We start from the raw sequence: 72089 nt of genomic DNA, 5'->3' as shown, positions 1-72089 counted from the left end.
CGTGCTGTGCCAATAATCAAACGGAGTTTGAAGCGGTCGATACTTTCGTTCATATGTGTGAAAATGGTTTTGTTTCACGAACTGGACCAGTTGGCTAGTCGAATAAAGAAACTGGTTTATGTTCCGACAGCTGAATTTGTTTCTTCATAATGTGGAGGAGGCACAAAAGGAACAATATTTGCTCCAGCATAGTGAAAAAATCGCCATTGGTTTTGGCCTAATCAGCACCTTCAGTCTGAAATCTATCAGAGTATTTAAGAATCTTCACATTTGCGGAGGTTGCCATTCTGCGATCAAGTATATGTGCAAACTTTTGTGGACAGAACATGCTCATGCAATGACTACCGCTGACGATGCTTTCTAAATTATCTCATTCGGTTATGTGCATCAAATCTCTGTTTTAGATTTTTCCCCCTTATTGTTACCTTGAACCGTGATTCTATTATGCTCCTTGCAGGCCCAACAACGTAAATATCACGTCTTGAAACGTATATGGATTTGGTATTCCTACTGTCAAAATACCAAGTTGAAGACTTCAAATGGATCTGGCAAAATTTCAGCTATATGAGTCGAGGAATCTAAAACAGTCATGCTTTTGCCTTTGGAATTCTCCTGGAGCATGCATCTTTCCAGATACTAAATACTGTTTATTGGTTTTACCCTTACTTAAAGTTCATTTATTTTACAGATATCTTGATCTCAGCGAGTCCAAACACACTTTGCCCCTGTCAGCACAAAAGCCTAAACAGCATAAATTAGTTTAACTATCACATCGGCGGACATAGACAAAATCAAATTTGTGCATCTTTCACTTTGATCTTAAGGACAGGATAGAAGTGATCACTTTCAGAAATTCAAGCATCCTCTCTACTTAACAGATCCAAAATTTGCTCATCATATCAGATCACAAAATATGATGTACAACTACAAAAGCTCTTCGACCAAAAACAAAATTACAAAAGCTCAATCCGTAAATGTAATGAAAATTTGTTTGTTCACCCAATGATGAGACACAAGATGGGGTCTTACAATCTTCCAAACAAGCATCATAGTCCTCACTATTGTCCCCTCTGCATGAGTTTCCCTACAACCCACCAGATACTGATATTGATAAGGGACACACGCTACCACTTCACTCAGCGATCCGCAGACTGAGAGCCCTGACCTGACGCGAAATTAGAGAGGTCCTTCTGATTGGAAGCTGCCAAAAAAAAAAAAAAACTCGTTCATCATGACTAAGAATACATTGAAAAGTGGCAAAGGCACATGCTGCTCTTGAAACTCGGGTGGTCTCGCCGATTACAAAAGCAATTCCCATTTTTGCACGCTCTTTTTAAATGCTTCAAATGGTTTTTTAAATTACGTAGGAACAGAAAAAGCATAAAGTGCGCGTGATTAGTCAATACATTTCTTACCTTACCAAAAAAAAAAAAATGCATAAAGGACCTTCCTAGTACAAACAACAATGTCAAAAACAGAATGCTTGCCTTGACTCCAAAAGAATCTCTGCTCAGAGAACACAAAATAGAATGAAGTCGCTGCCGAAAGCTGACTTGGCAATTCTTTAAATGGCAAATTGTATCTGTATGTACTAGGAGATGTACTAATTGAAACATAGATTAGTGTCATATTACTAGCTTTTGTCAGATCTGATGCACCATTAGTTGAATGCCCTGGTGGCAAACGAACAAAACCACCATGTCTATGCAAGTATGCTGACTAGTAATATGCCCAGCCAAACCTTTGTTGGAAAGATTCACCAATCCAAACTCCAAACCAAGTAAGAGCGATGGCGCGCAATATCTTGCTCAACATTAAATATCATGAATACCTTGAGGGTTTGAGTCCAAGTGGCTCAAGCTTTGAGCCATTGAGGACGATGGTTGAACTGGTCCCCTGAGGTTTGCAGTGTGGTGACCACCAGCGATAAGGTTCGGGACTCGCGAAATTGGCATATGTGCAGTGTCTAATGCAGCATTTTCCAGTGAAGACCGAGTAAGACTACCGCTGGGAATGAGAAGGTCGGACCCCACCACCTCTTCTGATCCGACAAAGCTGACAGGATTGGCAGGTAGCTTGCTACTAGATTCAGCTCTGCTCATCATCATTTTTGAACCACAAGCGTAAGCACGAGTCAGCATTACAAGTTGAAAATCAAAATGTTCGACAAGAATGCGCACCGTGACTATCATGTTGTTTCTGCCAATGAGTTTTATCAGTGGTAGCATTTAGGATCATCTAAACATACAATTCCTATCAAAAGAATATTCATGTCCTGTGAAGCAAGACTTGACGAGGCAAATATAATTATGCCGCACCTCGTGCCATAAGCCAACAAAGCGACATGCAGTCCCAAACGATGCATGTATTTAAACCAGTGCAGATAACAGAATTTGCAAAGTTAAATAATGTGCACACGCAGGTAATTTGATTTAAGAATCCTGTAAAGTAAGTAAGTAGCATTCAGATTGAGATGAATAGTTAAGCTATCACCAGAGTGTTCGACGCAGTGGAGAAAAAGGCAAAAGAAATTTTAGAAGATGTACCAAAAAAAATTTCTCGTAGAGACAAGATACAGAAACAATGCAAGAATTGAGTTTCTTACTCATTCTCATTGCTTGTCTTGCTCACTGGAGAATTAGCCAGTGGAGCTGTCTCTTGCGGTTTCATTGACATTTGTTGCTCCGCTGCACCATGAAAGGAGGGCAAGAACTATTAAAACCTCACAGAACGAAGTGTTCTAAGTGTGACAAAGAGCCGTCTAACGGGAGGCGAAATTCATAGGCTGAACTTAAAGGTCTACACAAAATGTCTTCACGAAGCAAACAATCATGAACAGATGGGCATGCTCAGAAGAGCACTCGACAAGACCCAAGTTTTTACGGTCATCTTGAGAGCGCAACTAGCTTTCGCTTTTATGATATAGTGTAAGAACCGAGTTTGATGGGCTTTTTCTCTTGTTCGGGAAGTTGACCAGTGTATACATGATACCATATGCTATGAAGGATAGAAGCTACGCATTTGAACCGTGAAGTTCTATATTGATGGAGTGCAGTCTTACGAGAGCCATACCAGGCACCAGAGGAAAATTCTTGTCTAGATGCTGTTGCTCAAGCAATTCATTGATCTTGCCGATCTGTCGTTTCAATGCTAGCCTTGTGTAGTAATTTTGGAAAAACTCCTGATTACTTTCTTCCAATTTGTCCCAAACTGGAATTCAAAGGACAAGTTCAGAAGCTTCGCATCAAGATATAAACCATACAAGAAACTGCGGGTAAACAGGACCGAATCATTCAGAATACTCAACCGGACAAGTTCTTAGCATTAATCACTGATCAAACCAAAAAAGATGATCTCTCACCCATACGTGTGAGATGGCTGTCAATCCTGAAATGAATTTCTAATGCATGGGCTGTTTCGTCACGGTCCATGTACAGCTGAATGCACTTCTCTATCAAATTGTGGGCCTACGGAAAAAGAACACGAGATGCGATTAAAGACCCTTTTAATTCGAAGAAATTCTGCGATCTTGATGCAATGCAGTGTGAAAGAATAATTCGGAATATAGTAAAACTTGTGCCTTGTCAACTTTATCCTCAGGATATCTTTTGCCCACCGTTGGCCGAGCGTTTGGATCTGGGGCCGCCATGATTCTATTGTGAAAACCACTTTCTGCAATCAAACATAACGAAAGAATTAAAATAATGCACGATGATTTTATACGATAGCCATTGAAGCAAGAACTTGCAGCAAAAAAAATTTGAAAGGACAGAGAAAGACCTGGAAAAGACGAAGTGACTGAGAGTAACCGAAAGTTGATTCTCGTTGCAGAGTTTGGAGTTGTACTTACATTTTGTTCAACTGTCACCGCCTCTTTTTAACGACGCCAACTGTTCTTGCCCATTGCTCCCCGAACTTTGAAGTATTTCAGTTCAACCCATGGGCTTTCAAGACTTTTCAGTTCTACCCCAGCAATTCTATGGGACTAGAGTTTAGTTTCGATCTTTGCCCTTTTTTTTCTCTTTCCCTCTGTTTGTGTTCTTTTTACCACTCAAACATATGCAATCGGATGATAACGAACAAGTTGAATTAAAAAGTCTATCCTATAAAGAAAGAGATTTATTGTGGTCTATTCCTTTTAATTACTAACATGAAGAATGCCTATCAGTTATGATTAGAGAGGAATAGCTCCCCTCCCCCACCCAACCACAAAAAAAAGGTAACAAAATGAGTAATTTCTGAAAAAAAAATTTCATGTTCATGTTGTCCCTAAATTTTATTTTTATCTAATTTAATCCTTGTACTTTTCAAATTCTGTTCAACATGGTCTTCCGTTCAAATCATTGATATTTTGCTTAACTGAGAAAGAATTATACATCATCGATATTGTGAGTCCAACTCAATTCAGAGCGGTTTCTGAAAAAGGAAAGACTTTCTTTTTCTCTGCTCCTTTCGTTCTTTCTTCCTTCCTTTCTTCATTTGTGCTGACCCCTCCATTGTTGCTGGCCATCACCACCAGTAACGTCGGTGGAGTCGTCCTGCCATGTCCACCACCATCATCGTCGGCGTCGACCCTCCATGCACAGCCCAACCCCAAGTGGTGGAGTTTTGCAAACTCGTGCTTGTTCTCTCTAATTGAGCTTTAGCGGATTAGTTCAAACTTAGATTGGAGTCACGCGACCTCCATTGGAAGTCGTATGAGAGAGAGAGAGAGAGGCAATGGTGATGGTGATAAAGGCAGCAGCTGGTTTTGGGGGCCAAGGTGCTGGTGCTTGAGTGTGGTGCCAGCAGCCAAGGTGCCACGCTGGGGGTAATTGAAGGAGTATTATATGGTCTAGATTGGCTTCAAGCTTAGTGGACATGTACGTGAAGTTTGTAGCTAGGAGATCGCTTCATGATTTGAGAAAGGTGTTTGATCGGATGCAAGATCATAATGTGAGATCTTGGACAGCGGTGATCATAGGATATCTACAAACTGGAGAATGCGGAGGCTATAAAACTCTCCTGGGAAATGAAAAAGGTCCAGTCAGGCCAAACCCTTTAAGAGTTTTAGGTTGCGTATGGCAACTATTCTGTGCTCGGGAACAGATTCTGATCAGAAATGATTCTTTTTTATTCTGTACCCGGGAACTAATTCTGAGCATTTGAAGGCGTTTGGTAACGGCCCAAAATTTCTATTCCTGAAAAAGTAAAAGAATAGAAATCCGTTTGGTAACGGCATAAAATTTCTTTTTATTAATAATATTTTAATAACATTTTAAATATTTTAATATTTCTTTCTTTTCTTTTTTTCTTCTCCTCCTTCTTGGCCATGGCCGGTAAAATATTTTTTAATTAATAATAATTTTATTAAAAATAATTTATTTATTTTTTTGGCCATAGCCGGTAAAAAATTTCTTTATTAGTAATACTTTTATTAAAAAATAATTTTTTTATTATTTTTGGCCACGGTCGGTAAAATTTTTTTATTAATAATATTTTTTTCTTTTTTTTGGCCATGGCCGGTAAAATATTTTTTTAATAATATTTTTTTATTGATAATATTTTTTTATTAAAATATTTTAATAAAAAATATTTTTATTGAAAATATTTTAATAAAAAATATTTTTATTGAAAATATTTTTTTTATTTTTTTTTGCCATGGCCTGGTCACCGGCCATGGCCGGTAAAATATTTTTTTATTAAATTTTTTTTATTAATAATATTTTTTATTAAAATATTTTTTTCCTTTTTTTTTGCCATGGCCTGGTCGCCGGCCATGGACGGTAAAATATTTTTTTATTAACATTTTTTATTAATAATATTTTTTATTAAAATATTTTTTTCCTTTTTTTTGCCATGGCCAATAAAATATTTTTTTATTAATAATATTTTTTTTTCATGGCCTAGTCTCTGGCCATGGCTGGTAAAATAATTTTTTTTTGTTCATGGCCGGTAAAATATTTTATTATTAATAACATTTTTTTATTAAAATATTTTAATCTCGCCAGATACGGCGAGGGTGGCCCTCGCGCCGGACATTAGAAGCTACATTAAAAATCAAGAAAAAGAAGAAGAAAAAAAATTGATTCTCATTTTTGTTCCCAGAATCAAGAAGCTACTTTTTTTTTATTCTTAATTTTGCTCCAAAACTGATTCTGGGCACAAATTTGCTAGAATTTGTGCCCAGAATCAAAAAATTTAACAAACGGATTTCTGTTCCAAAACTGATTCTAGGAACAAAAGAACAGAAATTTTCACTATTTGGCCAATTGCCAAATAGGCCCTTAGTGTTCTCGGGGCATGTGAAAGTATTTGTGATGTAGATATGGGGATACGAATATGCACCATAGCAATAAAATTGGGCTTTGCTTGCGATACTTGCGTGGGTAATTCCCTTATGAGCAAGTATTTTTGGTCGAGTCACACTAAAGATGCGTAGAGAGCTTTTGGTGCACTATTCGGAAAGAATTTGATTTCTTATGATACTCATGTTGCTGTTTTATCCTCTTGTAGCCATGTGGTATGTCACACCCCAAAACCTACCAATATGGGGAATGACACGGCCGTCCTTTCGCCCAAAGGACGCAGCCTCAAACCACCCAAGAATCCCAATGACATCGCTCTCGTTCTATTGGCTGCTAAACAAAGAACCTGAAAGGTTGGGAAAAGAGGGGGGTGAGCAACCACAGCTCAGTGAATAGTACATATCTTCTAAGTAGATTGAGCAATCACTATGCATATGTACAAAGCAATACCAGAACTTCAGAAGCCAAACCCAAGGTTTAAAACACATATAGAATCACATAACAGTTATTTCATTTCATCAAAACTTTGTACAAGTCACAAATACACATTTAAATCCACAATCACAATTCAAACTATCAATGGTCAAGTCCATTGATCAATCTCTATACAAACCACGTCAATGGTCCATTCCATTGACTAATCTCAAATCACACATCAATGGTCTATTCCATTGATGAATCTCATATCATATCAAACGTCGATGGTCCATTCCATCGACCAATCTATTGCTCAATATCTAACTATGGTCACGACACAAAGCCTTGTGACAAGGCTACCAAGATTCCCCCCTTGGTAAGGTCTCCACCTACAAAGCCGGTGGCTCGGCCCAGAAGGATATCCTAAACCCGGTATGCATACCCCCAAGCCCCTCAATGGGCTCACAGCGATATTGAGTATCAAACAATCATCATCCAATATCAGAAATCTAATCCAGAATACATTTCACAAACCAAACAAATAACTTTCTCGTAACACGGCTCATCCGCCGGAAATACATTTCGTAGAGCATTTCTTGAATAATTTCCGAACTTATTTCATAAACTAGTTCATAACACAATATACAAATGTATCCTTTCATAATACATTTCCAAAAACGATTTTCAAATCATTGACAAATACTAAAAAGTAGTAAATGCTCGATCCCGATTTATGCAACAAAATGCTCTTTTAAATTCAACATATATATTTATGTCGAATCATAATTCCTTCGAGATATGATTTTTATAAAACCAAAGAACAGATAGTACCACTCACCTGGAATCCCAAAAATCAAACAACCACGCTCACTCGAATCGACGATCTCGTAATCCTAACAATTAAACGAGAATCGACATCAAAATCAAGTAAAGCACCATTTCACTAACGACTAGACTAAACTAAGCTTAGACGCTAATCAAAACGACTCAAACACGCCCACAAATCCTCCTCCAAAGCGATTATCCAAATCGCCCGCAACGCGAAACTTGAACGCGAAACTTGATCGCGCCATAACTTTTTCCATCGAACTCCGATCCTAGCAAACTTATAGTCAAAAGAAAGCCCGTTCCGAGTATTACAAAAGCCCCAACTTGACCGTCCCAAAATCGAGCCGAAAACAGACAAAAATCGGCCTAAAGCCCACTGATCGCGCACTGTTCACCTTGTGCGGCCAACTTCAAAAATTCATATTGGGCAAACCGTAGGTCCAAATCAAGATCCGTAAGATCCCACAGCTCCACAACACCACAAACTATCAATTCTATAAAAATACACAGCTCTACGACTCAAAAATCGGACTTCGCCGCTCGAATTTCCCAAAATTCCGAATTTCAAGCCCTAAATCGGAAAACTTTTCCGATCGGACGAACGAGGGGCGTGAATGCTTACCGGGCGTTGCGATACGAAGTCGAATCGGCTAGGCGAGGTTCGCGCGGCACCAAACCCTCCCTTTCTTCTTCTTCTTCTTCTCTTCCTCTCTTTCTTTCTTTTCCGTTTCTGTTTTCTCCTCCCCGAAAGCTCTCGGTCCTCTTTTATAATTGAAGTCCACTGTAGCAAATGTTGACTTGTTGACTTGTTGACCTTTTTTTTTTAATACTCAAATATTACATGGTATTTCTGATGGATGGAAACACTTTATGTACACAGAACATGGATTCGTGCCTAGAATTGAACACCATGCATGCATGGTGGACTCATCGGGTAGATGAGAATCCAATGTCGTAGCTTGTCAGTCTATAAATTCAATGCTTTCCGGGCTGATACGCTGGTCTGGCGTACATTTCTTGGAGCTTGCCAAGTTCATGGCAATGCGGAACTTGCAAAACAAGCTGCATGAATGAAATTTTAGCCGGAACTGGATGACCCTACCTGAAGGTTATATTTTGGTAGCAAATGTGCATGCCTCGGCAGGTCTATGGGAAGATGCAGCAGCTATCAGAAAGAAGATGGAAACTGAAAAATCTTACCAAAGAAGCCGGTTGTAGCTCAATTCGAGTGAAAATTATAGTTCAAAAATTCTAAGTCACACCCTAAGCACGAGAGATAAACGACGAATTGGACCCATGGACTAGTCGAATAAAGAAAAACTGGTTATGCACCGAATACTGAATTTAATCTTAATGATGTAGAGGTGGCACAAAAGGAACAATAGTATCTCCAGCTCAGTGAATAAACTGCCCTTGATTTTGGCTTTATAAGCACCTCCTCCAGTCCAAGATCTATCAGGGTATTTAAGAATCTTTGCATTTGCGGAGATTCTTTCTACCATCAAGTATATCTCCATAGGGGATGCAACATGCAATGAGTACTGGTGATGATGCTTCTTAAATTGTCTCATTCATTCATGTGCATCAAATCGCTGTTTTACATTTTTCCCACTTATACCTATGTTATTTGAACCGAGATTGTATAATGCTATGTGCAAGCTCAACAATGTATATATCATTTCCTGAAATGTTTATGGATTTGGTACTCCTACTGTCAATATACCAAGCAGAAGACCTCAAATGGATTTCGCAAAATTTCACGCTTTTGCGTTGGGATATTCCTGGAGCATGCAATTTTTGGGATACTAGATATCGATGTTATGTTCTATTCCAGTCCATACACATTGTATCCCATGAAGCTATATTAGTTAGTGTCACGCCGCTAACTCGCTATTTTTGTTTAGGTTTACTATTGAATAAGATTGTCAGCACAGAAGCCTAAACATCATGAATTAGCTTAACCATCATAATGACCGGCAAAGCCAAACTCAAATTTGACATCTTGCACTTTGATCTTAGAAGGTGATCGTCTTCAGTAATTCAAATCCTCTCTACTTAACAGGTCCACCAAATTTACACATCATATCAGAGGGTAAAAGATGATGTACAATTACAAATGCTCAATCCCTAATTGTAAAGAGAACTTGTGTGTTCACTCAATGATGAGACACGAGATGCTGTCTCACATACCTCCAAACAAGCGTCATATTCCAAACTATTGTCCCCTCCGTATGACTTTCCATAATAAGCAAACCTTCCACCAGACACTAATTTTGATGAGGAACGGGCAATATCCACTTCACTCAGACATCTGCAGACGGATAGTCCTGACCTGATGCCGAATTAGAGAGGTTCTCCTGGACGGAAGCTGCCAAAACCTCGTTCATCAGGACTAAGAATACATAGAAGGTAGCAACAGCACATGCTGCTCTTGAAACTTGGATCATCTCACCAATTACAAAAACAATAAGCATTTCAGCACACTCGTTTCATTTGCTTCGCATCGTTTTTAAAGTTGGTAGAAACAGATAAAGAAGAAAGGACCTTCCTAGTACACAGTCAAAACTTGAAGGCTTTCAATGACTCAATCTGGGTTTGGAGACACAAAATGGAATGAATTCGCTGCCAAAAGCTAACTCGGGAATGTCTCAATTCTGTAAATCGAAAATTGTGCATGTATGTACAAGCTTTTATGAGATTTGATGCACCATTAGTTGAATGCACTGATGGTTAAATGAACAAAACCACCATGTCTATGCAAGTATGCTGACAAGTAATATGCCCAGCCAAACCTTTGCAGGGAACATTCAGTTGAAACTCCAAACCAAATAAGAGTGATGATGTGGAATATCCAGCTAGACAGAGTTTAATATCACGAATACCTTCAGGCTTAATATCCAAGTGGCTCAAGCTTCGAACCATTAGATTTGATGGTTGAAATGGTCCCCTGAAGTTTGTAGCTTGGTGGCCACCTGTGGTAAGTTCGGAACTTGCGAAATCGGCATATGTGCAGCGTCTAATGCAGCATTTACTCTCATTCCTTGTGCTTCCAATGAAGAACGAGCAAGACTTCCACCAGCGACGGATGTGGATAGGGCCCTGCCACCTCTTCTGATCCAACAGAGCCAACAGGAGTGGCAGGTAGCTTGTCAGATTCAGTCCTGCTCATCATCAATTTTTAAACCATAAGTGTGAGCACGAGTTATGATCACAACTTGAAGCTGAAATCAAGGTTTTTGACTAGAATCCGCACCCTGACTATCATGTTGTTTCCACCAATATGTTTCATCAGCAGTAGCATTTATGACCATCTATACATACAATTCCTATCAAAAGAATATTCATGTCCTCTGAAGCAAGACTTGACGAGGCAAACAAAATTATGCCACACCTCATGCCATAAGCCGACAAGCCACTTGCACTCTCGAATGATGCATGTAAACTAGTGCAGATGACAGAATTTGCAAAGTTAAATATTGTGCACAAGCCGGTGATTTAAGTTTAATAATCCTATAAAGTAGGTAAGTAGCATTCAGATTGAGACGAATAGGTAAACTAATCACCAGAGTGTTCAACGCAATGGAGAAAAAGGTAAAAATTAATTCTAGAAGATGTACCAAAAAAATTGTCTCAGAGAGACTAGATACGGAAACATCCCAAGAATTGAGTTTCTTACTCATTTTCATAGTTCGTTTCACTCTCAGGAGAATCGTTCTGTGGAGCTGTGTCTGAGACTTCCATTGACATTTGTCCCACTGCTGCACCATGGAAGGAGGGCAAGCACAATTGAAACATCACATAATGAAGTGCTCAAAGTACAGACAGCCAGACCCCTCTAATGGGCGGCGAAATTCATAGGCTGAACTTCAAGGTCTACACAAAACAACTTCAAGAAGCAAACAGTCATAAACGGATAGCCTCACTCAAACGAACACTTGACAAGACCCAATTTTTATAGTCATTCTTGAGAGAGCATTAACTTGCTTTCGTTTTTATGATATAGTGCAAGAACTGAGTTCGATGGGCTTTTTTTGTTGTTCGGGAAGTTGACCAAATTATGCATGAACCCATATAGTACGAAGGATAGAAGCTATGCATTGGAGCCGTAAAATTCTGTATTAGTGGAGTGAAGTCTTACGAGAGCCTTACCAGGCACTGGAGGAAAGTTCATGGCTTGACGCTGTTGCTCGAGCAATTGATTGAACCTGACGATTTGTCGTATCAACGCTTGCCTTGAGTAGTAATTTTGGAAAAACTGCTGATTCAATTTTTCCAATCTGTCCCAAACTGGAGTTCGATGAACAAGTTCAGAATCTTCATATATAAAGATATAACCCGTACGAGAAACCAAGGGTAAACAGGACTAGAATCAATCAGAATACTCAACCGGACTAGTTCTTAGCATTACTCATTGATCAGGGCCAAAAAGATGATCTCTCACCCATATATGTGATGCGGCGGTCGATCGCGGCATGAATTTCTATGGCTCGGGCTGTTTCATCACGGTCCATGTACAGCTGAATGCACTTCTCGATCAAATAGTGGGCCTACAAGTATACTCGGAAAGAAAAAATACACGATGCAATTAAAGACCCTTTGAATTTGAAGAAACTCGGCAATCTTGATGCAATGCAGTATGAAACATGAATGCCAAATATGATAAAACTTGTGCCTCACTCGGTCAAGAACTTCATTCGCAAGATATATGCCGCCTTCCATTGACCAAGCGTTTGGGTCCGGGACTGCCATTATTCTATAGTCAGAACCACTTTCTGCAATCAAATATAACAAGAATGATAGCCATGGAACCAAGAACTTGCAGCAAAAACTTGTTAAGGAGAGAGAAAGACCCGGAGAAGACGAAGTGACTAAAGAGCAACTGAAAGTTGATTTTCGCTGCGGAGTTTGGAGATGGACTTGCATTGTGCTCAACTGTCACCGCCTTTTTATAACGACTGCAGTCGTTTTTACTTTCATACCGCGAACTTCGCAATATTTCAGTTCTACCCCTGCACTTTAACGTCCGTCTCATCTCTATGCATGTTATTGACCCTGAGCTTTTGAAAGTTCTCAGCTCTACCCCGGCAGTTCTACGCCGGTTTCACTGGAGAAAAGTAAGGACTAATATCGTGAAACAGATTAGATGGGTGATAACTCGTATAGTAGGAATGAGAGGAAGAACGAAGAGTATTTTATTTATTCATGCTTGACTAAATGTGGTGTGAAAAGTGTATGTTCTGTTAGAAATTAAACCAAATTTGTTAGTACTTGTTTCCTTTTTGAGTCTGTTCGTATTTCCATATTTTGATAGATATTGTGAGATATTGTTTCAAGTTATATTTTAGGAAAGTTTCCTAAGTCAATTAGATTTCCTAATTAGAATAGGTTTCCTAGAAAGAAGTTTCCTATTTCGAATCAAACTATGGTCTATATATAGTCTATTTCTCTTGTAATTGAGACATGCAATAGAAAGACACGAATTACGATTGTTTCACCTTCAAAAATTCCTTTCATCAAATCAATATTGTTGCCGCGCCTCTGATGCTCAACAAATTGGTATCAGAGCTTACGGTTCGTGATCATGGCCTCAACGAACAATCAGCTTCCTCTTCAATACCCTCGTCTTACCAAAGAAAATTATGGTAACTGGGCTGTTAGAATGAAAGCTCTACTCGGCGCCTATGGTGTGTGGGAACTTGTTAACACTGGCTATGATGAGCCAGAGGATGAAGCCACGTTGAATCAGAACCAGAGGAATGCCTTGGAGAAGGCTCGAACGAAAGATCAATATGCCCTGTCGATCATCCATCAAGCGTTAGATGATTCCATGTTCAAAAAAGTTTCGAATGCCACTACCGCTAAAGAGGCGTGGGAGATTCTTCAAAACACACATTAAGGAGTTCAGAAAGTTCAGAAGATTCGCCTTCAAACCTTGAGAGACGAATTCGAGGTAATTCGTATGAAAGAATCTGAATCGATTGCTGATTATTTCACGAGAATTTTGGCAATTGTTAATCAGATGAAAAGAAATGGAGAAGAAGTTTCCGATGTTCGTGTTGTTAAGAAAATACTTCGGTCCTTAGACAAGAAGTATGATTATATTGCGGTTGCAATCGAAGAATCCAAAGACTTGGATGCCATGACGATCGATGAACTTATGGGTTCATTACAAGCCCATGAAGAAAGGTTTAGAAAGAAAAAGATTGAACCGGTGGAGGAAGTTCTCCAAACGCAGTTGTCCATACGAGATGAGAAGGAGCAAAGAAGAGATCCCGTACAAAATCGCGGGACAAATCAAGATCGTGATCGAGGTCGTGGCCGAGGTCACTTTCGAGGAAGAGGTCGCGGACGAAGCAGAGGAGATCCTGCTTGAAGTGATGGAGGATACCAGTACCAAAGAGGTGTTTGTGGAAGATGAAAGAACTCGACAAGCCAATGGTATGATAAATCTAAAATCCAATGTTATCATTGCAATAAACTTGGCCATTATGCTTCTAACTGCTGGAATAAAGAAAGTAGTAGACCAGACGAAAAGGCGAACTTGATAAATAATGATGATCAAGTTCTCTTATTGGCATTCAAAGAAGATGAAGAAGGTCAAAGCGATACGTGGTATTTGGATACTGATGCAAGTAATCACATGTGTGGGAGAAAGGAGATGTTTGCCGAGTTAGATAAGACAATTAAAGGGAATGTCTCATTCGGTGATAACTCTAAAATTCTTGTTGAAGGGAAAGGTACAATTTTGATTTGCTTAAAGAATGGTGCACGTCAGTTTATTACTAATGTTTATTATGTTCCAAAAATATCAAGCAATATCTTGAGTTTGGGATAACTTCTGGAGAAAGGTTATACTGCTCATATGAGAGATCTTAATCTTATGTTGAGAGATCGGAATAATAAATTGATTGCAAAGGTGAAGATGTCGAAGAACAGGATGTTTATTCTTAATATAAAGAGTGAGATCTCTCGATGTCTAAAGACGTGCATAGATGATCCTTCATGGTTGTGGCATTTGAGGTTTGGCCATCTCAATTTTGGCGGACTCAATTTGCTTTCTCGCAAGAAGATGGTTTATGGCTTACCACATATTGATCATCCCGATCAATTATGTGAAGGGTGTGTTATCGGCAAGCATTCCAGAACTAGCTTTCCGAAGGAGGCGACTTATCGAGCGAAGAAGCCGCTTGAGTTGATTCATTCTGATTTGTGTGGCCCGATCAATCCTCACTCATATGGTAATCATCGATATTTTGTTACTTTTATTGATGATTTTACTCGGAAAACTTGGGTGTATTTTTTGAAAGAAAAGACAGAAGTGTTTGATATTTTCAAACAATTCAAGAACCTAGCTGAAAAGGAAAGAGGCTATTTTATCAAAGCTTTGAGGACTGATCGTGGTGGAGAATTCACCTCAGCCATATTCAACAAATTCTGTGAAAATCATGGTATTCGGCGTTTCTTGACGGCCCCGTATTCTCCTCAACAAAACGGTGTGGCTGAACGGAAAAATAGAACCATTCTTGATATGGTTCGAAGCATGTTGAAGAGCAAAAATTTGTCTAAGGAACTTTGGGCAGAAGCTGTTTCGTGTGCCGTCTATCTTCAAAATAGATGTCCAACATATGGACTTGAAGGCGTAACTCCACAAGAGGCATGGACCGGGAGAACACCAAGTGTTTCGCACTTGAGAATTTTTGGGAGCATTACATATGCTCATGTCCCGGATAAAAAAGATCGAAACTTGAAAACAAGAGCAAAAAGCTCATCTTTATCGGGTATGACTCATCATCCAAAGCCTATCGATTATTTGACCCTAACACTTTGAAAGTGTATGTAAGTAGAGATGTCAAGTTCGATGAAAATGGAATGTGGGAAGAAAATCTAAAAGAAGAAGCGAATGTTCGTGATGATTCCGATCAAACAAAGTTGAAAGATCAACCTTCACCTTCTTCTCCAACATCTTATTCAAGTTCATCAACACCATCCTCTTCAAATAGTATCAATGAACCGCTAGTGCCAAGATCAAGAAGATTGTCTGAAATTTACGAAGCTATCGAAGAGCTTCATCTTATATGTCTTCTTGCAGATTATGAACCACTTGCTTATGATGATGCGGCCAAAGAAGAAAAGTGGAGAAAAGCCATGAACGAAGAAATTGAAGCCATCGAGAAAAATCAAACATGGGAGCTTGCTAATCTTCCGAAGGACAAGAAATCAATTGGTGTTAAATGGGTGTACAAGGCCAAGAAGAATGAGAAAGGTGAAGTAACAAGGTACAAAGCTAGATTAGTCGCGAAGGGGTACAAGCAAAAAGCCGAAATCGACTATGATGAAGTTTTTGCCCCTGTCATCCGCATGGAAACGATTAGATTGATTATTTCCATTGCTGCTCAAAATAATTGGCGGATTTATCAAATTGATGTCAAATCAGCATTCTTGAATGGCATCCTTGAAGAAGAAATTTATGTCGAACAACCTGAGGGGTTTATTGTGAAAGGTCATGAAGACAAAGTGCTGAGATTGAAGAAAGCTCTATATGGGCTTAAACAAGCACCGAGAGCATGGAATTCCAGAATTGATGCATATTTCAAGGCGAATGGATTCTCTCAATGTCCATACGAGCATGCACTCTATTTGAAGCAAGAAAAAGGTGATATTCTACTCGCCTGTTTATATGTTGATGATCTTGTTTTTACAGGAAATAATTCGGCGATGATTGATGCTTTTAAGGCATCGATGGTGAAAGAATTTGAGATGACCGATAATGGTCTCATGAATTATTTCCTTGGTATCGAAGTGAAGCAAAGTGCCGATGGGATTTTTATTTCCTAAAAAGGATATGCAGAAAATATCCTTGAAAAATTCAACATGAAGAACTGTATGCCGGTCAATACACCAATGGAGTGTGGAACCAAGCTTTCGAAGTTTGATGATGGTGCCGATGTTGATTCGACATATTATAGAAGCTTGATTGGAAGTTTGAGATACTTGACATGCACGAGACCGGATATTATGTATAGTGTTGGAATTGTTAGTCGATACATGGAGAAGCCGAAATCATCTCATCTTAAAACTGCAAAGAGAATACTTCGGTACATCAAATGTACTATTTCTCATGGTTTACACTATTATTGCTTTGAATCTTTCAAACTTAGAGCTTATTCGGATAGTGATTATGGTGGAGATATCGACGATCGAAAAAGCACCACGGGATTTGTATTTTTCTTGTGCGACACTGCTTTCACGTGGTCATCAAAAAAGCAATCAAGTGTTACTCTGTCGACATGTGGAGCTGAATATGTAGCTGCATCTTCATGCGTTTGTCATGCAATATGGTTGAGAAGACTACTCAAAGATATTCTTATGGAGCAGAAGAAAGCAATGAAGATTTTTGTTGATAATGTTTCTGCTATTGCTTTGGCGAAAAATCCAGTTTTTCATGAACGAAGTAAACATATCGATGTTCGATATCACTTCATCCGAGAACAGGTTAAAGAGAATGAAGTTGAAGTATTGCATGTGAAAACCGGAGATCAAGTAGCAGATATTTTTACTAAACCTCTCAAGATCGATGCTTTTCGAAAGTTCAAGAGCCTGCTTGGAATGATTGATGGAAGAGAATTTGGTTTAGGGGGGAGTGTTAGAAATTAAACCAAATTTGTTAGTGCTTGTTTCCTTTTTGAGTCTGTTCGTATTTCCATATTTTGATAGATATTGTGAGATATTGTTTCTAGTTATATTTTAAGAAAGTTTCCTAAGTCAATTAGATTTCCTAATTAGAATAGGTTTCCTAGAAAGAGGTTTCCTATTTCGAATCAAACTATGGTCTATATATAGTCTATTTCTCTTGTAATTGAGACATCTAATAGAAAGACGCGAATTGCGATTGTTTCACCTTCAAAAATTCCTTTCATCAAATCAATATTGTTGCCGCGCCTCTGACGCTCAACATGTTCTTCAATAATCAACGTAATATTGCATGGTTGTAGTGAAGGCAGGCGGGAAAATAGTCTCACCCCATCTCTCAGCACATGCATAGGTGCTCGGGAGACGCGTCCATCGCACCTTCGCTCGGTCCCAGCTCAAGCCCGACTCAGAATGACAAAAGACTTCGTTCATTGGAGTTCCATGATCTGTTGCAATTCCTAAAATCGCATGGAGTTTGAAGTGGTCGATCCTTTGGTTCATATGCTCAAAGATGGTTTTTTCTGTTAAAGATTATTGTTTCGCGGTGGTTATTCGGGTTTATTCAGTTCCAGAGAATGTATCAATTGGTGATACACTTTTCGCGTTTATAATCAAAAGCAGCTATCTTGATTCTGATTTGTGTGTTGGGTGTGCACTGATTGACATGTTTGCAAAGGGCGGTGGTGATTCGGTTTCAGCTCGTAAGGCATTTGAGAAATGTTCGAAAGAAATGTGGTTGCTTGGATTTTGATGATGACAAGATGAACTCTGTTGGGTTGTCGAAAGAAAGCTGTTGATTTGTTTTTGGATAAGCCGATGAGTGGGCCTGTGCCACTTTGGCTCTTTTTGTTTGGCAGAAAATGAACAACTTGGAAAACGTTTTTCTAAAAATGATAACTTGTATTACTTAAAATAATTAATCAATGGACAATATTTTTATTATCAACATCAATTCATGTTTAAACATTTCATGGACAATGAAATATTTTCGTTTATTTATTTTTGTAAGCCATACAAGCATCATTTTTAAGAAAATGTATTCCAAATCATTTATTTTCCGCAAAACAAACAGAGTCTTAGAAACTGAGGAATTACCATCAGAATTGAAAATTTTGATCTGTGCCATTTAAGTCTACAGTCTTTAACACCATTTAATTAGATTTAAATGACTCCTTAAATGTCACAAGTATATACAATTTGCATATACTATACAAAAATCCGATGTGGTACTCTAAGAAACCTTTTTCTATTTGTCCGCAAAAGTTTGAGAGATGGCTAGATGCATTACCTTTATATGTGTCTATAGATTTATTAGGTGTGATCGGTTACAAGATGGGTAGATTTTAGATTAAAACCTGAACTTACCTGGTCATAGTCGATTCTCATTTTTTGAAACTAGGAACCAGCGTTAAACCAGATAGACCGGTTCAAGACCAGCTTGGGAACCAGGCCTAAATTTAAGTAATATGATTATTATTTTAAGAAGACATACCATTAGCAATCTGTAATATAGTGGTTGAGGCATTGATAGATTTCCTAGGCTTTCCAAGTTCGTAACCCATTTCCAAAAAAGAGCTAAAAACCGGAGTCTATCTGGTCCCCATGTGAACTAGCCTAACCGGTTGGATAAGCTCAATTCCCAGGTTAAATCAGCCTGGTTGTTCCCTCCAAAGATTTATAGTTTTGAGTAATATAAAATAGAGATTGCAATAGACTCACCAAATTTTAATGCCACTTAAAATTTAATTAATAATTTAGATAATGGATTTAATTGGAGACATAAAAGTAAAGTTAACGTTCAACTTCGCAATTAAGCGATAATTAATTTTTTTGCAGAGTAGGCAGCTACTTCGGGAAAAGTGCCAAAAAAGTCCTTAACCTTTTGCATTAGTGCCAATTTAGTCCTAAACCTTTTTTTTGTGCCAATTCAGTCCTAAACATTTTGCATTGGTGCCAATTTAGTCCTAAACCTTTTTTTGGTGCCAATTCAGTCCTAAACCTTTTTAATTGGTGCCAATTCAATCCTAAACCTTTTATTTTTGTGCCAAATTAGTCCTTCCGGTCAATTTTGACAGGAATTTACCGACGTGGATGCCTGCCGGCCGGTCACCGGCGCCGACGTGGACAACTTTAATAATATTTAATGTTTTTTTTAATTTTTATTTTTTTTTCCTTTTTTTTCTTTTTTTTTCACTTTTTTTTTTTTGGTCTCTCCCTCCTTCCTCTGGTTGGTCGCCGGTCCGGCGACCGGCCAGAGGCTAGAGGCCAGCGAGCTCGACCTCGCCGGCCACTAGCGAGGGCGGCCTCGCCCGGCGAGGGCGAGCCTCGCCTTGGTCGGGCGAGGCTCGACCTCGCCAGATCCGGCGAGGTCGGGCCTCGCCCAACCATGGCGAGGCTCGAGCCCTCGCCGGAGGCCGCGGGCGAAGGCTCGAGCCTTGCCATGGCTGGGCGAGGCCCGACCTCGCCGGATCTGGCGAGGTCGAGCCTCGCCCAGCGACCTCACCAGATCCGGCGACGTCGGGCCTCGCTCGACCATGGCGAGGCTCGCCCTCGCCAATGGCCGGCGAGGTCCAGCTCGCCGGCCTTTGGCCTCTGGTCGGTCGCCAGACCGGCGACCGGCCAGAGGAAGGAGGGAGAGACAAAAAGAAAAAGTGGAAAAAAAAAGAAAAAAAAGGAAAAAAATAAATATTCAAAAAAATATTAAAATATTATTAAAGTTATCCACGTCGGCGCTGGTGACCAGCCGCCGGCCGGCAGGCGTCCACGTCGGCAAATTCTGGTCAAAATTGACACAAAAACAAAAGGTTTAGGACTGAACTGGCACCAAAAAAAGGTTTATGACTAAATTGGCACCAATGCAAAAGGTTTAGGACTAAATTGGCACCAAAAAAAGATTTATGACTAAATTGGCACTAATGCAAAAGGTTTATGACTTTTTTGGCACTTTTCCCCGGCTACTTCTATGGAGAAATCAATTGTACCAAACTTCAATCCGAGATGGTACACTTAGAGGCAATACTTAAGGGGGCTATATAATTATGTACTTATATAGATTAATGTAACATGGAAGAGTGATGATAGATGGTCCGAGAATATAGTCGAAATCTTGAGCGAACTGAGGTGTCGTTCAACGCAGTTACAACTCTGCCCTTGATTGTTGAATGGAAGATGCTGCTTTTTAATTGGACAGAGTGGAATTTAATTTTACCACCGTAGAATTGCCAAGCCGTGCATCGAGTAAGACTCCATTTATAGAACGGTGGCTTCAGGCGTGGTCAGATGGTTCTAAATGACAAATGGAGCGGTCTGAAAATAGAATTTGCTACATTCAAACCTAGCACTTGAGAAGATAGATGAAAAATAAATTCACCAAAAAATAATTTTGGTCTAATATCATCAAAAACCCTAAACTTGTAGGTCCATATCACATTTACCCCAAATTAATTTTTCTATCACAAAAACACCCAAACTAACACACTTGTGCCACATTTACCCCAAACTAATTTTTATGTCACTAAAAATCCCGAACTGGTACATTTATGCCACGTATATCCCAAACCGATATGCTCGTGCCACATTTACCCCAAATTGCAGTAAATCTAAGATTTTTGGAGGGTAAATATGGCACGGGTGCATTAGTTTTGGGTAAATGTGGCACAGTTGCAAAAGTTTTAGATTTTCATGACATAAAAATTAGATTAGGGTAAATGTGGCACGTGTGTATTAGTTTGATAAGTGTACTAGTTCAAGAGTTTTGTGACACAAAAATTAATTTGGGTAAATATGGTACATGTATACTAATTTAGAGTTTTTTGTGGTATTAACCCAAATTTTTTTTTTAGCATCAGGGACTTCAATCCTTGATCGAGCCACTAGATTTCTAGTTTCATCCACTAAGATACCAAGTGCGGACGCCTAGTCCCTAGGTCCTTTCATACTTCAAGTTCAACATCAGCGCCTGTTCAGTTAGCCGATGACTAGTTTTGGTGACGCGAGTAAAATGGCCTGATTTCAAGAGACCGACATTCAAAAAATGGTGGGCAATTGCAACCATACTTAAGTAGAAGTGGAAGCAGCTCGTTTGCATCGTCCATAGGAAAGATTAAATGTTATGACACCGAACTGCTCCTTACGTGAATATTCAATGGGAAAATTACATTGAGAGAGAGGCCACTTGGGAGCGCAAGAGGAGACAAGGTCCAAATATGCTCATTTATTTGAAAGTTGAGGTATGTTCAAATTTCAAGAATGCAATATAGCAGAGTGTGATTTATGGGCCTTAAAACTTCAAAAATCTGACTAAGCCAGCCCCTCGGCCCAATTATAATTGCAAAAGAATAAATAGAGATGAAACAGAGGAAGCACGAAACAAAAGAGAAAAAGCTACATGTGCGCACTTCGAACATTTTGACAAGTAGAGGCCCGTTTGGTAACGTGCCAAACAGTAAAAATTTCTGTTCTTTTATTCTCAGAAATAGTTTAGGAACAAAAATGTGTTTGGTAAACTTTTTGTTCCCGGGCACATTTTTGCAAAAATTTGGGCCCAGAAACAGTTTTGGAAGAGAAACAAGAAGTAAAAAAGAGTTGCTTCTTGTTTCTCGGCACAATTTTGAAAATCAGTTTTTTTCTTCTTTTTCTTTTTTTTGTTTTCTTCTTTTTGTGTTGCTCTTCTTGGGCTGTGGCCGGTCGCCGGCCGCCGGCTGAGGCGAGGATCCCCCTTGCCGGCGAGGGCTGGACCCTTGCCGCCTGGGCGAGGCGGCTCGCCGTCGGTCATGGCGAGGTCAGCCTCGCCCAAATCGGGCGAGGCCGAGCCTCGCCGTGGGTCGCGACAATGAGGCTCGGCCTCGCCCGGATCCGGGCGAGGCCGACCTCGCCGTGGGTCGCGACGGCGAGGTCGGCCTCGCCCGGATCGAGCGAGGCCGACCTCGCCGTCGCGACCCACGGCGAGGTCGGCCTCGCCCGGATCCGGGCGAGGCCGAGCCTCGCCGTCGCGACCCACGGCGAGGCTCGGCCTCGCCCGATCTGGGCGAGGTCGACCTCGCCGTGGGTCGGGACGGCGAGGCCGGCGGCGAGATAGGCGACCAGGGCGGCGGCGAGGGCCACGACGCCCTGGCCTGTGGCCGGTCGCCGGCGTCGGCGACCGGCCATGGCCAAAGATGGAAGGATAGAAAGAAAAAAAATATTAAACAATTTAAAATATTATTAATAAAAAGAAATTTTATGTAGTTACCAAACGTATTTATGTTCTTTTCTATCCCAGGAATAGAAATTTTGGACGGTTACCAAACGCTTTCAAATGCTTAGAAATTATTTCCGGTCACAGAATAAAAAAGAACCATTTCTGAGTAGAAATAGTTCCCCGGCATAGAAACATTGTCATGCGCACCCTAGGATTAACTCCGTTTTGTAATGCCAGATAAAAATTCAAACCCTCTATTCATTTAATCGAAGGAACTTTCGTAGTTGAGTTGTAAATTTGGATCCTTATAGTTTTAGTTTGCTAGGTCAGTTAAATTTAGGTTTTTTTAGTACTTCTAAAAGGCTTTATTTTGACAGTAAGCTCGCTTGAATTGGAGTTCAATGGAGAGTTGTGGCTACCAAATTTAGCATGTGAGCTATGTGTAGCGGACACTAATAGCGCCTAATATGGCAAGCTTTTTGATGGCGCGTAGTAGTTATTTTGTTGCTATTGATTTGAGCTTAGTCGAGTCTTAATTAAGATAATTATATGCTTAGATACCCATTTTTTCCTTAATTGATAGGATTTGAAATCATTGGCTTGAGTAGCTTATGTTGTCAGATTTTGCAATTCGAAGTGAGTGATGTTATCTCTTTTATAAATTTTTGAACTCATGTATTAAAAGTGATGGTGGTTCGATATATTATGAATTAAGAAATAGCATATTTGTTACATAAAAGCCGAATCGGGTATTATTACTTTTTGATTATTTACAAATGTTTTGAGAAACCTTTTATGGAAGATATTGTGAAAGCTTATATGTATTGCTTTGCGAATCTAGTTTATGAAATGAATTTTGCAATAATTTGAGAAATGCTTCACAAAAGGTATATATTGATTGTTGAAGAGAGTTGTGAAAGGTTATCTTTTGGTTTGGGAATCGGATATATGATATAGATTTTGGATTTGCTTTGTGGGTTATTGGAGGGTGAGTTAAGGGTTTATGCTCTCGAATTTATGTTTAGAACCCATTGTGGGATTGAGTATGCATACTCTTTTCAAGATGTTCTTTTGGGTCGAGCCACTAGCTGATATAGATGGAGACCTAGTCAAGGGAGAATCTTGGTCGCCTTTGTCACGTGGCGTTAAGCGTAACCATTGTCACGTGACGTTAAGCGTAACCATAGTTGGACATTGAGCACTAGATTGATCAATAGGATGGACTATTAATGTATGATTTGATGAAGATTGATAAATGGAATAGACCATTGATGTATGATTTGATAATATTAATTGATTTGATCGGTGTAAACTATTGTTGAAGTGATATAACTCATCTTTTATATTGTATGTATATTATATACTGGATTTGGAATAAATGATTATATTATTTTATAAAAGGTTAATACCACGAAAAATCTCAAACTTGTACACATATGACAATTTTACCCCAAACTAATTTTTTGACTACCAAAAACTCTAAACTAGTACACATGTGATAATTTTACCCTTAGTTTATTTCCGTTAAATTCTACTGTCAAATTGCTTTGTTAAATGACACACAGCAGTTGACTGATGTGCCAGTTTTATATTTTACCCTTTGTTTGTTATAGGTGTACCAGTTTGTGATTTTTTAAGGTATTAATCCAATTTAACGGAAACTAACGAAGGGTAAATTTGTCACAAATATACTAGTTTGGGGTTTTTAGTGGTCAAAATAATAGTTTGGGGTAAAATTGTCACGGGTATACTAGTTTGGAGTTTTTGATAGTCAAAAAATTAGTTTATGGTAAAATTGTCATAGGTGTACTAGTTTAGGATTTTTCGTGGTATTAATCCTTTTATAAATGTGCATAGCGGATGTTTAATCTACTTAGAAGAAACATGTACTATTCACTAGACTGTGATTGCTCATATTATTTATCTCAAATACTTTTTAGGTTCTTCAACTAGCAAATAGGGCAAGAGTATTGCATTATTAGCGGGAAATTTTGATAGTGGAATTTTGGGTATGAGTTTAGATAGTTTAATATGTTTGAAATTACTTGTTCGTCTAGTTGTTAGTTTTGGACATCTTTGGTGAATTTTAGAAATTCTGATGCCGTAACAAACTGACTATTTTATCAAATATATATTTTTGCTGGTTAGTGTTTAAAATTACGGCCTTCAATGGCTTGATTTCAAAGGTTAGACCCAGTTGCCAGGACGCACATAGAGTCAGTGACCACGGTCGAGGTAGAAGTGAATTTTTTGAAATGACTTACATACATTGATTTGCCGAAAAAAACGAGGCTACTATAATATATTTTATTCCATTTTTCGTTGTCTAACACTGCTTATAAAAACGAGTCCGTTTTTCATAATTGTCTTCTTGAAGTTCCAAAATTCTTTACCTTTTTAAAAACCAAATGGGAAAAAGCCATAAAAAAATTCCAAACTATGCTTATTATGATACATTTACCATAAACTTTTTTTTTGTGACATCAAAAACTCTAAACTATACTCACTGTGACACATTCACCCTAAAATTTTTCGTGTGACATAAAAAGTCTTAAACTTATACCTATATGACATATTTACCCAATGTTAATGTTCCGTCAAATATTTTTTTAGCCAAAACAACGTCGCTTTTATTATACTTAAGTAACGTGGGTGTCATATCAACATTATTTACTTTATGGCGTCCATATAGGCAGATTTTAAATAGTTCTCATTGACGGAACTTTGAGAAAGAGTAATATGTCACACAGGTATAAGTTTGGGATTTTTGGTGTCACAAAATAAATTTAGAGTAAACGTGTCACAATAGGTATAATTTGAGATTTTTAGTGGCTTTTATCCAAACCAAAAATAATCTTCAGGAATGCATCTAGATCTCTATCCTCATTGGCCTTCCTAGTTGCAATGCCCAATCTCGAAACCCAAACATTCGAACTAGGGTTTCTGCCATACTGACACGGACTTAAGACTCTCGAGCTTTTTTATAACAAGTATGAAAAAATGATTTCTAGCTCATTTTTTTTAATCCAGCCAACATTTGAAAATCGAATTATTTTCCCTGAAAATGCTTATTTTTAAAACATTTCTTTACAAAATTAAAACTTCAGCAAAACAAAAGGACCTTGATTTATATATGTAAATATCGTTTTTGTATAAATAATGTACAATCTTTTTTAATTTTTTTCTGTGTTTTTCCATTAAAAATAATTTAGATTCTGAAAAGTGAAATTAATCATTCGATTGTGCCAAAATGTATACAATAATTACCAAGAAAACTAAATTTGAAAAGAGAAATTTAAGAAAATAAACATGGCTGCCGTACTGTACTTGATTTCTATCTTGGCTCAGTAAAGGCAAATTGGTAACTTAGGGAGAGGCAGCTATATTGTCAATATTTCGACTTACTTAGTCGGATTGTGTATTATTTCTCTATGTGGAATAAAGTACACCAACAAATTGTTTCACAATTCATAAGTCATCTTTTTTATTCATGTTTATACACTGTATACTCTGCTATTACAGAAGGTTTCATAGAACCGTAACGAAGATTCATTTGATCTTGATCCTTGTAGAATGAAATAGCACTTCTCTTAATTTGCACGACAGCCTTATGATATCCCACAAATGGCTTGTTACCGGTAAAAGATGGACACTACTATATGTAAATTTAGGTGCATGGTACATTGGAGGTCCTGTATTTTACGTATCCATACGATTGAGTCTTTGGATTTTGAAATAACGTAAAGAAAAAAAGAAGTGTTTCAAATCATTGCTATTTGACTCGAACGTGTTCTAAAAACAACCAATATCTTTTTTCTGGTGTATATTAGAAATTTTATAAACTTTATCAACTTGTGAGACCGGCATACAAAATTTAAAGGAAAAGTGTCAAAAAAGTCATAAACTTTTTTTGTATTGGTGCCAATTTAGTCCTAAACCTTTTTTTTGTGCCAATTTAGTCATAAACCTTTTGCATTGATGCCAATTCAGTCCTAAACATTTTGTTTTTGTGCCAATTCAGTCTTTTCAGCCAATTTTGGCCGGATTTTGCTGACGTAGACATCGGTCGGCCGGCGTTGACAACTTTTAATAATATTTTAATATTTTTTGAATTTTTATTTATTCTTTTATTTTTTTTCTTTTTCCCCTCTCCTCCCCTCCCTTCTTCCTCCAGCCAATCGCTGGACCGGCGACCAACCAGAGGCCGACGAGACTCACCAGCAACGGCGAAGGCAAGCCTCACCATGGCTAGGCGAGGCTGGACCTCGCCAAATCTGGCGAAGTAGTGCCTTGCCCAGCTACCGGCGAACCTGAATCTCACCCAGCCGCTAACGAGGTTCGAGCCCTTGTCAAAGGCCTTCGATCTCGTGGCCTCCGGCGAGGGCTCGAGCCTCGCCTATTGCTAGGCGAGGCCCCGACCTTGTTGGAGGCCGCGTGGTCGAAGGCCTCTGGTGAGGACTCGAGCCTTGCCCTCGCGGCCATCCGGCGAGGGTGAGCCTCGCCAGTGGTCGGCGAGGCGACCTCGGCGGCCTCTAGCCTCTAGCCTCTAGCCAATCGCCGGTCTGGCAACCGGCTAGAGGAAGTAGGGAGGGGAGGAAAAAGAAAAGAAAATAAATAAATAAATAAATCAAAAATCAAAAATATTAAAATATTATTAAAAGTTGCCCACATTAGCGCCGGTGGCCGGCCGGCGTCCACGTCAGCAAAATCCGGCCAAAATTGGTAGGAAGGACTGAATTGGCACAAAGACAAAAGTTTTAGGACTGAATTGGCACAAATGCAAAAAGTTTATGACTGAATTGGCACAAAAAAAAGGTTTAGGACTAAATTGGCACCAATGCAAAAGTTTTAGGACTGAATTGGCACCAAAAAAAGGTTTAGGACTAAATTAACACAAATGCCAAAGATTTAGGACTTTTTTGACACTTTTCTCCAAAATTTAATATCTCATTACAAATACATAGATATAAATATCGCTTGTGAGTAAATCACAGTATAAATTGTCCAAAAAATTTCATCAACTTTGGCCCCCCAAAGATTTTTCTTCTCGATTAGTCCCTGGTTACTCTTATATGTTTTGTACAAGATAAATCTTGGACAGTCTCATGCACTCTTGCAATTAAGAAGCAACATTTTAGGTCTTACATTAGATATATCTTCCAAAGGGGGATTTAGCTTTACTATGGACTTACAAGGTGGCTTCATAATAACAAACTTACTAAAAGTACAACAGAAGTGCAAGATGAGCATGGGCATTGGCACGACAAGAGCCCGAGCCCGAGCACGAGCATAATATGCAACACAGATGGATCAGCACGACCCACCATATTAACGGGGTAGACCGTGCACAACACACTTAAGTGCCGACATGATACTATTGCAGGTTCGGCATAGCACTATCCGGATGCCATCACTATGTGGTATAGTCATCAAAACATTAAAAAAAAAACTGAAATGGAATTACCAAATATTAGATTTTTATGATATTAGCACATACGTCGGTTTTTTCCCAAGTTCAATGAATATGCCAAACTCTGTCATTGAGACATTTTTTTTTAATGTCGTATTTGTTTAATTGATTTTTCTCCCAATAGTATTTTGTGCTTATAATGTTCTCTTGTTAGTATGCGAAGTTATAGTTATGCGGGACCACCGGTGAATCCTCGCATGGAAATTCCTTCATCCTTAACCGAGCCAACCTATATATGAAATATGATTTCACAAAAAGAATTTAAAAAATAGGAATTACAGTTTTCTTAAGTGAATATTTTAGTATATTTGAAAATAATACCACTGGATCTCTTTAGAGTATCCCATATCATTGGTCTATAGGATTTCAATACAGCTGCTATTCATATCATCTCCATTCACCTATCAAATTAAACTTTTGAGTCGTACAATATGGGGAAAATTACCAAAAAAAGTCCTAAACCTTTTAAAGTTATGCCAATTCAGTCCTAAACCTTTTTTTTGGGCCAATTCAATCCTAAACCTTTCGCAATTCAGCCAATTCAATCCTTTTGGCCGGCCGGAGCTGACGTGGACGCCAACCGGCGCTGACGTGGACGCCGGCCGGTGTCGGCCGGTGACGTGGCAATATTTTAATATTTTTTTCGAATATTTTTTTTCCTTTCTCTTTTTTTTTTTCTTTTCCTTCTTCCCCCTGGCCAGTCCGGCCAGGGGGAAGCTCGCCGGCGAGGTCCACTGGGGAGGCTCGCCGTCGCCGGGCAAGGCGAGGCGACCTCGCCCAGCCTCGCCACGGCTGTGCGACGGCGAGGGTCGGCGAGGGCGGAGCTCGCCATGGCTGGGCGAGCTCGCCCTCGCCGCCGCCGGCGACCTCGGCGTCGCCCGGCTCGCCCGGCGGCCGAGGGCAAAGCTCGCCCACGCCATGGCGAGCTCCGCCATCGCCGGATCCCTCGCCCGGTCTTAGACGAGGCGAGCCTCGCCGTCGCACGGAGACACGGCGAGGCTCGACCTCGCCAAATCTGGGCGAGGTCGAGCTCGCCCGGCCATGGCGAGCGGCCGGCGAGGGCGACCTCGCCCAGATCTGGCGAGGTCGAGCCTCGCCCGGCCATGGCGAGCGGCCGGCGAGGGCTACCTCGCCCGGATCCGGCGAGGTCGAGCCTCGCCCGGCCATGGCGAGCGGCCGGCGAGGGCGACCTCGCCCAGATCTGGCGAGGTCGAGCCTCGCCGTGGCTGTGCGACGGCGAGGCTCGCCCTCGTCGGCACTGGCGAGGACCGGCGAGGGCAGAGCTCGCCCAGCCATGGCGAGCTCCGCCCTCGCCGTCGCCGTCGCACAGCCGTGGCGAGGCTGGGCGAGGTCGCCTCGCCTTGCCCGGCGACGGCGAGCCTCCCCAGTGGACCTCGCCGGCGAGCTTCCCCCTAGTCGGACTGGCCAGGGGGAAGAAGGAAAAGGAAAAAAAAAAAAGAGAGAGGGAAAAAAAATTCGAAATTTTTTTTAAAATATTGCCACGTCACCGGCCGCGTTCACGTCAGCGCCGGCCGGCGTCCACGTCAGCTCCGGCCGGCCAAAAGGACTGAATTGGCTGAATTGCAAAAGGTTTAGGACTGAATTGGCCAAAAAAAAAGGTTTAGGACTGAATTGGCACAACTGCAAAAGGTTTAGGACTTTTTTGGTAATTTTCCCTACAATATGATATGGCATTAGAGCCGATTCGGCCCAAATTTATTTTGCTTGTGAGGCTCCCTGTTTATCAATTCTACATGCCGTTCTAGGCACACGTGAGAGAGGGCATGTTAAAACTATTCTAAATTGCTTGTCTATGGTGTTTCAATGTACCCAATATTCGCGTAGTGTAGTTTCCCTTAATTTATCACTTTAAAAATTTTTAGGCTGGACTTTCAAATCAAACCCACGAATCACCCAATATACTCACTGCCGAGAGGAGAGCTTAACGATGATGTGAGACTTCAATTTGGTGCTATATCTTGTCAACAATCATGCACGTTTGGTGGGGGCTATGCATTTATTCCTGGAAAAGGGGGGTGATAGAGATGATTTGCAAGGTTTTCAGCGATCACATGATCGACAACCCCATCACTTTCAGTGGGCACAAGGTGGATTGTCTGCATTGGTTAGTGTTAGGTAGTAGTTCACATCCTCATCTAAAAAAAAGACACTTTTCTTTGGTTAGCCATCGGATTACATCATTATGGTGGTTTGGCTTTCTTCAGCATGCTGCAAAGACTCGCAATACAGCAAAAGGCCAAAGTCACGCAAAGGCACCTAACCCTGTCCTTATAGAAAAAGGGTCAACAAAACCATATTCCATTCACATGCCACATTATATTATTTAGAAAGTTCTGGCTCATATATTAGTTCATCCAGTAAAATGTGGGTATATCAATATTTATTTCGTCATTTTGTGATCTTGGAGGGCAAATTCTCATTTTGACCAATGTTCGGTCGTCATAAAAACGAAATTTTTGCTAAGGTAATTCCATGTAATGATAGATGGAAACTCGAATTGGTTTAGTAGCTTTTGGAGTTTGATTAAGCACTGTCGTTAGACGATTTTGAAGGGCTCAAGGGTCGATTTGAAGCATACTAGTCGACTTTATTGAGCTAAGGCCTAACGACCAACATGGGATTCAAGAGTTTGGCACTACAACAGTGGCTCCGAGTGAATACTTCACATCCACTATTAAGCCAAACAGCAATGGAAAATGCTTCTTTTTCATGAGAAAAATGGAAAGTGTCAACATGTGAAGGAGGAGGTCCCTTTGATGAGAATGGTCCCGACCCAATATGATTCCTTCCACTAGGGTTTGATACTGACGGAAATAATTGCTTGTCGTGACGGATAAATTTAGGGGTTACTCAAATTGGCCTAACCAATAAAAGCTTTAACTTACGTCATGATGGAACTTAACTTAGTAGTCATTATCATTCAGTTTTTACCTTAGTTGAAGGAAAAATATCAACATGTGGCAAACTTGGAGAAAAAAAAATCTGCAGAAGATAAACACAGGGGAAGAAGATGACCATGCCTTGATTGTTCTCGTGACAGTTTGAGATAAAGATAATTCAGTTCCCCAAATGAGCGTCGAGAGTTATCGGGCTTGATCGGGAAAATAATTTTGTTTTTCTCTAAATGAAAACCAAATATGTCTTCGACTCATCTTTCCGTATAAGTTTCTTGGCGCTCTGGAGAATGAAACGTATGAAAGCGGAACAAACACTGTGACCGAATTCCGCTCCAAAGAGACTGTCATTCAGAATTCAGTGGAAAGAGCATACACAAATTAAAAATTCCACAGATCGGTATTGATTTTGATAATTTCTTTTCGCTGTTCGAGACTATGACAAAACAAGAACCTCATAGCCGCTTTCTGGAGCTCTTGGCTTGTTGACAGATATAAATTACACAGCTATAAAAACAAGAAGTAATTCATGCACGAGTAAGTACCGGACCGCAGGTGCTTTCAGGAGTCGGGACGAACATTGACCAGCAGAGATGCTGCTGGCACCGCCAACAGTGATTAACGGCAATAGCATTGGCGGGTCTTCCAGCAACGGCAACACGGCGCCGGCCGTTTCTCCGTGCTAGAAATCCAGTGGACCAAGGCTAGGATGGCTATCGGAACAACCAAGAGTGCCCAGTTGATCTTGATCTCAGGAAATTCAAAGTCGAACGATATCAATTTCGACAAGGCAATGAAGAGAAAGACCAAGGCCAAGAAAAGGAGAACTGGGTATGGCAAAGGTCCTCGAGGTCTGCATTTCTGGTAGTGACAGTGACCCATTTAGAATCCTTCTGGTTCTCGATGAGAATGTACAGGGTAGACAATTAAAAAAGATCAAGCAACAGGGCACATCGAGTATAAATACATGCTCTCTCTCTCTCTCTCTCTCTCTCTGTGACAGACTTTATAGGATCATAAACAAGCTTGTTGGGCTGTGACACTTAAAGGCCTTTTTCTACCTGATTTAGTCTCCATAGAAGATTAATTAAACGAGGGGCTCGAAGTTCTATGAATCAGCCATGTGTAAAGGCGAGCCGCGACTCGCGACTACTGAACCATCTGATAAGTCGGCTGCATACAAACAGTAGGTGTGGAGAAAATATGATGCAAGACAGCATATAACAAGAGCCTCTCGATTTTTGGCTTCCTTGCATCTTACAATTTTAGTCAAATTGAGGTCGTGCGTTACACTCCGATGCCGGTGAATTGTAATGATCAGAGGATCCTCCTTACCCGCATCATCGCATGTTGAGAAATATATAAAGATAAGAGTATGGTGGGTCAATCCAAAGCGAGATCAGACTTTATTTTTTACTAGAAAAATTATGAAAAGCATGTATAAGCAAAGTAAATCATACTTCGTGATCATTGCTTCTGTACAAGTGTACAACTTCTATTTCGAAAAATATGACACAGACAGGGAAATAATTACAGAAACAAGCTACAAAGGTCACAATCTAACTCCACTATAAGCCTAAAACTCCATAAGAATCGAATGCACATGAATCACCTACTTGCTTATAATCCAATTTCCTGATAAAACTGATTCATGTCTAGGTGTCAAATTGTCTTCCCTTATCGAAGTTTTCTAGTAACTTCAAGTATGCATGAGAAAAGGTCATCTTTCCCATTCAATAGCTCTTCCGTATCTTGGTGATACACAACATTTCTCTTCAAGCATATGATGAATCAATGATACTCCATTCATGTGATTAGCGTGTTGCAACAAAGCGACGCAAATTACTGTAATCATTCTCGTCTTCACAGCACTTCTTCATAGTCCTCATAACAGGATCATATTTTGCAGAATTTATGTCCCCTGCCAAAGGCAGCAGCAGCAGCAATACCCACCAAAATGTCTTCATTGTAGAAAAACCAAAAAAGATGATTTAATCTGACGGACCGTTCCAAAGGGAGTATTGTTGAGAGTACTTGGCTAATAGGGGCATATTTGTCTATTTCCTTTATTATTTTATATATTGCAGCAATAAGGGTAATTTTGTAATTTTGGCCTTTTTGACTTTATTATAAATAGATAGCTTGGGGTCACATAGGCCTAACCAAGCATTCAGTTCAGTTTTTCCTCTCAACATGGTATCAGAGCCAGATCTGAACTGAAACCCTAACCCTTATCTCTCCTCTGCGCAACCTTTCTTTTTCCTCTCTTCACGCCTTCACTCTCTCCCACCGCAGTTCTTTCTCATCTTCTCCTTTGCTCTCTTTCACAGTGTAGGGCAGCACTAATGAGGTGATTCTTTGAATCTAGTGTCTGCCCTAAACTTCACCTCTATGACATAACTAAAACTTCTTTGCAGTCCGCGATAGGTGGTTCAACTTCTTCTGCGATTTTTTGGATCTTCTTGTCTGGAATTGTTTCTGCCTTGCCGCTGGCCTACAATTCTCTCGTGTGTGAAGACCAAAGCACTGCAGTTCGTGGACCACCATATTTTTTCAGATTCTTTGGGATAAATTAGAATTATCGATTTTTTTCAAGTTTTCAAAATCTTGAAAAAATCGATTTTTTTCTTCCCTTGATCTGATCTTACTGATTTTTGGAGGATATTTTTAGCCTACTACCAGTGACACAATGTCTGACGGTTCAGTTGAGAATCCTCCACTACAGGAGATGACTGTACAGATTATATTACTTTCACTACAATCTCTGTGAAGCTCGACGGCACAAATTATTTGATATGGTCTCGATCTGTATTCTTGACCATTGCAGGCCATGGGCTTACAGGTCATATCAACAGCACTTCTGTGAAGCCGGAAACATCGGGTGCTACTCAAGACAAGTGGATCTCAAATGACTCTTTGGTAATGTCTTTTTTGCTTAACTCAATGCAGCCACATATTGCAAAAGGATATTTGCTTCTTGATTCTGCGGCGCAAATTTGATCAGCTGCTAGGGATACTTATGGTCAAATCGGGAATGATACACAGGTGTATGAACTTCGAAAAAGGGTTCATGACACTTCTCAGAAGGAGATGACTATATCTCAATATTATGCTGAGCTTCGGAGTTTATGGCAAGAGCTAGATCATTATACCGATTATCAACCAACTAATGCTACAGACATTGCTGCCTACAAGAACCATGTGGACAAGATCAGAGTTTATGATTTCTTGGCAGGATTGAATGTTGAATATGATCAGATACGTGTTCAAGTCCTTAGCCGGTCTCCATTCCCCACTCTGGAACAGTCCTATGCCCTAGTTCACTCAGAAGAAAGCCGTAGGACAGCAATGCTCCAGTCCTCTACTATTGATCGATCTGCTCTACAAATTAGTGCTAGCACTATTACTAAATTTGGTTCGTTCTCTCAATTTAATGATACCCTTAAGGAAGTTGTGAAGTGTGAATATTGTCATAGGCCTTATCATACTAAGGCTACCTGCTGGAAGTTACATGGAAAACCTACAGATTTTGAGGAAAAAAAAGCACAGAGAAAGACAAAAAACAAAGCAAACCATATTAAAACTGTTACTGCTACACCTACTACTGATATCGGTTTATCCCAGGAAGAACTTCAGGCATTTCGACGTCTACTGAAAGCTTCTACTACTGCTGCTTCCTCCACAGTTGCCAATTCGTCTTCCCATTTTGCTTCAAATCTAGCCACTTCAGGTATCTTCTTTGGGGGGTTTAATACATCTGTTGTTTCTAGCCCATGGATCATTGATACAGGGGCTACAGATCGTATGACAGGTTCTTCTAGTCTCTTTCATCAATATACCCCTACTTCCGGTAGAGACGAAGTTTGTGTAGCTGATGGAACCCTCTCTTCCATTGCTGGAAAAGGGTCTATCAATTGTTCCTCCACTCTTCCCTTGTCATCTGTTTTACATATTCCATCATTATCTACTAATCTCCTTTCTATTAGTAGTTTGACTCGGGACTTAAATTGTAAAGTAACTTTTTTCCCTTCTTACTGTATTTTCCAGGATCTGGTAACAGAGAAGGAGATTGGATATGGTAGATTGGATGGTGGTCTTTATCTGCTCGAGGGTAGTGGGGTTTCTACTTCTATGTCGTCTACTACGCCCCATCAAGTTAATTCAGCATTGACAGATCTCCATCAGTGGCACTGCAGATTAGGTCATCCCCCTTTAGGAACTTTAGAAAAAGTTTTCCCGAGTCTCGTTTCAGCTTGTAATAAAGATGAGTTTTTTTGTGAAGCTTGTGTCTTTGCTAAACAAACTCGTTCTACATATTCATCTTCAAATAATAAAAGTCGTTTCCCTTTTCATGTGATTCATACTGATGTGTGGGGTCCTTCCCGACGTACTTCTATTTCTGGTCATCGATGGTTTGTTACTTTTATCGATTGTCATTCTCGTGCAACTTGGGTTTATTTGTTGAAGCATAAGAGTGACGTCTTTCGTTATTTTCAAATTTTTCACAAAATGATTCAAACTCAATTCAACGCCACTGTGAAAATTCTTCACAGTGACAATGGCACTGAGTACACTGAAGGTCAGTTTCAACGATATCTCTTTGATCATGGCATTATTCATCAGACCAGTTGTGTTGATACCCCAGCACAGAATGGTGTTGCCGAAAGAAATAATCGACATTTGTTAGAGGTCGCCAGGTCTCTTATGTTTGCACGTCATGTCCCCTCTCAGTATTGGAGTGATGCTATTTTAACCGCTGCCTGTTTAATCAATCGTATGCCGAGTAGAATTCTTGATTTTCGCACACCTATTGATGTTTTATAGGGATCAACTTTTATTCTTCCTCCAAAAATTTTTGGTTGTGTTTGTTATGCTCGTAACACTACTTCTAAGAGTAAGTTAGAACCCCGCGGTCTCTGCTGCATATTTCTTGGGTATTCAGCTACTCAAAAGGGTTATAAATGTTATCATCCTCCGTCTAGGCACAGTATTATATCTATGGATGTAATTTTTCATGAGTCTACTTATTATTCCGCTCTACCTCTTCAGGGGGAGTCTCCTAATGTAGAGGTGTTGCCAATTCTAGATGTTCCTATGGATATTACTTACTCTTCTCATTCTCCTCCTCCTCCTCCTCTAATAGTCTCTGATCGTTCTCCTTCTCCTTCTCAAGAGGAGAACGATGCAACGCAAATAAAGAATAATGCAATACTTCAGGGGGAGATATCAGAGATTCGGGGGGAGACCACACCTGTTAAGCAAAGTATGGGTATCTTTCAAAGGCGGATTGATAGTGGGGAAACATTGAAGACATATCGTCGTAGGAATTCCACTACCAACACGCAGGTTAAGACCACTGATACATTGCCTATTCAGTCATCATCTCCGGATCCGGATTCTACTACTCCTTCTGATGAGGTTTCTCCTTCTAATCTTCCTATCGCACTCCGAAAGGGTATTAGAACTTGTACTCAACACCCTATATCCAATGTTGTTTCATATGACTCTTTGTCCAGCTCTTATCGTACTTTTGTATCTTCTCTATCTTCTGTTTCTATTCCACGGAATTGGCAAGAAGCTTTTGCAGATGAGAAGTGGAAGACAGCAATGGTGGAGGAAATGCATGCTTTGAAGAAAAATGACACGTGGGATCTTGTTGTTCTTCCTCCTGGGAAACAACCGGTAGGATGTAAGTGGATGTTTGTAGTCAAACAGAAGATGGATGGTACTGTGGACAGATATAAAGCACGGTTGGTGGCGAAGAGATTTACTCAGACTTATGGTATTGACTATCAGGAAACCTTTGCTCCGGTTGCCAAGTTGAATACTGTTCGAGTGTTACTTTCGTGTGCTGTAAACCAGGGATGGGATCTTCAGCAGTTAGATGTGAAGAATGCCTTTCTTCATGGAGAGTTAGAAGAGGAGGTATATATGGAGATTCCTCCAGGTTTTTCTTGTGACAAAACTCAAGGTAAAGTGTGTAAGCTGAAACGTGCACTTTATGGTTTAAAGCAATCACCTCGAGCTTGGTTTGGTAGGTTTCAGAAAGCTATGATCTTTGTTGGGTATAAATAAAGTAATGCTGATCATACTTTGTTTGTGAAGAGATCAGGTGCTAAAGTCACTATTCTTATTGTCTATGTAGACGACATTATTGTCACAGGGAATGATACTGATGAGATAAGCCGGTTGAAGAATTTTCTTGGACAAGAATTCGAAATAAAGGATCTTGGAAAGCTCCGATACTTTCTTGGGATTGAAGTTGCCAGATCTTCAAAAGGTGTCTCTATCCCAAAGGAAGTATGTCCTTGATCTTTTAACAGAAGTTGGGTTATTAGGATGTCGTCCCTCTGATACACCTATTGAGGTCAATACTCGTCTTCGAGAAAAGGATGGTGATCCCGTAGATAAGGGTCGTTATCAACGGTTAGTGGGCAAGTTGATTTATTTATCACACACCAGACCTGATATTGCTTTTGATGTGAGCCTAGTGAGTCAGTTTATGCATGATCCATACTCTACTCATATGGATGCTGTTCTTTGAATCCTTCGATATTTGAAGTCTGCTCTCGGAAAAGGGATTCTTTTATCTCCTCGTTATGGCTTGAAAGTTGAAGCCTATACAGATGCTGATTGGGCTAGATCTCCTGACCGAAAGTCTATTTCTGGGTATTGTACTTTCTTAGGAGGGAATCTTGTGACTTGGCGTAGCAAAAAGCAAAATGTGATTGCTCGATCTAGTACTAAAGCAGAATTTCGTGCAATGGCACATGGAGTTTGTGAACTGTTATGGTTTAAAGGATTACTTGAAGATCTTGGTGTATCTGTTCCTGTTCCTATTCCTATGATGCTATATTGTGATAATAAAGCTGCCATTAGTATTGCTCACAATCCTGTACAGCATGACCGTACAAAACATGTGGAGATTGACAGGCACTTTATCAAAGAGAAGTTGGAGAGTGGTTTAATTTGTATGCCCTTTGTTCAGTCCAGTGATCAACTTGCTGATATGTTGACTAAAGGATTGGGGAGTAAATCATTTCATCTTGTTTTAGTCAAGTTGGGCATGTGTGATATCTATGCTCCAACTTGAGGGGGAGTGTTGAGAGTACTTGGCTAATAGGGGCATATTTGTCTATTTCCTTTATTATTTTATATATTGCAGCAATAAGGGTAATATTGTAATTTTGGCCTTTTTGGCTTTATTATAAATAGATAGCTTGGGGTCACATAGACCTAACCAAGCATTCAGTTCAGTTTTTCCTCTCAACAAGTATGCTCACATCAAACTTTTCCTTCATACTGAAAGTACACCTTGTAGTCATGCTGCAGAGACACCAAAGTGTTCCTGCAAGGACCCTCTGCATATAGAAGGAAATTGCAACTTATGAAACGTGAAAAAGAAAATGTTGTCCATCGAAAATAGTTTGCAGCCAGGTCAGCTATAAAAGCATACCTCCAAATACTGTATGAAGATATTGAAGATCATCTGCTGAGCAAGCATCAATTAAAGCATACGCCCCAGGTCTCAAAGCTTCATCTATTTCTCTCTGATAGAGTGAAAAAGTAAACCATTCTGTCAGCATCAAAACACGAACCAATATTAACTTTGCTCACTTAACCAAACTTAAAGCGAAACACCAAAGGAAGGCACCTTCTGAATCCAGCCTTAACGGGACCGCATTCCGAATATGTATATATACTGGACAAGAATTTAAACAATGACGCCCATATACATCTTTCTGCTGCCTTAACTGTAAAAGGATGAAAACACCAAACCATAAGAAAACTAAACACAAGACGGTACCATACTCATGAAAATCATGGTTTGGACATTGATACTTCTAAGGCATATATCAATCATCATTCTAGGACATAAAAGTTAAAACTGAGATTCTGCTATCTTCTGTTAACTGCCAACTAAAGACTCCCCTTCTGTTTTGAGGCTTAAATACAGACAAATGTAAAATAAAGCAATCCGATGATTGGCAAATTGACGAATGCATTCTTGCACTTCTTGCGCTGGCTTATTAGCTTATTGCTAGGAAAAGCGTAATTCTCCAACTACATCTCATTCTCCTACAACTAGACCAAATTTGGATCCTAAAGTCACATAGTTTTGTGAATTTCCCAGCATTTTGTAGGTCATATACCCATTTTCAAGAAACTAGCTTCTTCAATGCTAATGCATGAAAACTTGACACAAATATTATAAATCTCTCCCCAGCACTAAGGTCCATGAGGTCATTGCAATTGGTTCGAATGAACCACTCTGCTTGAAGAAATTGTCATACAGAGGTAAAATGAAGAGGAACTCATCAATGAGATTATGAGCAATTGAACACACAAGGATAAAAAAGTTCTCCAACATAAGAAACCTAACTTTTTATTTTCGATAGGAAATCAATAAGCATATAGTTAGAGGGACTCAAATGAGTGGTGGAAACATGTCAATGAGATGAGGAGTGATCAAGCACAAAAAAAAGAATAATGTAACAAATACTTCAATGGTGACATTTGCCATAACTGAACAATATTCAAGCATCACAAAATCTAGTAAAGAACTCTCAGCCAAGTTGGTGTGCATCCCCACATGCTCATTGCCAGCATTATAAAGACCACAGAGCAACTTGCGCACAAGAATATGAATTCCATGAACATGAAGCACAACTAAGGAATTGTAGCGTATCAATACCACACAAAGCAAACGGTTTAACTACAAAATCACCTCTTCATAAATCCTCCGGAGAGAACATGCTCATTTGGCCCCTTCTTGTTCATCCCTTGAAAGATAGCCTCGCCTGACCACCAGGTCCATGTTTACAGTCTCCAAACAATTGACAAGAACAGAAGTGGAATCTTGAAGCAAAGAAATGTCTCTTTCGCATTCACTAGAAAATACACAACCATAGAGTATGTTTTCAGCAAAGAAATGCTCGATGGTGGAAGAAAGGGCGATGAAAGATGACAATAATATCTCGTGTAAGCATATGATCTCCCTGTATGTATGCTTTTGTCTGTGTGTGTGTGTGAGAGAGAGAGAGAGAGACAGACAGACAGAGAGTTTACAGAAGTGAGAAGAGGTACACTGCTGTGGGAAAAGAACTGAATTAACCACATGCCATTATTTCGAAAACAACCTTTCTCTAGTTCTTGTTTCTCGTCCCTCACTCCACAAGACACCTCTAGGGGGCCTGCCCCCTACACACACCCCCCCCCCCCCCCCCCTTAATTTTTTCCCAATAGATAATCCGACTATTTTGCCACCTAAATTAACTAATAAGTTTCTTGACCAACTTTTCACTGCGAGCACGTGTCAGGAATTTGTGAAACATAACATACCTTTTGTGATGCTTAAGAACGGTACACAGCAATTGACAACGGGTGGCATGTAGCTTCACTGAAAACGGCTGATCAATGTCAAGATTCTTCAAAGAAAATAAAGATTCGGAAGAAATCGGATCTTTCAGTTGAAACTGACAGAAGACCTGGAACAGCACTGCAGGTATGCGTAACATCTGGGCAACATGCCAAGGATCCAATTGAAAGAGAGCACGTCTTCCTGAAACCCTAGTCAGTACCTCAATGCACGTAAGAGTGACTGATCCTGGGTCAGGATCACCAAAGCCCTTGCCAGGTGGACTCTCAAAGAAAATTAGTGGACTTCGCACATGCAGAATTATAATGAACAAACCAGCCATAAAGCTTTGAATGTGTCTTCTGACCACACTCAAACGTTTCTGACCTACAGAAGGAATTCAAGGGTTGAGGCTTACATTAATCTAAATGTAAAGATACACTATTGCCACCTGATATAGAAGTATAATTACAGGGAGACATAGCTAATTTTTCGGTTTTTCTTTTAAATGACAATTCTGGACATATACAGCAAAGTATAGATTATTGGACCACTGTCTCATTCAATGTGTGTGTTTCTAGCCATCATAGATTGTTGAAACAGAAAAAGAGAAAGGGAAACAATAACTATTTAAAATCACCCAGGAATCAGATTATGACATTGATTCAATATTATTCACTCCCATTATATTTCCAATAGATTTTCTTTCCATTTTATACAAGTTATTTTGTAAAACAACCATGGATCATCAAATTATTTGTTCCTCAATAAAAAAAGGCAAAGAGATTTATCAAGTTATTAATATCTAATACTTGGTCTATCGACAGAGAGTGAATATTAGTTAAGCAACAATTCAGGAGAGTTTATTCCTATATTTGTTACTCATTGAAAAAAGTACCCGAGAATACATAACTTCTTCCCCTCAACCACACCTTAAACATATGTACACAGTATTACCTGAAACATTTTCTAGGAGCATATCCAACAAGTCAATGCCAGCTGCAACAACAGGTGAGACAGTCCCTTCTACCCTTCCAAAAGTGATGCCATACTTAGCTGTGCAGCATTCCTGCACTCCAACTAATGCTCTCTCTATTGCTTGGACAGCGGATAAGAGATGCAACTCTGCAGCCTTCTTAATATAAATGGTAAATGACGTTCTCAACCTTGCTTTGATGTCATCCAGGCAGCATTCCAGAGGATAATCTTTTGATCCATTTAGTCTCGCATGACCAGGAATTGTCTTGGTGCTTGACCCAGTCTCATGAGTCATTAAAGTATATCTTTTCCCTTGTAACACAATGCATTTACCTAGATCCACCAACTGCAATTTATCAGTCTGGCATACACATTTCTGGATAATGTGAGATTAGTGAAGGTAAAATGACTCCCTAATCTTCCAGATACTTCAGAACACTATCTAAGCAAACAAATGATGATGGCTATGGCAGCTGAAAACCATTAACCAACTCCAAGATCAGGAACTGCGCCATTGCCATAAAAGTTCGCACCAAAGTTGTAGATAAGAGAAGAGCTGGTCTTTCAAATTCAGCTTTAGAATGGCTGAATAACCAATAAAAAAGTTCCTGGGCAGAAATGCTGATTCAGGATTATCACTTTTAAACAACTGCTGTAAGAAAGGCTTATTTAAATATTGCAGGTCAAGCAACTTAACTTCATCTGAAATTCTCGCAACACAATCATCACCTTCCACATGTGACAACTGAGGGCCAACATCAGTAACCACTGACTGATTAGTAAAGCCAGATGACTCTAAGAAGGCAGTTACAACATCCTGTTCACTGCGGCTGGATATATTAGGGACAGGTGAAGAGTCACTATGTGACGATACATCAGTTCCCAATATGTCCTGGTTGTAGTTCGACATTTTACTACTTTTCTCATGACCTAAATATCCTAACTGCTGATCATTCTGACCAAGCATAATCCGCAGAAAGATACTAACTACATCTGTAAATATGTCGATAAAGAGGCCGAGCTTGCAAAGAGGTTCATGCTTCCAATGTGAGATATAACTTTGTGAACCCGAGCTTTTGCATCAATGTGGTAACAGCAGATGCTAAGCCCCAAAAGAAACCACTCAGGCAAGATATAATGGTAGATAGTTTAGTCATTATTGAGGAGTACTGACCAGCATTTGCTTTTTTAGCGTGAAAAGAGTCTTCTAGAGAACAAAATAAGCTTTGTGTCTCTTCTTTCATACTCTGTGCAACAAGGCAGATGCTTTTCCAAGCTTCAGAATGTGTAGAAGAATCCCAACATGAACCTGGTTCAACTAAATTTGTCTCTCCCTGGCCAATGTCAGAACAGTGCCATTTAGACTTTACAATCGGGTAAAGTGCTTGACAAAAGTAATACTTGCTAAACATTAGGAATATACATGATGTGTGGTCCATTAAAGACAGATTCACTTTGCCAGAATTATATTCTCCCCATTCATCCTGAAGCCCACTTACAACAACTATTGACTTGAAAAGCCATACAAGAGAAAATAATCCTTTAGATATAACGGCACACAGTGGATGTTCAGTTATTTCTATATCATTGCTGAAAGATGCTTCAACTAAATGTTTTAAAGCCTTTTGACAATATAAGAACAACTTGAAGTGCTTACTATGCTTCGATGAGAATGGGGCACCTGGAAAATCCAGTAAGCTGCTAGCTGCAAGTCTGAGAAAGAAACGAACCAGTTAATCCTCAAAGAAAAGCTAAAAGGCAGACTAAAAACAAAATAACAAAATAACAAGCTTTTGATTTGTTCAGAAAATTAACTTATTTAAGCAAGAAAAGGTAAGACTGCAACTTTTGAAGGGGGAAATTTATCAAGTAAGCTCAGTCCAGCTTTTGTCTAACTAACTCTCAAAGCTTATGAATTGTTTTGAGATACCACTGTACCAAAAACATGTCGCATCAGGAACACTTTTCAATAAGAAACATAGCATTATAAGCCCAAACTATGAATTTCCCCTGATGCATGTTCAATGGTTTCTCCCATCACATTTATGTCTGACTCAGGTCAAGAATGTTCAAAGAGAGGCATTTTGGCAGAGGAGAAAATGGGCGACAAGTGAAACTAAGAGGATTATAGCTGCAATTGTCTCTGATGTGTTGTGAATGCCAATTCTTTTCTTTTTTTTGACCAACAAATGCCAGTTCATTATTCTACGACAGATACATGTACACAGGTTAAAGTGCACACATGTATATGTTTCAGGGCTTCTACTCTCAAAACTTGTGATTATTGAAAGAACTCAATCAGAATTTATATGAATGGCATTTGAAAAGAAGACAAAGAACAACAAACAACTCATCATCTGAGAATTGTATTGAGCAAATATTATAGGCCAAACGAAGCTATGATATAAATCACAAAACCAACAGAAAGAGAAAGGGACAGAGGAAGATATCAATCATCCAAAATCTTCTCCAGGCACTCTTCAGTTTTCCCTTAAAGTTCTCACATACTGACTGCATGGAGGGATTGCCTCAAAAGTTTCAGAATTCTTGACATCCATCATCATTGTTAAAATTTTTCAAACCAACAACAAATCTCAGCTAGAAGTTGTGTTGAACAACCGATCGATTGACAGAAACCAAATTACCTTTCAACGTTAATAATGTGAGTTGCATAGCGCTTGAATGATCTCGAACTTAAGTAGTCTTTTGGCATCCGACTAAAAAGATTAAACAAATCCAATGCAAACAGCAAAAATCATGCTTTGAGATGCTCTTATTTCAGTGCAATCAACAATTGTCTCTTTATTGAATGAGGGAGCAGTCCGCTTCGAATAATAGCTGTGGCATTTGCTGCATGAATCGACCGATAATGACTTCTGAAGTTTAATCAGGCAATGAGACCAATTAGGTGATGAGCAGAGATGAACTTTCCCAGATGAAGCATGGCGAAATGATGACCCTGCTAACTGCTCCATCACACAACAAAGCCTTGATGCCAAGTGCCTATGGACAACTAATTCAAAAGACGATTAAAATTCCTAGGCAATTATTGATACCAACACAAAATAACGATAAGTAAAGAAGTGTAAACAGTAAAGAAAAGGACATTTCGGCAGACAAAGACACATGAAAACACAACGAGAAAATCCTCTCGTCGACATGCTTTTGCAACTAAACATAAAATTAGTAATCAAATCATAGGAAGACCATGGGCAATTTCTTACTCTATGCTCATGAAAAGTAGAGTCGTGTAGAACTTCATATGAGATTTGGTGCACCGACTTGTAGAGCATCTCACTGGGAGTTTTGCGCTTGAAAAGACTTTCAGTTATAGCAGGAAGAGAAGATTGGATCAAAATGTAGAGGAAAATCTTCATGTTCTTTTTAGAAGCATGAATACACCAGATATCTATGCTCTGGCTTATGATCCACCAAATTGCAGTGAGCAATGTTTTTTCATTTATAGAGCCTAGACCAAAATCCCACTGATAACTTACGTGTGGAGACTGGGCACATGTATTAGTGCTTGCCTCAGAATAAGTGGAGAATAATGGATCATTCACCAGAGAAGTTGGGCATCTCATTATGAAATCAGAGAGGCCCTGTGCTTCTTGTCTCAAGTTTACAATATTCTCTTCCCACTTTTGACATTTTCAGCACAGAGTGGAATGGTCTGCAACGTCAAGGGAGATGTTAAGCAGCATTTCCTTCTTGCTCTGTGGCACATACCTGGCAGATTTTATCTGCCTGTTCAAATCAGCCAGCCTCTGAAGTGCCATGGCATGCAATATGTAAACCAGACAACAGCAATCCGCAACACCATTTTGAAGATAAATATCGGATACAGATTGAATGACAGTCAGAACAGAAGCTGAAGGTTTGACAACCCATGAAAAATAGCCATCATCTGGCAAATCATCCCTCTAAGTCCAATCTTTTCCAGAACATGATGTAAATGAATCGCCCATGAAAGCTGACATCTTTATTGATGAATTTGGGAGCATAAGGCTTATTGCTTGTCTGTATAGGCTTCAACATGACAAGTACAATCGAAAGAAGAACACAAAAGCCCAATGGCTGGACAAGCCAAGCTTCATTGACAAAATGTTATTAATCAATTTCTTATCAAAATTACTCTTTGATAATGACAACAGGAACTCACTTAAGCTTCCCAACTGTGGTTCAACCAAAGTACTCAAACTAAGACGTATTACTGCCATCAAGTTGTTTATACAAGATCCAACTGCCACACTGGTGCTGGCTGTCACAGTGATGGAATCTAGTAAACAACTGTATATCTCAGAAAACCCTTTGCCCAACAATTCACAGTGCAGGTTGAAGCTAATTATAGCACATCTTCGTAAATTCACGCAGCCAGATCCTTCTCCAACATTCTTGGAGCAACAAAGTTTCATCCATATCAGAGATTCTGATATAGCATCTGCCAACTGCTGACTGCATCCACTTGCTTGCCCCTCTGGTATGGATGAGATAGCTTTATGAACAGCCACCTTAAATTCTGGCGAGCACAGTAACGTTCCCACTGAGTTAACATATGCATCATATGAGGCATGAGTGCCAACAACCATTTTAGGATTGTTCTTATCATTAACCTCCCAATTTGCTAAGAGCCTCGCAGCTTTACTAAGAGAAAAAATGACATTGCTCACCTGCATCACGCAAAGGATATCAAATAAAGAACAACAAGCCAAAGGTTGAAAAGATCCAAACAACGATTAGACACAAAACAAGCGGACAGTTGAGCACAGGTTCATCTGAAAAAGATTGATGCAGACATTAAACAGATGTTTCGAGCCTTTGATTATTATGATTTACAAACCTGGCGAAGTTCACTGAAGAGACTGACAAGCTGGCATCCTAGGTCGAGTATCTTGCCTATTAATGAGTTTCTGTCAGATGAATCATTTACAGAAAGCCCCGTAGCCAAGTGTACAAGCAACAAATGCTACAAACTTTCTAGGTCCTCCTCAATAACCTCGTATTCTATGTCTAGAAGACAACCTATAGCAACAACCAGCTCCTTGACAACAGAAGAAACTAGTCCCTTAAGCATTCCAACATCTGAATGGTGCTTGGACTGCCAAAGTACGTTAAAGTTAGCTGATAGTGAGATCATTGTATGGTAAACTTCCATAAGATTAAAGAACTCAAACTCTTCGTCTGTAAGGAAGGACTCTTCTGCATGCATGGGTGGATCGTTGAGCCTGAATAGCACATGCCTTGCAATAAACTGGATAAAAATATCCACACACGGTTGCGATTTCTCAGCAGTCAGCATGCGAAGAAGCATGGTCTTGGTTACCAATGTCTTCATTTTCGAGATCAACACTGGCTTCTGTTGATCTGCTGAAAGCATCAGAAGGCATTATGATGCCTGCAAATCCAATCAGGACCGCAACTGTGCCGAGGCACTCCATGAGATGAGGCGCCTAGCCAGTCAATGATTCTACAACAGCTGCCAACGGAACTTGTATGGTAAGACCAGCTGTTGCGACGGTGGTAGAAGTCAGAAGAACGGCTTTGGCCCACAAGTAATCGCTCAGCACATTATCTAACAAACCTGAGTATGAATTGGGAAAGGGTAAAAGAAGCAGATCAATGAGTTGGAACTTCCAGCATATTTTGGCAAATCCAATAGCTTAAACTATAGATCAACAGAATTCTGAATCAAACAAACGTCATATCAAGAACAAGAGAAAGAAAAATTCAACAAGCAACGGCAGTCTCCTTAAAATATAATCAAAATCAAGTAAACCACCGTAGACCTGACCACTGTTTTTTTTTTCGATAAAAGCATGGTGCGTTTCAGATGACTAAACGGAAAATCAAGAAAAGAAATCAAATTATGCACCTTGCTACTCACCTTTACTAGTAAACGGCTCCAGCTTAGCAAAATGAAGCACCAGGGCAACAGGAAGGAATAGCACGAGGTTAAACAACCCCAGGTATCCAAGGAACTTAGCCATGCTGACTTGACCTTGCTCTTCATCATCACCGGGTAGTTTCTTCCTAATCAAGGTGACGTATACAGCATACAGGGCAGCTGAGACAAGAGCCAGGATGTCTCCAAGAAGAGCAGTGTCCTTTCGGGAAGGTGCTGACCCCGAGTCGCCCACACTAACAATGATCGTTCCTCCCATGCATAGAAGAACGGCAATCAGCTTTAGCCATGTAAATTTCTCTCCCAAGAATGCCAGAGAGACCAAAAATGTGAATAGACTTGATGAGGTGCTCAAGATAGTGTTTGACGTGATGCTAGTGTACTTTAGGGACAGATTGCTAGTGAACTGCGCAAAGAACCAGAATGGGCAAATGAGAAGGCTGACTTCCGCGACTCTCATCCTAGTCCAACGTCCCTTTGCATCCAATCTCTTGTCAGCCTCCTCACCCATTACAGCTCGATCATCCAAAGCCCTTTCACTCTCATACTCAGATCCTCCATGCTGACTTATTTCGCCTTCCTCCGCAGACATGGATGGATCCAGATCATCAGCTTTCACACCTAAATCCACTTCTGCAAGTAAATTTTCCATCTCCAACTCCGCCGGTCCTTGCAAAGGGCTAATATCATCACTTTTCCTATTCCACCAAAACCACAAACTGCCATACTTTTTCTCTACATATCGCCCAATTTCAAATATGGGGATATAAATGATGACCAATGAATTGCATATGTATGTGATAAGGAAAGGAGAAACTCCTAAATGAACCACGGACTGAACCAAAAAACTAGCACCAATCCAAATGGTGGCAACGGCAACAATGTATATCAACCCCAAAATCCATCTCCAACCTTTACTTGTCATGTCTTCCTGTTTAATTTTCCCAATCCAAATGGTAGCACCAATCCAATTTTCAGCAGAAAATCAGTCAAACCACCCAACAATTAAAAATCCAGATTTCACACAGTCTCCAGAATCAAAGAATGGTTTGGTCAATTTCATACGGAAGGGAGGAAAAACACAATGGCTGCAAGATCTATCTTGGGGAGAGGAAACTTATCTTCTGCCAAAACTGGATTCATTCCCTCACGATGGAATGGCTACCTTTTTGTCAGGTTGACCTCAGGCCTCGTGGGAAGTTGCTCCTCTTGTCACTGAGTGCACAACTCTCTTGGCCCAATTCCTAGAAGCTCGTTTAGCCCATTGTAACAAGGAGGCGAACAAAGTTGCTGATTGGTTGGCAAAGGCCCAAAGATGTAATGTCCTGCCTTGTAATTGGGCTTCTAGGCCTCCTCAAGCCATCTGGAACCCTGTTTGTTCGGATGCTCCTTCAAGTTGTAATTGGATCTGTCCCTAAAGTAATGGAAAGTTTTATTCTGACAAAAAAAAAAGAGAAATATAATGGACTGAAAAAATAAAGTGAAAAAAAATAAAATAATGAGTGACTCCATATGTTTCACAGAAAATCAATTATTCAGAAAATTTTTTCCTAAAAATGATTACTTATATCACTTACAAAAATGAATGTAAGAAAAATATTTTCGTTCTCCACAAAGATATTTAGATATAAATTGTATTTAATAATGAAACATTTATTATTGACTAATTATTTCAAGCAATACAAGCAATCACTTTCTAAAAAATATTTTCTAAATCATTCATTTTTCACAAAATAAACAAAATCAGTCTTTGTTCATAAGGAAAATATAAGAATGGAATGGAATGATAATTTGGAATAAAATTTCGTTGGCTTAAACCTATGGCTTTACAAGAGGTCACGCTTTTTGTACTCCCTTTTTTCACTATTACAGTGATGCCCCAGGCGCATCACCCTCATCGCGATCCGTTTCTTTTCTCAGTTTTCTTATAAGCATGCGGAAGCGTGCCAAGAAAACCTATCACAACACGAAGATACATCAAACACTCATATTATTAGGCGTCGATGCATTTTATATGGTGGGGCATTATAACGACCCTTACATTACATACTTATACATAGGGTAAACTAGGGGATACTATCCACCTCTACCAAAATTGGTTCCCTTCGTCCTTCCTCCGTCCGTGGTCGTCTATGGGAGAGAGAGACCCGTTGGGTCCCGATGGGCTGCTGAAGCCCCGGAGTGACCCCACAAGATCCTTGTCTATTATGACGAACTAGGCAGAATAGCGATGGGGCGACCATTTTGTTAATCCCGACTTTAATCCAAACCGTTGAGTCACTCCTACGAAAAAGTTACTTCATCCTCCACATTTATCACGTCATGAAAGGAAAATTCTATGTTCATCGAGACTCCAAACACGGGGGGAGGAAGGGTGTGTGCAGCCATACTACACATCTGTGAAAGAAAGGAGTGAGATAAGCTCAACAAGTAAAATCACTAGCTCGAAGGTAGGGGATCGATTTACCCTCTAACTTGGCACGAAGATGTGTGAGACGAACATAGACCACTATTATGTATCGATGGCAGATCAATAGCAAAGCTAAAGCAATTATTCAACTACATGCATGTCAAGAATCTATGTCTTACCATGTAACCATAGAAGAAACATGAACATGTGCAAGGCTTCTTTCATCATTATCCATCCCATCATCAAACGGGACATTCTGGCTCAACCGGTATATCCTGGCTCAACCGGGGCATCCCGAAACTCTCCCCGAGGCATCTCGTTGTCAAGAGGCATCCCGGCTCAACCAGGGCATCGACGCCACCATCAAGTAATGCCGGATCTTATCTTTCGTTAAGTGTTCATGCGAATGAAATTTTCATAACAATTCCCGGATTCATTGGTTCTTACTCTTCGACTTAGCCAGCATACACATGGCTCGAAGGCGTAATATGCAACAAGTGTTGTGATACCCATGCGACCATGATATGACCAAGCACGGGGCGTGGCTCGCAACCAAGATCGGTTCATGACCAGCCGGTACGCAACTTGCCCATGGCCCTGGACGTGAAATGACTTGTACACACCAAAATCATTATCAAACCGAAACTCAAGCAAACAACCAAGCATGAACGACAAACGGGCCGCCTAACTTAATTCTAGGGATTCCACTTACACTCTACGGTCGACGGCAAGAGGGGCGAGTGAGTGAACGGCCGCGGTAAGGGGAAAGGGCAAGCGATACGTCCGAGAGAGAGAGATGTGTGTGTGTGTGTGTGTGTGTGTGTGTGTGGGGGGGGGGGGGAATTGAGGGGGAGGGTCTATTTATACTCATTCTTGTAACGATGACCCTCATTAATGTATGCTAAGTGATCCAACGGATTTTTTACACATTTCCTAACTAATGGCAAGAGGTGGCACTCTAACTTGCTTATGTGTTCATCTAGGCTCATAATAATGACGTTATTTACTTGGCCAATAATTTCCCAAGTGGTCTTAACATTTAAGAGCCTAAGATTTGGCAATTACGAGTCTTAGATTATACTAAGTAGGCCTAGGCACAAGTGGTCCAATAAGCTTGGTTTACTTGGCCAGTCTAAGTGAGGATGTGACATTTTTATGATTAAAAAATAAAATCAGTGCATGCGTTGCATCTGTAAAGTATAATTGCTTCCTTTTCCAGACCATAGCTATAACAAAGTTGTTTTGGTTTTCTTTCCTTTAATTAAGCCATACATTATCGACCAAAAACAAAATGAAGCTATACTTCAAATATTATACTTGATTTGTAGCTGATCTTACATGGCAACTCTTATCCCAAAGTAAAAAGAGGAAACATAAAAGATAATATGGAAATTCTTATACCAAAGTAAAAAGGAAAGAATATTAAAGGTAATACAAAATTCTTATCCCAGGTTCTAAAAGAAGGAAAAAAAAAGGTAATATACCAATCCTTATCCCAAAGATCAGTGAATGCATGGCATTTGCAAAAAAGGAAACTTCAATAAAAGGAAAAAAATCAAAAGATGGAAAAAAAAAATCACAGGAATTTGGAAATTATAATCCCAGAGTAGGAGCAGTAATACGGTTATGGCAAGAAATAAGAGATCCTCCATTCTCCATCCTTAAATAGTTGAATGATGTTGATATGGAGCCATGTACACCACAATGATGAACTCATTAGCTAAGCCCATATTTATTTTTTCTTTATTCCTAACTAGTTGTGTAAAAGATGTTTGTGGCAAGGTATATGTTGAGATCAATAACAACTTGCCGATTGGAACTCCTCTAACAGTTCACTGCAAATCCAAGGACGATGATCTCGGATTCCATGATATAACATATCACAACTGGGGATTCTCATTCAATCCCAATTATTTTATTTGGAATACATTATTCTTTTGCAGCTTTGCATGGCCGGGTCAATTTAAGTATTTTGATATATATGTGCAAGGCACGGAAAAAGCAGACTGCGGGGCGTGTCTTTGGAAGATCTTTGCCGATGGTCCTTGTAGGTGTAATGGATTGTCCCAAAAGTTTGATCTTTGTTATCCATGGAATCCTCCTACACAATTGCAGAAGAAACCCCTTATCTAAACATATGATTGAGAAAGATGATGTTGACTGATACATTACAATTTGAATGGAATAAGAATCATGTTAGTTATCTCTCAAATATACCTATACACTGTGTGTGTTTTTTCTACTATCCTCATAATTTAAATTTCGATAGGCATCTCTTTCTTTATAGTGTTCTCTTTTCGTTTGTGTCATTCCATTTGTCCTTACTATTAGTATTGTTTTTTTTTATCACTATAAAGTGTTTCAATGTAAATTTTTTTCAATTGGAAAAAGATTAACAAGTGTTAAATCGTGTCAGTTTCGAATTTGTAAAGCTGGTGCCATATCAAATTTTAATATTCTTGAGCTGTTGATGAAAGCACAGTTGACGGTGTATTGGGCCATTGATCTTGGAGTAATTTTAAAAGCAACCTGGCTAGAGAGATTTGCAATGGCCAGTTTAGGTGTGTGCCATGGGAGAACAATAATCACATTCTTAACTTTGACTTCAAGTAACGTTGCTATTCAACTCGAGGAAGCTAAGATTGTAGGCCATATTCATCGGAATCGGCAACGATGCTATGAATCTAAACGAGAAGGGTATGGCCCTAACACTATTGTACTAGTATAGAAGGGATGTAGCTCTTGGCTCAAAGGGTGCGATTGTTGCCTGTTGGAGATTAGTTTCTTTTCTTTTTAAATTGTAGTTGTAAAACGAGATCGAATAAGGGTGCACTTGAAATTGTTTTGAGACAATCAAGAATGGTAGTTTCGGAAAATACGAAATAGTCCCGAAATAGGATGTTTTCACGTTCCCACATAGGGTTAGAGATAAACCGGACTCAGACACAAAAAAATGGATAATAATATATGGAGAAACAAAGTAAAAATCATTACTCATTCAGTCGAGTCATTTTGTCGCAATGATAGAACACCCGGCAGCAAAAATCAATTTTTCCAATTGAATGAATCCCTTCAGCTCGATAGGGATAGAACCCAAAGATGTTGGATGGCATGCGTGCAATTTACGTTCAAGCAAAATTGGCCTCAGCAATACGTATTCTTGGCGTACCCTAATTACCCCAAAAGAATCGAAACATAAAGAAATCATGCAGAAAATATCAGAGCTTACCGCAGTGATGTGATTCTGGAGCCACCCAATGCCCAGAGAGACACGAACTTGGATCTTTCTACAACGAAGAAATTAAGCAACTTGGTTTTACCAAAACTTCCTTAAGCCACTTGTCTTCCTCTTTGTGGTATCTAGGCAATTGGCCGTTGGTTTCACTAGCTCCAGAAGATTTGGCATAGAAGTCACCATAATTCTGAAGATATTCCGAATTATCATAATAGTTAAATTATTAAAGATCATTCGGTCAAATTTTTTTCACAAAATCAAAATGAGATTGTGCAATGGTTCCCTGTTGGCTTTTAAACTAGCAAATTACTATTTATCAATCTCACTTTTTTTTCCAAAAAAGTCCCTCAAATATTAATACATCATGGTAGTGTAAGCTCACAAATATGTTCAGCAGTTCCTAATGTTTTATGATTAAAAAATAAAATCAGTGAATGCGTGGCGTCTGCAAAGTGTAATTTTTTCCTTTTCTAGACAATAGCTATTACAAATTTGTATTCATTTTTTGTCCTTTAATTAAGCTATACATTAGATATTCTACCTGATTTGAGCTGATCTTTGTGGCAATTCTCATCTAAAAGTAAAAAAGAAAAAATGGCAATTCTTATACCAGAGTAAAAAGGAAAGAATGTAAAAGGTAATATGGAAACATAAATGGTAATAAGTGAATTCTTTTCCCCAACTACTAAAAAAAGGAAAACAAAAGTAGGTAATACAGCAATTCTTTTCCCATATATGAGTGAATGCATGGCATTTGCAAAAAAAGCAAACTTCGATAAAAGGAAAAAAGGAAAAAAAAAAAAAGGTAAATATGGTGGTGACAAGCTGGCTTAATCCGATATGCTCCATTCTTCGACCTTAAATAGCTTAATGATGTTGATATTAGAGTAATGATATGGCACGACGACGAATTCATCAGCTGAGCTAGTTCGTTTGTTCTTTGTTGCTAACTAGTTGTGTAGGAGATGTATGGGGCAAGAAATGTTGAGATCCAAAATAATTGCTGGCCGGAACTACTCTAACAGTACATTGCAAATCCAAGGACAACAATCTCGGAATCCATTATATAATAACACGCAGCTCGGTATTCTCATCCAATCCCCATTTCTTTGGAAGGACTAGATTCTTTTGCAGCTTTGCATGGCCGAGTCAATTTAATTGGTTCTATATATATGTGCAAAGTAGTTACCAATATTTTGGGAGCAGTGTATTTGGAAGATCTCGCCAAATGGTCCTTGTAGGCTCGATGAAGTGACTAGAAAATTCGATGCTTGTTTTCCCTGGAATCCTCCTACACAATTAGGGAAGAAATCTCTTATCTAAATGTATGAAAGAGAAAGATGATGTTGTGAACTGATTCATTACAGTTTACGAGGAATAAGGATCATCTTAGTTATATACATATACATATATATATATATGTTGTATATACACAAACATTTGTGTGTGTTTCTACACTAATATCCTCATTGTTATGATTTCGATGGGAAATCATGTGTATATACAACATAAATATGTATATATACATCTCCTCATCTTAGTTATATACATGTATATATATGTTTTGTTGTATATACACAAAACATTTGTGTGTGTTTCTACACTAATATCAGAGATGCCCATTTTGGAAAACATTTTCCTAAAAACAATAACATATATCACTTGAAGTAATTAGTTGATGGAAAATACTTTTATTATCGTTAATAATTTACATCTAAAGATTTTTGTGGATGTTAAAGATATTTTCCATTTATTCATTTTTGTAAGTGATACAAACAATCATTTTAAGAAAATATATTTGAATCATTCATTTTCTGCAAAACAAAAAGAGCTTAAGTCCCGTAACGGGCTATTTTCGTGCTTCTACCCATGTTTAGAGATTAATCGGACTCGGACACACAAAATTAGGTGATGATATATGGAGAAATGAATAGAGCTCAGAAAACTATTGTTGTACCTCAAAGGGATCTTTCTGCACAACTCGAAAACAAGCATTAATTCCTTTTCTGTCTATCTACCACTCTCTCTCTCTATCATTCACTTCTCTTTTTTGGGCTTGGCGATCTTTTGAACGGGTGACCACAAACAACAAGGCTCGGAAAGAGGCCATTGGCTGACTCGGGGGCTGTGGTTAGTTTATTTGCTGAAGTTCTCTTCAATTATAGTGCCGACACCACTCCTTGCCTCTCCCCCTTGATCCATATTCACCGGAAGCAGCCAAACTCCATTTGCTTTCTCCACTAGCTTCAAATGGAGCCAACTTATAAAGAAGAACACGGTACCCCAATAGGATGTCGAGTGAGAAAAAAAAATCTGGTCTTTTTTCACATATTCATGTCGAGTTTCAGTTTGAGCCTTTAATCGATTTTTAAGGAATTAGACTAGTCCTAACGATTTCTAACTATCCAATTCCATCTCATTCTACCTTGAGTATCAACTATAGATTGAAGTTAAACTTCAATTTTATACTGTAGATGATATTAGGATCATTGAGTGATACTTTGGAATTGATCACTACAAAGCTATAGAAACCTACCTTGATTAATTGAAATCAACGAATCTCAATGAAATTGATCGAAAAAGGAATCTTCTGGTGACAATTGGGAGAAACATCAGCCACGATCTCCATGAGGATGCCTTGAGAGAATTTTCTGGTGACAATGAACTTGTTTTGGTTGTTATCTAAGCAACCCCACATTTGTTTTTATCGTTTTCATGTCAAAGTCCTAATCCGCTAAGTGATCAAGCTGTTGACACCAAAATAAGAATCGGCATAGACGCTGAGTTGGCTTCAATGCCGAATCTGATGTATAATGGAAATCAGCCATCTTCCGAAATACGTTTGGATAAAATTCGGAAACATGCTGGGAAGCAAGCGTAAATGGCATCATATCCCGAATTCGGTAGTTGATGAATATCGGTATGTTTACCGAAACATGGAAAGTCATAGTTCGGGAATATAAAGAGCGTTGGAACGTTTATGCCTCGGGACGTTGACTCTTTTCGAAATTCGGGAAGTTTACACTTCGGGAATATACCGAAATTATAGAGAAATAGGTAAAGATGAATCACAGCCCAGCCACGTAAATCACGATAGCAGGAAGTTATGAGCAAAAACCGAAAATAGTGAGCACGAGCATATTGTGGGGAGTTACTTGTCCAAATTTGAAGTCGTCCCAGCGGTTGAGATCAAGTTTTGGCGGACAATAAAACTGGTAAAACGTGGTTAGAAAAGGCAGTTATTGGAAGCGCCAAAATTCAAAGTTTGAAAACATAGAAGTAACCGACAAGCAGTTGCAGGATATGAGGAGATACAAATATTCATAAGAAAGAAGGAAGGGGCATCACCAACAACAATGCAAAAACACTCAAGACTATCTGCATTTTAGTTTCTTCTGTAACTTTACTTCCTACATTTACAGTTTTCTGCAACTTTAGTTAGCCTTCAAGTTCTTTACAGCTTTCATAAGAGTATTGTAACTTAGCTTGGAACTCTGTTAATCTCAGATCCATTTTCAATTCATTCGAATTATATCCGTTCCATATAACCTTGTGCCCACTTTGTTTCCTTCTTTGCCACAACTCTCCTAGAAATCAAGCCACAGAACCTATCTTAATAAAAACCGAAAATCAAAGTTTCGGTGAAAGATATTCCTCGTCTCAAAACGAGCGAACATCTTTTTTGCACGCCCAGTGGGACCCACGTGGTAAGATTTGGAGAAATGGTGAGAACTAGGCAATCTGAAGGAATACCGGTCGGTAACGTCAACAATCCAGTTGATGAAGCACGTTCTGAACACTCTGCGGCTAATCAAGTAGAGGAGAATGCCGACATTCCTCGACAATTAACTGAAGAACAAGCCCGCGCGTTGGCACCAGATAACACCTTGGTAGCCACGATGAAAAGGATGTTTGAGGAACAGCAGAACGACATTACCAATCATATAGTGCGACATGTGACTGATGTGATAAAGCCCATGGTGATCAATGCTATAAATGAGGTAATATCGCGTCCCGGTTCATCTTCTCAAGTTCCACCCTTTTATGCAAATCCGCTTGGGACAACATCGTTTCCACCAACATCGGGACCTCCTCATGTTGGATATAATGGTAATGGGGGATCAAATTCTCAACTTCCTGTTAGAATTATACCGAGGCCAGAGAATCCTACCCCTATAAACCTTATGAATGGTGTTAGTGCTTATAATTTCCCTCAAAATACCCCAAATGATGTTAATTTGGTTAATCCCATGGTCACAAATGCACCACCAGTGCTGAACGTACCTCCACCAATAAATATGCCTAATGTTGACCATATCAGACCACCTGCGCCTCAACCATATCCTCATGTGATAGAAAATCCTCTTTATAGGCCACAATTACCCGTTAATTTCAACATGGAGAAGCAAGGGGTGAATAGACCTCAGCAGTTTGATCCTAGGGGTCAAGATCCTTGGTTAGGCCAGCAAAATTTAAGACCATGGAACCCAGATAGAGTTGCAGAATTGGTAATGCAACAATTGGGAGCAGAGAGGGGATTGCCAAGACAAGTATATAGGAAGCCACATCCCGATTGGGTTGATAACATACCATATCTAAAGGGTTTCAAGATGCCAGACTTTGCTGTATTTACAGGAGAGGAGGATCAGTCAACTGTGGAGCATGTGGGTCGATTCTTGGCACAATGTGGAGAAGCTGGAACTAATGAGTATTTAAGGTTAAGGTTGTTCCCATTGTCTTTGTCAAAAACAGCATTCACTTGGTATACAAATTTGCCTGCGAATTCTATTCAAACATGAGCCGAGATGGAAAGGCAGTTTCATTCTCAATTTTACCGAACGGTACCAGAGGTAACGGTAGCCGATTTGGCCAGGATGTATCAATATAATATCGAGACAGTAGATCAGTTTATTACACGTTTCAAGAAATCCAGGAACCGATGTTTAACATCACTCACTGAGAAAGAGTTCACATATTTGGCTTTTAACGGCTTGAGGTTTAACCTTAAGGAAAGATTTGAAGGACAAGCCTTTGACGATCTCTTTTAGTTAAACGCTCGGGTTTCCAAGTACGAACACTTGTTGAAGGAGAAAGATAAGAAGCCGAATAAGGACAATCGGCAGACAGTGGCATTTACTGAAAGCACCGAACATGCTGGTACAGCCGAAGAGGAGAATGAAATAGCCGTAGCAACTATGGTGCTTGAAAAATCGTATGTATGCCCAGCACTTAAAACGGCCAAGGTGAGAGATGTATCCAAGTTCAAGGCTAAGGAGACAAATAACTACTCCTTTGATATCTACAAGTTAGATGAAATATTTGACCTGCTGTTGAAAGATGGAATGATCAAATTATCTGAAGGACAAGTAATCCCGTCAAAGGAGGAAATAACAGATAAGAGATATTGCAAATGACATCACTCTACAACTCATGATACGGTGAATTGCATTGTGTTTAGGAAGACTATCCAAGAGGCGATTCGCCAAGGCAAGATTAAATTTGCCGAAGACAAAGGCAAGGCCCCAATGGAAGTAGACACAGACCCTTTCCCGAACATGATCAGCACGGTTAATATACGAGAGACGACAGACAATAACAACAAACAACTTTGCACTCGTTGTCACCAAGAGCTGACTCGACAAGATCGGGAGTTTCCCAGGTTCCAATACATGAGAGGAACGAGGGGGAGATACAGATCGGGATCGTTTGTCCGCAGGATAGGTAGACCACAGGTAAAATATGAGATTGTAGCTACCGAAAACTCTTCGGTACAAGCAAGAGAGGAGGAAATTCACCCAAGACAGACAGCACAAGTGCTTGAAAGAAAAGATGTTGGTCATAGGTATGAGAGGAAGGAATACCACCCTGATTCATCTCAACTAGCCCCTCCAATTCGGGAATTGGTTACGCAAGTTCATGAGGAAAACGAAACATTACCAAAGCCTGCAAAGAAAAAGAGTTTATGGCAATGATATAAGGAAGGTGATCCCAAAGTCGGATTGCTTGGAGAACCTAGTGGGAAATTTGACTATGTGGTCTATTATGGAGATACGGATGATTATCCACCTCTATCATTGCCAGTCGAGCCGACTGGCTGGGGAGATGAATTTGATGATCCACCACCATCAATTTCTCAGGAAGTCCACAAAAGAAAAACAGTTAAGGTGCCGTATGACCCTCCTGAAGGAAAATGGTCAACAGTTAAAGCGCTGGGACAGGCATCTTACAGAACCATCAAGAGGCGTTTCTAGCGAATGAGAAACAGACAAAGGAATTTTGAGAGTGGTCGAGCTAAAGGTACAGCAAGGCAAAATTTACCTTTCACATCTGTCAGTAGGAAAGGTAATTGGGTCTGGAAAAGAAACCCTGATGAAAAAGATCGGATTAAACCAGAACCAAGTGATTCGGGAAGTAGCTCTCACATTGAAATGAAAAGGGAGAAGGGAGTTTCTCAGGTTCCACAGACAATTAATTTTGGGCAGATCACCGTAGCTCTCAACCCAAAACAACAAAGAAAAGTGGAGCAAAAAAATTTGGATCCTAAATTGTCACAAGAAGATGGCAGAAGTTACCGAACTGGCTACTCCAAGATATCAAAGAAATATGGTTCTCCAATACGGATAAACATGGTCCATGCTAAACTTCCAGCGAAATATGGAACTAATCTGATAGTGGAAGAAGACATTGAACACATTTCAGAAAAGGAGATAGCCATGGCAGAATTTCAGTTCCCCGACAAAGAAGCCATCAAGTTTGATAAGGTACCTTCTGAAAAAGCAAAGCATTTAAGGTCCTTGGTTGTTTCAGGCAGGGTCAATGGTAGGTCTGTCGGTAAAATCTTTGTAGATGCTGGAGCTACTTTAAATCTCATATCTTACAAATACTTCAAGAAATTAAGGAAAGATGACGACGACATTATCCCATCCAATGTTCAGTTATCTGATTTTCTTGGGGAAGTTACCGAAGTCAAGGGGGCAATAGTACTTGATTTAACTATAGGGTTCAAGTCGTCCAAAACGACTTTCTTTGTAGTAGAGTATGATGGTTCATATAATCTGTTGCTCGGAAGAGATTGGATACACTCTAATCAGTGTGTACCTTCAACTTTGCATCAAATCTTGGCATTTTGGAATGGCGAGAAAGTGGAATATGTTGAGGCAGATTCGGGATATGCTTCAATCGGGTGGACTGACATTTGTCAAGAATATCGAGACTGTCCACATGATGGCTATGCTGTTGAATCACTAGGGACAGATCCACAGTCCTTTGCTTATTGCAGCTTCGGGGACATGAAAGTTGAATGGATCCCCAAGTCAAATTTGGCATTAGAAAAATTACACTCTTTATGGAAAACAAGTTCTTATTGCAAGAAGTTTGTGAAAGGTACTTCGCACACTTGGCGGAAATGACGTAGCAAAATGTGGAAGCCTCAGATTATATTGATGAATGGGAAGAGTTATTAGCCAAAGAAGAGAGAACAATGGAGGCTCAAGATCCATTATTAGAGGTTGATATAGGAGAGCCTGGTTGTTTTCGTCTAGTGTATGTAAGTACGTTTTTGCAAGGGGGCATGAAAGAAAAGTTGATTAACCTGATCAAAGAGTACAAAGATTGCTTTGCATGGGACTATCATGAAATGCCCGGTTTGTCAAGAGATATTGTAGAACATCGCCTTCCAATCAAGAAAGGGTTTCGTCCGCATAAGTAGTTAGCAAGAAGATTTGCTCCAGATGTGGTTGATAAAGTCAAAGAGGAAATAAAAAGGCTGTTGAAGGCAAAATTTATTGAAACAGCCAGGTATGTTTAGTGGCTTTCAAATATTGTCCCTGTGAAAAAGAAGAATGGAAAGCTGAGAGTTTGTATTGATTTTCGGGATCTAAATAATGCCACTCCAAAGGATGAATACCAAATGCCCATGGCAGATATATTAGTAGACTCAGCGTCGGGAAATGAGATGTTATCATTGATGGATGGTCATTCGGGTTATAACCAGATTTTTATTGCTAAGGAAGACGTCCCGAAGATAGCATTTAGATGTCATGGTGCGATCGGGACTTTTCAGTGGGTAGTTATGCCTTTCGGATTGAAGAATGCAGGAGCTACATACCAGCGGGTAATGAACTTTATTTTTCATGATATGATCGGTAAATTCTTAGAAGTTTATATTGACAACGTGGTGGTTAAATCAACCCAAGAAGATCATCTGGATTATCTCGAGCAGGCATTTATTAGGATGAAGAAGTACAAATTGAAGATGAATCCAACCAAGTGCGCCTTTGGAGTACAAGCAGGAAATTTCTTGGGATTTTTTGTCAATCAGAGGGGAATTGAAATTGACAAGAATAAAACAAGGGCTATCATGGAGCTTTCCCATCCTACGTCAAAGAAACAATTGCAGATGGTGATTGGAAAAATAAACTTTCTTAGAAGATTCATTGCCAATTTGTCTGATAAAATGGAGCCGATGACACAGCTTCTGCGTCTTAAAAATCAGGATGAATTCATATGGGGAGAGAAACAACAAAAGGCGTTTGATTTGATCAAAGCCTATCTAATGAATCCTCCTGTATTAATGCCGCCAAAAGCAGGCAAACCACTGAAATTGTACTTATCGGCTACCGATATAACTATCGGGAGTATGTTGGCACAAGAGAATGAGAGTGGAAAAGAACAAGCGGTATATTATTTGAGCAGGACATTAACTGATGTTGAAAAAAGATATACCGCAATTGAAAAATTATGTCTATCTTTATACTTTGCTTGTATGAAGTTAAGACATTATTTATTGCCAACTACAGTGCATGTGATCGGCAAGACTGATATAATAAAATACATGCTATCCCGACCTGTTATAAAAGGGCGTATAGCCAAGTGGGCATTTATCTTGTCTGAGTTTGATTTGATATATGTGCCGATCAAAGCAGTAAAAGGCCAAGCCATTGTCGATTTTCTTACCGAATACCCATGTTTACAAATGGAAGAAAATGAGCAGAGCTTCAGTCAAGTGCTACCATGGACTATGTACTTTGATGGATCGCGTGCTAAGAGTATGGCTGGAGCAGGATTGATAATAATTTCTCCCGATGGGGAACTTACAAGTTAAAGGGAGAATACCAATGTTCAAATGAAAATTTGATTGGTTATTACTATTTGGCTAAGAAGCAATTAGAACAATTCAGAGAGTACGACATAATCAATGTTAAAAGAGACACAAATTTCGAGGCTAACGAGTTGGCTCAAGTAGCTTCTGGATACCGAATATCAAAAGAGTTGGCAGACATCACAACTACTATAACACTGTCGGTACCTTCTACTGAACAAAGAAAGATACCGATAGCAGTTAGCAAGGTAGTTCGAGAAGAGGATTGGAGACAAACTATCATCGAATATTTGAAGAATCCAGACTCAAGGGATCGAAAGCTGAGAAGGCAAGCCCAGAAATATGTCATATTAGGAGAAGAATTATACCGAAAATCCTCATATGGATTGCTCTTACGTTGTCTTGATGAAGATAATGCAAAATTGGTTATGGCAGAAGCACATGAAGGCATATGCGGAGCCCATCAAGCAGGAATCAAAATGAGATGGCTGTTAAAAAGGTATGGATATTTTTGGCCAGCAATGATGCAGGATCATATCAACTATGCCAAGGCGTGTCTTTCATGTCAAAAATATGGACCATTGCAACATGTACCTGCTATGGAGCTCCATTCTATTATAAAGCCATGGCCATTTAGAGGATGGGCAATGGACATAATAGGTAAGATCTATCCACCTTCTTCTCATAAGCACATTTACATTTTATTGGCTACGAATTACTTTACAAAGTGGGTGGAAGTCATTCCATATAAGAGTATTACACAAAAGACTGTGATCAAGTTTATCGAAGAAAACATAATTCATCGATTTTGCTTGCCTGAGTCGATTACTGCGGATCAAGGAACGGTGTTCACTGGAGGTGAAGTAATAGAATTTGCACGATCAAGAGGAATCAAAATGGTCTATTCCACACCATATTATCCCCAGGCGAATGGACAAGCTGAAGCTACTAATAAGGTTGTTATTGGTCTGATCAAGAAACATCTAGAGGAAAATCCAAGAGAATGGGATGCTTTACTGTCCACAGTATTGTGGGCATACCGAACATCACGAAGATCAAGTACAGGTGTCAGCCTTTATATGCTTACATATGGACAAGAAGCAGTTTTACCGATGGAGATAACAGTACAATCTTTAAGAGTCCAATTGCAGAGTGAAATGTTGCCTGAAGATTATAGAGATTGGATGCACATAAATTTGGATGAGCTAGATGAAGTTCGTGCGGCTTCTTTGGATCAGTTGATTGCACAAAAGAGGAGAGTAGCCAGAGCTTTTAATAAGAGAGTTAAAGTCAAACAGTTTGTTGTGGGGGATTTAGTGTGGAAAGCAATCTTGCCATTTAATCTCCAAAACAGGGAATTCAGTAAATGGTTATCAAATTGGGAAGGTCCATATTGAGTTACCGAAGTGCTTAGTGGAAACGCATACAGATTGATGGATGTCAATGGAAAAGAACTATCAAGTTCTATAAATGGGAAATTCTTGAAGAAATATCATCCATCAATTTGGGAAACACAAGGAGATTAGTCCATTTATTAGAAATGAAAGTACATTCTAATCTTGGTTACAAAGATCTGCAAGTCATTAACAAGTTTGAGGTTATGGGCTACATGACTAGAATGCAAGGCAAGATCTTAGTGGAGTTTAGATTGTTGCTCCTCGAGATACTCCATGTGACGAAAATGAAAGCGAATAATTTCAAACCTCTCCCAAGCTTCCTGAAGCAACTGCCTGTACTTGTTTGAAGAAACTTCAACCATAGACTTAACATGAGAAATTTCATTTCTGAGTATCCTCCGCTCCACACGATGATGATTGGAAAGGAAATTGAGAAGTCAATGTGTCATTTCAACGTCATCTCTTGCTTGAGTACAGGAGTCCTGAGCTTGAGCATATTTCTCTTTGGAGTTTTGTAATCGGGAAGACTCCTCCTCAATTTGAAGTTGAAGAGCGTCAGCTTCCACAATAATAGGCTCCAAATTCCAAATCTCCTTCACATTGTGTTCGAATTCATCAAAGCTAGCAGGAAATAAAGAGCATAGCTCTCAAACCAGATCCAAGAAGGTAGAATCTGCAGACAAGAACACTTTGGATCTGAAGAAGTTCGCCAAATCGGTAACTTCTACCTTATGCTTGTGATTCAATAATAAAGCATGATGTCCTCGGGACAGCAATTCATGCAGTCGCCTCCATAAGGATCGATCACCTATAGGTAGTAGAATAAACAAGTTGTCCATGTTAAAGGAAATGAAAAATAGCTGTCAAAGTTCAAACCTGGTAATGTCCAATGGAAAGTTACCTTCACGGGAAATACGGCATCTTTGTGATCGGGACCAAAGAAGCAATTGAGATGAAGATCCATGTGAAGACATCATGAACAAGACCGTAAGTTCCCAAGAAAGCTTTGGTAAGCTTGGGCAGTTATAAAGGTAAAGGCTATGGAGCAGATCGTGGGTAGTAATGCGCCAGAGTTTTTTTCGGGGAAATGAGATAGAGGCAGAACGTGGTTCACGTGTATCGATAAACGGTTATTAAGTCAATAGTCAGTAATTTCAGAGAGGATAAGTGAAAAGGAAGGTTATTGTTCGACCTTTCAATTATGAAAGTTGCAATGGAACAATTTTCTTTGAGTTGGTTTAAATGTTAAAGGAGCCAAATGAAGATTAGGTTTAACCTTTGGTTAAGAGGGTTGAATTATTGATTTGGACAAGGTACAGCGTTGGGAGTTTGTATTGTCGGGATATTCCACAATTAAGCGAATATACAGGAGATCAAAGTAGAATCTAGCAAGTGGGTCTTTCAATTCATTTCCATTTGGCCAATAGAGCTTTGGCCTCGATTACAAAATCTCTCAACTCAGTTTCAAGCCTATGGTTTTCATCCATAATTTATGCTCTCTTCTTCTCATGGACTCTAACCATTCCAGTGGTAGCATCAAATTCTTTCTCCAACTCCCGACACTGCTTCATCTTGCGTCTGAGTGTAGGACAGAAATTCGAGACTGTGAACTTCTGCTCTTCTATTTGGGTAACCACCATCCTCAGCTCTGCCTCAAGCTCTTCTTTCCTGGTCTCCAAGCGTTGAAGTTTGTTCTCTTCAACTTTAAAATTGTTGTAGAAAAGACGAGCATCTTCACGCTTACGGGCTAACTCATCTTGGATTGCCAATCCTCGGTTTTCCCCAAAAAGAAGACGGGGGAGTTGATCAAGGTTGACTCTAATTGTGGTCACAGCGTCCACGAAGCGAACAGCGAAGAAATCAATCTTGTCCTGGAAAGGCTCAGATAATATGAAGGATGGATTACCAGAACATACTTCCTGGAAGAGAATCTTCGCTTGGCGCTCCTTATCAAAGTCATTGATCAATTTCCCATAGCCAGGTTCCAATAAGTTAAGGAGCTGTTCCCATTTAGCTTTGGCTACTTCTTTGGAAATTTCGGCAGACATTGATAAAGCTGGAGACTCTGAAGAATCAGGAGCTGTGGAAGAGCTAGGATGAGTACCTGCTAATATCCTCTCCATTTCCGCCTGTTCAGCCTGAGAGAAAATTTCTATCTTGGCAGGTGGACTGGATACAACATAAGATGTTGAGGGAGGCAAAACAGTAATTGCATAAGAAGCAGGTAGTAATGGCACACTTGATGCTCCTTTGGAAATTGGAGTCTCTTGAGGCACAGAAGTGGGTTCATTAGTAACTGCAAATATTGGCATATGTATATTGGACGACAGCATACAAATCTTGAGTCAAACAAAGGGTAATAACATTTACCGATGAGAGCTGGAGGAAGATCTTTTTCAGATCCCACAACATTGACAGAAGTATCCTTTGGTGGTATGCTCTCTTTAGGATCTGGAATAGAGGGTTGTTCTTGAACCAACTCAGCATTAACATCTGTCAAAGGAGCAAGAATCACTGGTAAAGGATTGGAAGCTGATGTGGCAGGAGCCTTGCTAGGAAGAGAAACAGGAGAAGCAGCACTGGACTGGTAGGTCTTAAGAGTTCCTGGATTGATCAGAAGATAAACAAGTTAGTGCTAATATATACATTAGTAACCTCCAAAAGTAAAGCATAAGAGTTACCTTTCGGAGTGCGTGGCTTTATCATAGCTCGAAGTGTGGGCTCTGGAGATTGATTCACTGCTGGAAAACTCTCTGGAGATGATTCCGAGGATCGAATAATCACTCTCCTAACATTACGTTTTGCTGGTACTTTCTCTGGAGCAGATGAGTATGAAGCTTTCCTTTTCTTGCTCACTATAAGAATAAGAAGTCAGATTGAAGATTGAGCATCAAACAAAATATATATGTATATATATATATATATATATATATATATATATATATATATATATATATTGAAAGGCAGAATCAAGTTACCTTTAGAAGGTTCTGTTAGTTTAGTTGAAGGCACATTTGCAGCTTCAATTGCTTTTGGCACTGTAAGAGGAACAACATCCCTTATCTTCAAAAGAATATGATCTAGAGGATCTGAAAACACAGTTTTTCGATAACCATCCCACCAGAGGTCGAAATCAACTGAAGAACGGTCGGGGTATCCAGTAAATTCAGCAACACGCGACAATCGGTAAATATCCCGTACCAGTGTGGTCAGCTCAATAAAAGGTTGATCATCTTTCAGCTTGCAGGATATTTTATCAAAAGAAACAAAGGAGAAGGTATAAAGGGCTGGAACAGGAACCCCTTGAATCAGCCCAAGTTGTCTGGCACAGTACTGGGGAGAGTAAATTTCAAAGCCAGCAACGAATCTGCCTTTTGTTGAAAATCTCACAGGGAGATCAACAGAGGTCAGGACAGTGTGCCAGAAGTCACTTCTATTTTTTTGGAAAGCAGGAAGGTAGGACTTGAATTGAGGAACAAAGAAAGGAGAGAAGGAATATGGGTTTTCTTCAACAGAATAGATTCGAGAAATAAAGTACCGAAAATAAGAAGATGACTCTTTGGAAACAGGGATCAATTTCCTACTCAAGGCCTGGCAGACTGGTTAGTCAGGAATGGAAACTGAAAGGGGTTGGAGAACTTGATCCTTGAAAAACCAAGCAGGGAAATAGAAAGCTGTCCATGCTTGAAGAAGTCAAAGAGGACCACCAAAAACTCCACTAACTTCGTCTGAAGCAATGGAGGAGGAAGCATGGGCTAAACCTCGATATAGCAAGGCTAACATTGTTTTGCCTAGAGCAAGTGAGGTCCCTGAAGCTAAAGCAGAGGCAACAGCGACAAAATCATTCGAGACCCTAACTATGGGGTGGCAGAAAAGGAATTTACAGAGCCAGTACAAAAGAAAAGCAGTGTGCTCCTCGTCGGTAACTATACTTTCCTTCTTAAAATATTTCTTAATGAATGCCCCATAGGCCATTTCAGAATCAGACAATTTACCAAGCAGTGAACGAGAATCGGAAGACAGGGTAGATGGGTCTGTACCTAAAGGAGAGAGCTCAGTAAGGCAATATACATCAAGCAAAGTTACCGACCTAGGAGAGAAAGGGAAAAAGAAGCAGTTAGTGGAAGTTGACCAAAAACAAGACAATGCGCCGATCAATTCGTGATTCAAATGGTAATCGAAGCAGCTAAGACGCAAAGCATTATGAATTAAAAGGGTATCCCAAAGAGGACCCTTGAAGGAAGGTGTCGAAGGTACCATTGGTAGAAATCAGGCTTAAAGTCGGAAAAAGCCCTAAGGCGAGGGGGACGAGAATGCCACTGATACACCAAGATAGATGATTCATGGACTGGAAGTACCTCAAATTGGTGACGTGGGAAGTGGCTTGATAGGCATTTTGGAACAGAGAAATGATTGTGAACTGCTGGGCCAAGGATGTAAGAATCTTCGTAGTCATTCTCCACAGAGAGCAGATGAAATTCTTCGTTGAAATCCTCGGAACCTTGGAATAAATGGTACCGATCAAGGGCGTCTGATGCGGAAAAGGAAAAAGCTTGATCCTTGGAAGCTTTGGAAGCCATTAGGTTTAGACGAATATTGAGAGAGAGTACAGAGGGTCGAAAAGTTGCAGAGAGTCGAAAAGTTGAGAATGCAAAAGAACGAAGAAAGGAACGATTTTTAGAAGAAATGTTTTGAAGACGAAAGGGCAAGCGCACGAAGCGAGGTGACGAAGCGACGGCAAGAGTAAAACGTAAGTACCTTTTTTTCTGGCATTTAAAAGGATTAAAAGTTCTTTTAATCCTTTTAAAAGGGGGCATTTGTTGACACCAAAATAAGAATCGGCATAGACGCTGAGTCGGCTTCAATGCCGAATCTGATGTATAATAGAAATCAGCCATCTTCCGAAATACGTTTGGATAAAATTCAGAAACATGCTGGGAAGCAAGCGTGAATGGCATCATATCCCGAATTCGGTAGTTGATGAATATCGGTATGTTTACCGAAACATGAAAAGTCATAGTTCGGGAATATAAAGAGCGTTGGAACGTTTATGCCTCGGGACGTTGACTCTTTCCGAAATTCGGGAAGTTTACACTTCGGGAATATACCGAAATTATAGAGAATCGGTAAAGATGAATCACAGCCCAACCACGTAAATCACGATAGCAAGAAGTTATGAGCAAAAAGCGGAAATAGTGAGCACGAGTATATTGTGGGGAGTTACTTGTCCAAATTTGAAGTCGTCCCAGCGGTTGAGATCAAGTTTTGGCGGACAATAAAACTGATAAAACGTGGTTAGAAAAGGCAGTTATTGGAAGCGCCAAAATTCAAAGTTTGAAAACATAGAAGTAACCGACAAGCAGTTGCAGGATATGAGGAGATACAAATATTCATAAGAAAGAAGGAAGGAGCATCACCAATAACAATGCAAAAACACTCAAGACTATCTGCATTTTAGTTTCTTCTGTACCTTTACTTCCTGCATTTACAGTTTTCTGCAACTTTAGTTAGCCTTCAAGTTCTTTACAGCTTTCATAGGAGTATTGTAACTTAGCTTGGAACTCTGTTAATCTCAAATCCATTTTCAATTCATTCGAATTATATCCGTTCCATATAACCTTGTGCCCACTTTGTTTCCTTCTTTGCCACAACTCTCCTAGAAATCAAGCCATAGAACCTATCTTAATAAAAACCGAAAATCAAAGTTTCGGTGAAAGATATTCATCGTCTCAAAACGAGTGAACACAAGCATATTGTTTTTGTGTTTTTCATTTGGAATTCTAAACTAATTCTATCTTAGTCTAGAAAGGAAAAAATTAACAATGTATTAAAAAGCGAGTGTATGATATAAACACTCAATGTATTGAAAGACAACCTAATCTAAGAGCAAGAAAAGAACATCGGGTATTTATTACAACACAAATGGGAAAACCCGAGACATGTTCGGGTATCAAATTGGGTACAAAAATGGGACTGGATTGGACATCAGTCTTTTGCTTTCCACTTTCATGACTCTTGGCTGCCTCCTCCATGGACCGCCTTGGTGGTGTCGGTTTTTTTATTGAACTCAGACATTTCAAACAAGTAATGCAAGCATTCAATCAAAGCAAGACAACTGTCATGACCTACACCATCGAGGGCCATCTTAGGATGTAGATTTAGAGGTAAGTATTCATGAAACAGTCCAAATGGCACATCATAAAAAAATGGCTTACAAAAGCGTCGATCTTTTCACAACAAAAAAATAAGGATTTAGCCACGAAATTTGCGACGAAAAATTTGGCAAAATTCGTGGCTAAACGAATTTGCGACGAAAAAATTTTCGTCGCTAATTCGGCGTCGCAAAATTTAGCGACGAAAAAATTTCAATTTTCGTCGCTAAATTGCGACGGAATTTATTCATGGCAAAATTCGTCGCAAATTATTCGTGGCAAAATTCGTCGCTAATTTGGCACGAAAATTTTTTTTTGATCAGTAATTTGCGACGAACTTATTCGTGGCAAAATTCGTCGCTAATTTTTCGTGGCAAAATTCGTCGCTAATTTGGCACGAAAATTTTATTTTTTGGTCAAAAATTTGCAACGAACTTATTCGTGACAAAATTCGTCGCTAATTTGCCACGAAAAATTTTGACTTTTGCCATGAACATTGTTCCGGAACGAATTTAGCGACGAATTTTTATTAATTCTTTAGCGACGAACTCTACGACGAATATTGTTTATGGACGATTTCGATTTTAAATCTAATTAACAACAAAATTAATTTCTCAAATTTATATTTAACATCGATCATGCATTTAATAACATCAAAATATTATAATGATATGAAAATTGAAATACATTCATCAACATTTTCCACAAGATTAACATAAGTATTTTTCTTTATAGTATACATAATGAGAAAATAAATAATCTTGAACACTTTAAAGCACCTGCTTAAACATCCTAGGATTAAGCAAAATTAGCGACGAATTTTGTAGCAGCGTGGCCGCTCGCAGCCCAGCCTCTGCTCGCGGCGTGGCCACCCACCGCTGCCCCTGCCACTGCTCGTGGCGTGGTCGGCCGGTCCCCCCAGCCGCTGCTCGCTAGGGGTGTAAACGGTTCGGTTCGGTTCGGTTCGGTTCGGTTTTCTTGAAAAATCGAACCGAACCGAACCGTTAGTGGTGAACTATTGAATCGAACCGAATCTCGCTTAAACCGAATATGAACCGAACCGAAAAATCAATTTGGGTCGGTTTGGTTCGGTTCGGCTCAATTTTCGGTTTTCGGTGTTCGATTTTAATCATTTCCCTTTTACTTTATTCTACTGCTTCCCCCTCTCTCTCCTCCAAAGAAGACGTCTCTTGGATCGAAGTCAGAACTCTCTCTCTCTCTCTCTCTCTCTCTCTCTCCACACCCTTCAAACTCTCTCCCTCATTGTGCCATCTCTCTTCTTCAATTTCTTGTTTTGTTTCGGTTTCAACTTTCAAGAAGAGGAAGGAAAGCTGATAAATTTAGCAGCTTCAGAGCTCTGACAGTAATTACCAAGGGACCATGGGTTGCGTCTACTCTAACTTGCGGAGTCACGACGACGAGTTCTCTCTCCTCGGGACCACCTCCGCCCTCGGCCACCACATCGTCTCCCTCACCTCCACCACCTATGGCCTCCTCACCCTCGACCCACCCCTGCCCTCCGCCATCGCCCCCATGACACCGCCGACTCCTCCGCCGCGGTTCACCCTTGGATCCATCTTCCCCTCCCCTCTCTCCGACCCCAAGTCCTTCCGGTCCGAATCCTGGCCCCTATGGTCTGACCCGACCCGCCCCGAGATCATCAACTCCTCGGAGCTCATGGCCGGCCTAGACGCGGAAACCTCTTCTTGCTTTTTTCTGTTTCCGATCTTTCCTCGGAATCGAGCGGCCTCTTTCTTCCTTCTTCTTCCCCTGCTTCTTTACGAGAAAGTAAATGGAACTAGGGTTCCAGCAGGTTCCGGCGAAATCGGCTAAGATGCCACTGGCAAGAGGGACCAAGGAGCCGCCGGAGAAGAGAGCGAGGGTTCTCGGTTCAGAGCCAGTTAGGGTTTGAGAAGGGTGAGAAAGAAGAGAGATTTTAATTTAAGTTGGCTTTCGGTTCGGTTTACCAAACCGAATCGAACTGAAATAACCAAAACTGCAAAAAAGATACGACTAATTTTCCATGATCCGAACCGAAACCGAAACCGAAATGCATCAAATTTTCGGTTCGGTTCGGTTCGTATCTCGGTTCGGTTTTTCGGTTCGGTTCTGACACCCCTACCGCTCGCAGTGTGGCTGCCTGTCCAGCCACTGCTTGGGGGTCAGCCGACGCTGCCCGCCGTCTCCTTCAGCTTGCCGCTCGTCCATTTGCCGTCCATTCCTGCAGACCCACCGCCACTAACTGCCAACGCTGCTCCCCGTCCGCTCCCCCCCAACAGCTGCTCGCGGCGTGGCTGCCCGACGCCAACGCTGCTCACCCAATGCAGCTCGTCGCTCGTCCAATCGCTCGTCTCCTCACCCCGCTCATCACAAATCGACGCCCTCTGCCACCCGCTGCTCGTCCAGTGGCGGAGGCGGATCCGGCGAGAGATGCAACACGCACGCGGCTTGGGCGAACCGGCGACGGCTCCTGGGGTGCGGCTGGTGAGGGCAGCTCGGACAGAAAGTGAGGCCGAGAAGGGTGGTGGTTGGCGTGTTGGACCGCGGCGATGAGCGGCGAGGACGGACGCGGGCGGGCAGGCGAGTGACGCAACTCGCCTTGGCTGGAAAACAGCTTGCGACGGGAGGCTGGGCGCGGCTGGGGGCGGTGGGGCTCGGCCAGGGACGAAGCTGGGACGGCGGTGGTGCGGTGGCGGGGTAGAGCGACGCATGGCGTGGCTGTTTCCGGCGAGAAATGGACTGGTCCGGCGGTTGGAAATGAGAAGGCGAAA

General features: G+C 40.1%; 2 protein-coding genes and 2 pseudogenes across 2 annotated transcripts; all 4 read right to left on the bottom strand.

The window, feature by feature from the left end:
* Window positions 1-866: 866 nt before the first annotated feature.
* Window positions 867-3857, bottom strand: LOC130137509 (uncharacterized). Its single transcript, XM_056308970.1, has 7 exons — window positions 3781-3857; window positions 3581-3672; window positions 3362-3467; window positions 3073-3210; window positions 2606-2687; window positions 1832-2094; window positions 867-1201 (listed from the first exon to the last, which is right to left on the bottom strand). Exons 2-7 carry the CDS (start codon window positions 3647-3649, stop codon window positions 1137-1139), a joined length of 723 nt encoding a protein of 240 aa, XP_056164945.1. The 5' UTR covers window positions 3650-3672; window positions 3781-3857; the 3' UTR covers window positions 867-1136.
* Window positions 3858-9584: 5727 nt separating this feature from the next.
* Window positions 9585-12281, bottom strand: LOC130137130 (uncharacterized; annotated as a pseudogene).
* A 25777-nt stretch (window positions 12282-38058) lies between these two features.
* LOC115689255 (uncharacterized) lies at window positions 38059-46457 on the bottom strand (annotated as a pseudogene).
* On the bottom strand, window positions 42322-48186 carry LOC115690082 (uncharacterized). Its single transcript, XM_056308355.1, has 5 exons — window positions 47007-48186; window positions 45963-46703; window positions 43768-45792; window positions 42780-42827; window positions 42322-42456 (listed from the first exon to the last, which is right to left on the bottom strand). The coding sequence occupies exons 1-2, from the start codon at window positions 47947-47949 to the stop codon at window positions 46573-46575; spliced, it is 1074 nt and encodes a 357-aa protein (XP_056164330.1). The 5' UTR covers window positions 47950-48186; the 3' UTR covers window positions 42322-42456; window positions 42780-42827; window positions 43768-45792; window positions 45963-46572.
* Between the last annotated feature and the right edge of the window lie 23903 nt (window positions 48187-72089).

This window comes from Syzygium oleosum, unplaced genomic scaffold (genome assembly GCF_021117445.2).
Source record: "Syzygium oleosum isolate NSW1041296 unplaced genomic scaffold, Sole_v2.1 Sole_v2.02, whole genome shotgun sequence".
NCBI lineage: Eukaryota > Viridiplantae > Streptophyta > Magnoliopsida > Myrtales > Myrtaceae > Syzygium > Syzygium oleosum.
Note: the sequence above shows the minus strand (reverse complement) of the source record. Positions and strands in the feature narration are given on the sequence as shown.

Coding starts and splice junctions, on each gene's coding strand:
- LOC130137509 (XM_056308970.1), bottom strand. CDS start 3,649: ATGGCGGCCCCAGATCCAAACGCTCGGCCAACGGTGGGCAAAAGATAT. Junction 2,688..3,072: donor GAATTTTCCTCTGGTGCCTG/GTATGGCTCTCG, acceptor TTCATGGTGCAG/CGGAGCAACAAATGTCAATG. Junction 1,202..1,831: donor CTTGGACTCAAACCCTCAAG/GTATTCATGATA, acceptor TTTTTTTGGCAG/CTTCCAATCAGAAGGACCTC.
- LOC115690082 (XM_056308355.1), bottom strand. CDS start 47,949: ATGACAAGTAAAGGTTGGAGATGGATTTTGGGGTTGATATACATTGTT. Junction 46,704..47,006: donor GGAGCCGTTTACTAGTAAAG/GTGAGTAGCAAG, acceptor ATTCATACTCAG/GTTTGTTAGATAATGTGCTG.